The 72,089-nt window shown below is 47.7% G+C and overlaps 1 long non-coding RNA gene across 9 annotated transcripts; it reads right to left on the reverse strand.

The window, feature by feature from the left end:
• Positions 1-14,486: 14,486 nt before the first annotated feature.
• On the reverse strand, positions 14,487-33,591 carry LOC149128615 (uncharacterized). 9 transcript variants are annotated; one of them, XR_016213408.1, is made up of 4 exons: positions 33,077-33,591; positions 32,083-32,162; positions 19,502-19,672; positions 14,487-14,768 (listed from the first exon to the last, which is right to left on the reverse strand). It is a non-coding gene; the product is annotated as an uncharacterized LOC149128615 (long non-coding RNA). The 9 variants fall into 9 exon arrangements; XR_016213409.1 differs by having other exon boundaries at positions 33,034-33,080; XR_016213400.1 differs by lacking the exon at positions 33,077-33,591 and adding an exon at positions 32,962-33,062.
• Between the last annotated feature and the right edge of the window lie 38,498 nt (positions 33,592-72,089).

Genomic DNA, 72,089 nt, shown 5'->3' on the forward strand with positions numbered 1-72,089 from the left:
TGCTAATGTGCCAGGAAAAGCCATGGGAAGGTGGGCCAAATGCCTGGTCCCTGCACCCATGTAGGAGACCCGGAAGATGCTCCTGGCTCCTGGCTACAGCCTGGCCCAGTCCCAGTCATTGCAGCCATTTACAGACAACCAGGTGGAAGATCTCTCTCCTTCATGTAACTCTGACTTTCAGATAAATAAATAAATAGAAAATAAATTTTAAATCACTAATCAAATATTTTACCTTAAGAAACCAGAAAAAAAGAAGCAAATGAAACTTAAAAGGAAGAAGAAAAACAAAAACAGAAGGAAGGGAATAAAATAAGGCTACTATACAAATGCATAAAATGGAGAATGGAATAACAGTAAAGAAAATCAACAAAACCATAAATTAATTCTTTGACTAAATTATCAAACGTTAGTGAGAGTTGTCAAACCTTTACTGAGACTTACCAAGAGAAAAAGAAGACCTTGATTTACTATAATCTGGAACAAAACAGGGAACATCATGGGCAACTTTACAGAAATGAAAGGAATCATTGCAGCTGGGGTGAGGGGAGTATGAATTATATGTCCACAAGTTCAATAATCTAGGTGAAATGGAAAAATTCCTGGAAATAGAAAACCTACCAATACTGATGGAAGAAGAAATAGAAAATCTGAATAGACCTATAAAGAAGCAAAGAGACTGAACTAGTAAAACAATTACCAAAAAAAAAAAAAAAAAAAAAAAAAAAAAGATTCGCTCTTAGGTTCTACCAAATGTTTAAAGCACAAATAGCATCAAACCTTCTTAGGTTCTTCCAGAAAAAAAAGGGGGGGGGGGAGGGAACACTTCTCAACTCATTTTATGAGGCCATTATCATTCTGTTATCAAAATTAGATACCGGGGTGCTGGTGCCATGGCTCACTTGGTTAATCCTCCCCCTGTGGCACTGGCATCCCATATGGATGCTGGGTTCTAGTCCCGGTTGCCCCTCTTCCAGTCCAGCTCTCTGCTGTGGCCTGGGAGGGCAGTGAAGGATGGCCCAGGTGCTTGGGCCCTGCACCCACATGGGAGACCAGGAGAAGCACCTGGCTCCTGGCTTCGGATCAGCACTGCGCCGGCCATAGTGGCCATTTGGGGAGTGAACCAACAGAAGGAAGACCTTTCTCTCTGTCTCTCTCTCTCTCACTGTCTAACTCTGCCTGTCAAATAATAAATTTTTTTTAATTTAAAAAATTAGATACATAAAATCACCTCAAAATAATAAAGCTACAAACCAGTACACCTCAGTAAGATGCAAAAATCCTCAAATGCTCTCAATCCAAGCCCAGGAATCTATGAAAAGGACTACATACCATTACCATAATACATGAAAATCAGTATAATAAACTCAGGAGGAGAATCAAGGACAGAAACCATAGACACAGGAAAAGTTCTGACAAAACAAACAACTTTTAATGCTGAAAGCACTCAAGAAACCAGAAGTAGAAGGGAAACTCCTCAATCAAAAAAGGTTATAAATGAAATTCCTGTATCTGACCTCATACTAATGATAAAAGATTGATCATTTTTCCTCTAAGAGAAGTTACAAGACAAAGATGTCCAGTTTCTCTACTTCTTTCCAAAATTGTTCTGCAGGTTCCAGCCAAGACAATTAGGCAAGAAAAAAAGACAGAGTAGCGAGAAAGAAGTAAAACTATTTCCATCCATAGGTAATGAGTTCTAAGATACAAAATCTTAAGGAACCCACTGAAAATCTATTACAACTAATATATTACTTCAACAAAGTTACAGAGTATAAAATAAATCCAAAAAGTTCTGTATACTAACAACTAAAAATCAAAGCATGAAATTAAGAAAGCAAGTCCAGCGTCTGGCATTATGGCACAGCGGCATAAGCTGCTGTTGTGATGGCAGCATCTCACATAGGAGGCCAGTTCACGTCCTGGCTGGTCTGCTTCCACTCCAGCTTCCTGTTAATGTGCCTGGAAAGGGAAAAGATCATTCAGGTGCTTGGACCCCTGCCACCCATGTAGGAACCGGGATGGAGTTCCTGGCTCCTGACTTCAGCCTGGTCCAGACCTCGCTGCTGCATCCTCTTGGGGAGTGAACCAGCATGTGAAGCATCTCTCTCTCTTTCACACACACACACACTCTCTCTCTCGCTCGCTCTCTCTCGTTCTCTCCCCCTGTTTCTCGATAACTGTGATTTTCAAATATATAAATAATTTTTAAAAGTCCCTGCACAAAAATATTAGCAAGAAAAAATGGCTTAGGAATAAGTTTAACAAAACAAGTGCAGTATCTGTACAGTAAAGGCTAAAGATACTTTGAAAAGAAAATATACATAAATTAAAACACAAATCATGGGCAGGAAAACTTATTATTGATAAGTTATAGATGTCCAAGTTGATCTATAGACTCAGAGAAATCCCTATCAAAATCTCAGCTACATTTTTTGAAGAAATTAATAAACTATTCCTACAGAAACGCAAAGAACCCAAAATAGCCAAAGCAACCTTAAAGAGAACAAAGAAAATTCGCACTTCTTGTTTACAAAACTTATGACAGAGCTACAAGAATGAAGACAGTGCATTGGAATAAGGGCAGATTTTTGATTAGTGGAGTTGATAAGTTGAGAGTCCAGCAATAAACCCATGCATCATATCCCAAACTGGCTTTAAACAAGAATGCCAAGACAGTTCATTAAGGAAAAAAATTTTTTTTCAACAAATGGCACCAAGACAAGTGAGTATCCACCTGCAGAGGCAGGAAATTGGATCTCTGCCTTATATCACACACAAAAATAACTCAAATACATAAATGGAAAAGCTAAAAGTTTAAAAATCTTTGAGGAAAACATAATGACCTCAGATTAGGTAATGATTTCTTAGTTATAACACCAAAAGCACAAGCAACAAAAGAAACACTAGGTTTGACTTAATCAAAATTTGAAATTGGGTATTTCAAATTGTCCCATCAAGAAGCTAAAAAGAAAATCCATAGTATGAGAGGCTTTCAAACCATGTATGTAATAAAAGTCTCGTATACAAAGCACATCAAGAAGCATTTCATCTCAGCAATAAAAAGAAAAGTAGTACAATTTTTTAAAAGGGCTAAGAATTTAAAAATTATTTCTCCAAAGAAGATATATACAAAAGGCAGTTGAACACATTAAAATATGCTCAGTGGTGTTAGTCACTAGGACAATCCAAATCAAAGCTTCAAAAATCAGATAATAGGGGCCGGCACTGTGGCTCAGTGGGTAAAGCCACCACCGGTAGTGCCAGAATCCCTTATGGGCACCAGTTCAAGGCCTGGCTGCTCCACTTCTGATCCAGCTCTCTGCTATGACCTGGAGAAGCAGTAGAAGATGCCCCAAGTCCTTGGGCCCCTGCACCCATGTGGGAGACCTGGAAGAAGCTCCTGGCTCCTGGCTTCGGCTTGGCACAGCTCCAGCCTTTGCGGCCAACTGGGGAGTGAAGCAGCGGATGGAAGACCTCTCTCTCTCTCTCTTTCTCTGCCTCTCCTTCTCTCTGTGTGTAACTCTTTCAGATAAATATAGATCTTGAAAAAAAAAAAAAGAGCTGTGAACAGCAGACTTGAGCCAGTGAAGTTCATGGGTGAAGCGGGCAGGCGAGATGTAAATGCAGCAGATTGTCAGGAGCATATCACACTGTGACTTCAACAAGCAGCATCAGACTTCTTATGAGGCTGATTGGCTGGGAACTCAGTAATGCTAAGCCTCTGTCACCTCGGGAAGGAATGGATCCATTCTCCCTGTTTTGCGGAAGAAAAACCGAGACACAGAGACTAAGAGGCATGCCCAGGGCCAGGCAACAAATTGCAAACCTGGGACGAGCTTAGAAAATAAGGGAATGCAGGGAAGAAAACGTTGCAAACAGGCAGATATATTGCCACCGTGAAGTCTCCAGCTTCCCGTCTATAAAGGAATAGCAGCCTTAGAATCTGGCAGGTCCATGGCCAAAGGTGTGTGTGCAGAAGGTCTCCCAGCACCCAACTGTGGCAGCACTCCCAACGCACTGCACCTGACAGACCCCCAGGTGCCAGCAATCCCCAAGGGCTCCACAACCAGTGACTTCCTCATTCACTTCTGCCCTGGTTCGGGATTAAAAATGAAAACTAAACAGCCGGTGTTGTGGCATAGCAGGTTAAGCCACCACCTGCAATGCTGGCATCCCATATGGGCACAAGTTCAAGTCCCAAATACTCCACTTCTGATCCAGCTCCCTGTTAATGCCCTTGGGAAAACAGTGGAAAATGGCACAAGTCTTTGTGTCCCTGCACCCACGTCGGAGACCTGGACGAAGTTCCTGTCTCTGGCTTCAACCTGGCCCAGCCCTGGCCATTGTGGCCATTTGGGGAGTGAATCAGCAGGCATAAGAACTTGCTCATGCTCTCTTGCTCTCTCTCTCCCTCTCCATAACTCTGCCTTCCAAATAAATAACTCTTTTTACCAACGCTACATTTACTGAGGACTAATTCCATGGCAGACCCTGGATGAATCTTTCACATACATTATCTCACTGAATCCTTTTAACTGCCCAAGCAGACGTTGTAAGAGCCCCATTTTACAGAGGGGAACCTGAAGCTCAGGACCACTGAAGAACCCAGTTCAAGTCTGCCCAGCAAGAAGCCCTGACCTCCCTTAGCCTGGACACACCATGGCCTGAGTCCAAATACAGCCACCTGGCGCCAAATCCACCCCTTTCCACTCATTTGCATGTGGCCCAGAGCTGCTCTCATGGCAAGGTCAGTGTCTATGTGGACCGTGCCCTGGGATTCTGCACGACCAAAAAACATAGACTACCTGCTCCTGCACAGCGTCTGGGATCCCAGGCAGGAGCAGCGAAGAGAGAGAGGACAAGAGCGCTTGGCCAGCCAGGTTCAAGGACCAGCGTCCCGACGACTTCACAGTGCATGGGAAGGGCAGAGTGTCTCACAGTCAATGTGCATGTTTCCCTCCCTCGGAAGGTGGGACAGTGCCAGTGCTTCCTCGCAGGACTGTTGTGACCTGGACACAGGACAGCATGGCACCTGTCCTCGGTCCCTGGGTGAGGCTGGAAGCACAGCAGGCTGCCTTCTCTGCAGCTGGCCCAGGAGCTCTGTCTTCCCTGTTTCCACTGCCCCCAGCAGCAGAAAAGGGTTGAGACCGTCCCTCCTTCCTCTCCTGCAGTGACCAGCTGCAGGGTTTGCCCTGTGCTGCCTCTCCCTGCTGAGCACCCCAGGCTCAGTTTTGGATGCAGTGAGGGGTCTTCTGAGGCTGTCAGGTGGGGTTTGGGCAGGACTGGAACCCACAGGGAGAAAGAGGGAAAGGGCCAGAGAGGCAGAGGGGAAAAGGGGAAAAGCCAGTGCCCCAGGAGCAGAGGAAGACCCTCCAGCTTCTTGGGAAGACTTGGGCCTGATTTTTCCGAAGAGCACCTTGGGTGGGACTTGCTGGTAGAGCTTGGCCACCATCTATTGTTGGCAATCACTTCTGTATTCCCAGGCCTTTAAAGGTTGCGGTTCAAATATGTCTTTCAGACAGAACTGCCCTCCTTTGTTCAATGATTGTGTTTTTGTAAAAGTGGTGTTAAGAGGTTTCCAATCCAACTCTCTAAAAACATTGTTTGGTAACTCAAGGTGGGGTTGGCTACCCTGGTCCTGCAGGCTGCTGCCCTCAGCACCAACGGCAGCAGCTGAGCCAAGGAGGGCACTGTCACCTGGAGAGCTCCCACCCCAACTTGGAGCCAGGGACCTCAGAAAATTTATGCCCAAGCCTTTGTTCTCCAGGAGGGCTGGAGAGTGGGCCCTGCCTTGGGTTGGTTAGACCACTAGTGAGAGGTTGGTAGGCCCATGGCTAGGACACCATGAGCACCAGAATCTCCCCTGGATTTCCTCCATCTCCCACTGCTGTCCCTCCTGGGTGCATGGCTAACAGAAGAAGCCAGCAACAGTGATTCTTTGTCTCTCTAAGCTCTAAGAGTCTTTCCAAAACTACCCGAAGCCATCACGTTTGTGTTACAGGTTCCATGCTGAGCCCTCTACTAGACAGAGGTGGAGCTGGCACCTGATTCCAGATCTGCCAGCAGTAAAATTGCTTTCATCTCCATCCTAGCTTTTCCACATACTGCTCTGGTAACCCCCAGGAACGGGAAAGATGTGAGGACCACACAAGGGCTCCCCCGCACAGATCTCACTCCTCCCCTACTGGGAGTTTAGGTGCTTCTAACGTGCAGCCCTGGGGAGGAGGGGGCAAAGGAAATGCACACTCCATGGAGCTCTCTGGGTAAGACAAGCACCTGCTGGAATCCTCAATAGAAGACCTGAAAATGAGGCCAATACCAGAAACCATGAAAACTGCAAAAGCTACAGTGTGTTGAATGTCTGTCTCCACACGTTTGTTTTCCAAGTATCTGAGACCAAAACAGCTTGACCACTAACCATTCGGATTTCTGGTTTTTAGTAGCCAGGAAGGGCCCTGAGATTCAGCTGTGCTCCTGGGTCCAAGTTCAAGCATGTGGGTCTTTGGTACATTCCACCTGTTCAGATATGAAGAGTCGGGGCACAGTGTGAACTAAGTGTGGATCTGCAAACTCACCCAATATGGAAGTCATGGGTTAGTTTCAACACAGATCTCAAACACAAAGAGTGGGTCATGAAAACAAAAAGATCAATAAGACTGGAAGCAACCAGGCAGCCACAACCAGAAGAGACTGCATTGCAAAGCTCTAGCTGTTGGAATGCTGGCTTTTTCCTCCCCAGTCCTGGTCCGGGGAGCCCCTTTGTCGGTATCCCTGTCCAGAGGCCAGCGGTATCATCAGCCTTACAAGAGACAGGAAGAAGCTTTCTGGTCTGGGTGTGAGGACTATATTCCAGTTTGCAGAAAGCTCTCACAACATTAGCTAATTAATTGTGTTCCACACAACTTGATGCAACAGCAGAGCTGCACATGTAGAGAGATGTGTCAAAGTGCCAGCCGGCACTGATGGAGCCAGTGCATCTACAGCAACCACTGAGTCAGCAGTCAGCGCTTGACGGGGGTGGAGAGCATAGGGCCAAGACTTAAAGGCATGAAGCCAGGTAGAATCTTTTCTGAGACCCATGAAGACCAGGGTTTGCTTACCCTGTCTCCCTCCCTAAGGACACTGGGTGGTTTACTGTGAGATCCTGAGCTTAGTCCTGGCTCTACAGCTGAGAAGACGTCGGGCCACTGACAAGTTCCTCAGTTTCTGTGGGTTTGCCATTCCTTGTGGTAACCCCTCTGGCATTCCCAATTCTGCCTCTTGTAAAGCAGCCAGTCTTGTTTGGGGTTATGGATACTCCCGAGGGTTGGGAGCAGTGGGGAGGAAAGATTGATCTTGACAAGTGTATATGACCTGTGGCCAACAGAGCATCTCCCAGAAACTGACTTTAACACTTTAACACATGGCTAATTTCATGTGCTGACTTCCTGGGCTGCAGAATGCCCAGATACATGGTTCACGCACTATTCCAGCTGTGTCGCTGAGGGTGTTCATGGATGAATTAGTCCACTGAGGAAACAGATGGCCCTCTCTAACATGGCAGACTTTGCCCAACCCGCTGAAGGCCTGGATGGAGCAGAAATACTGAGCCTCCCCCAGACTGCTTCCAGACACACAGAAATCTCAGCTCTTCGTGGGCTCCCCTGGGTCGCCAGCCTGCCACTGCAGTCGCTGGGACTTCTCAGCCTCCATAAACCGATTCCTGATAATAAATAAATTCCTCTCCCTCTTTCTTCAGTCTCTCTCTCTCCCCACCCTGCCCCTGACCACCGTATTCTATACAGCTTCAAATCTTATTCCTTTCACTTATAAATCATCATGAACATTTTTGTAAACCATCAACCATTTCTGTGCAGCATAGTTTGTAAGCAGATATACATCATTCTATTATACAGACATATCACAATTTCTTCAACAACTTCTCTATTTGAGGGCTTTCAGAGTTCTCCCAATTTTTCAGTACTAAAATAAAAAAACTCTATGATGAACAGCCTCAACCTCAAATTAATATTTACATCTTCCTTTTTTATTCTGAGAGCAAATTCCCAGATGTGGCATTGCTGGCTCAAAGTTATAAAGCTATTTAAGGATTTTTGAAAACTATGGCTAAACTCCCTTGGTAAATGGGCTGCTCCCACCATCAGCAGCAATGACGGATGGAGACGGTTCATTTCTCCACGCTCTCACCAACACAGAGCTCTGGTCTTGTTTGTTCTCTAGAAGAATTGCTTCTGAGTAACACAACACAAAAGAAGACGTCCTGGGGGTCTGGGCATTATGGTGCAGCAGGCTAAACCACTGCTTGAGATAGCCCAGCTATTTAGCTTCCAATCCAGCTTCCTTCTAATGCACCGGTGAAGGCAGCAGATGATGTCGCAGGTACGTGGGTTTCTGCCACCCACGTGGGATTGAGTTCTGAGCTCCTGTCTGCTACCTGACTCAGCTCTGACTGCAGGCCTTTGCGGGGTGAAGCCACGGATACAAGATCCCTCTTTGTCTCCTCTTTCCCTCTCTCTCCTTCTCTCCGTCACTCTGCCTTTCAAATAAATAAAACATTTTGTGGATAAAGTTGGCATTTGAGCTGTCCTGGAGTGAGTGGCAAAAGTTCAATCAGTGAAAAATGCAGGGGAGGAGCTTCCAGCACGGCGGCATGGAGGTTGAAGCCCTCTCTGTAGCCCCAGGGTCCAGATGATGCGAAGTGTTGGGGCGCTGGCTAACCCCTGGCGGGATGAGGCTCTTTAAAAGGCAAGCTAGAGCAGGAGGATGGAGGCCTTGAGCAGTGTCCTCGGGAGCTTGTATTTTAGTCTTCAGCAATTGGAAGCCATTAGCAGTTTCCAAGCAGGGAAGCGATGTGTTTTTGCACACTATCCTGAGGGTGCCAAGAACCTGCCAGAAGGTTGTTAAGTGGCAGGACTGGGTTTCATAGTTTTGACAGTAACCAGGAGACATGTCTATTTTTCCCCCCGTGGTGTGACGTTGCCTTTGGAGTACTTCCCCAGCGCTCCGACATGCCTGCTCTGAGGGAGACAAAACCCCACCCACGCAAATGAACAAGGGAAAAAGAGGAACACACGGGTGTCGATCCCCAGCACAGAATGCAGCGGGCCTGTGAGCAGCATTTGATCATTTATCTTAGTCCTTATTTCTCTCATCAATATTTTATGTCACGAGGAAACTCCAGCTTCATTTTCTGGTAATGAATTTATCATGAGACTAAGAGCAAGTTGCTGAAACAGATGCCTGGGGAAGCTGGGGCCAAGGCAGCTCTGAGCCCAGCCCGCTGGCTCTTCCACCCTATGGGGCTGAGGGGCTGTCAGGCCCGAGAGAGAGGAGTCCTGGAGCTGTGAGCCGGGCTTCCATCCACGTGGATCACTAATTCCTTGAACAAGCCCTCTTCAGGAAAAGCCTTCCTCCCTAGGAGGTTAAGTGGTGGCGGGAAGGTTAGTCAACACCACTGATTAATCACCCACAGGGCCAAGAACCCTGGAATAGGCCTGGGAGAAAATACAAGCATTCAAGGGACAGCCCTTGTTCTTATAATGTTTGCAGTCTGTGTTCACATTCCAGAATCCAGCGCAGTGCCGAGAATATAGTAGGCACTCAAAAATTCCCTCTTAAAAATATATTTATTTATTTCATTTGAGAGACAGAAACAGAGAGAGAGCTCCCATCCCTCCATTCTCTCCCCAAAGGCCCAGGAGCTGGGAACTCAATCCAGGTGTCCAATGTGGTAGCAGAGACATGAATGCTTGATCCATCACTGCAGCCTCCTATGGTGCACATTAGCAGGCAGCTGGAATGGGGAGCAGCGCCGGGACTTGAACCCAAGCAGTCAACATGGGATGGGTGCGTCTCAACCACGGAACCAAACGCCTGGTCCCTAAACCACCTTCTGAAATAGATGATAAACTTCCCGTGGTCCCCCTTACGTGTCCTGGTACCTAATTTCAGCTCTAACTCTGATTTCTATGTGCACTAGGGTAAGCCACTTAATACAGACCAACTTGAGAAACCTTGCTGCACAAAGTGCAAAAATAACAACGGCACCAGCAGACATTCAAGTGTCACTTGCCATGTGTGCTTCCAATGTTGCACATATTATATCCAATTAGTTTCATAATAATCTTGAGGTGGGTGCTATCATTACTCATAATTTGCAGATGAAGAAAGTTATGCCTGGATAGATTAAGGTCACACCCCCGTTTTAAATCCAGGGTCCTCGGTCTTAATTACCATGACATTCCATCTTGTATTATTTCTGTTAGGTAGGTGGGGCTCCCCTTGTTTTTCTTTGCTTTCTTACGATTTTGTTTTGACTTGTTTTTGTTGGTTGGTTTTACCCGCCACTCAAATTAGCCTAAGCACTACTGGAATTTATTGGTCCAAATGTATTCAGGTACATTTCTGATTTCAAATATGACTCAGTGCAACGTCTCAGCTGCACTTCCTCTAATGGGTCTCTATTCTCAGGCATGGATTCAAGATGGCTGCAGATACTCCGTATCTCACACTCTATAGCATTTCATTAGTCATCAAAGAAAACCCCTTCTCCTGTGTTCCCAACAAGAACTGCACTGCGTCCCCTAGCTCAGATCAGGCCCTGTGGCCTCCTGTCCTATCTGACAGCCGTGGGAGTGACTGGAGAGGCTGGTAACATGGTCAGTGCCTCCCCCCCACAACCCAGAACACCAGGATTCAGTCAGCAGACAAGGCAGGTGCCACAGAGGGGAAGGAAGGTACTGCTATTAAAGAACAGGAAATGGATATGAGGTGGCAATGGCAACAGATGTCCACTCTACACTCCTTCTTGCACCCCAAGAAAATACTGAAATACTGATGGAAAGACTTCAAGGGAAGTCTACCAAAAAGCAAGATTAAGTATCTTTCAGTCCAACTCCTTGCCAGGAGTGGGTGGTGTAGCCCGGTGGGTTAAGTGGTCGCTTGCACCACCTTCATCTCATATCAGAGTTCCAGTTCGAGTTCAGTCCCAGCTGCTCTGCTTCCAATCCAGCTTCCTGCTAATGCATCCTGGGAGACAGCAGATGATGGCTGGAGTGGGTGGGTCTCTGCCACCCCAGTGGGAGACCTGGATGGTGTCTGGGCTCCTGGCTGCAGCTGGGCCCAGCCCCGGCTGTTCTAGTCTCTCTCTCTCTCTCTCTCTCTCTTTCCCATCACTCTGCCTTTCAAGTAAATTCAAATAAATAAATAGTAAAATGAAAACCTTCTTAGCAAAAAGACAGACTGTGAGACTGTGGGGCAGTCAAGGGGCTGTTACATCATTGGCCTTCTCCTCCTCCCAGTCTCTGCTCCTCCAACCCACCAGGAGCCCCTGGGCTTTCACACTTCAGCCCCTTCCATGCTGCTTGTCCCCTTGAGATCCACATGCCTGCCTCCCTCATCCCACTGATGTCTCTGCTCAAATGCTCCCCTTTCTGGAAAAGCCTTTTCCAGCTGTCTCAATTTTTCTTTAAGCACCTGGAGGCATCTAAGGGTCCATGTTTCACCAGCTATTTACTTGTTTGTTGTCTGTTTCCTCATGAGACACTAGGTTTTTTCAATTCATTCATTTATTTATCTATTTATTTAAGAAGGAGAGAGAGAGAAAGAAAGAGAGAGAGAGAAACCTGGAACCAGGAACTCAATTCAGGTCTCCCATGCTGGAGGCAGAAGCCCAATTACTTGACCATAACTAATGATTCACAAAGACTGAATTGGAAGGAAGCTTGAGTTAGGAGAAGCTGGGACTTAAACCCAGGTACTCTCATGTAGTATGTGGCATCCTAGCCATAAGGCTGACTGCCAGCTGCCTCAGAGGTAAGCTCTGTGAACACAGGAGTTTTGCTTTGTTCAGTGTTTTATATATATATATATATGAGACACATAGCAAATACTCAGTAAGTGTGTGTGAAATAATGAATGCATGACATATATTAGACCTTCTTTGTCTCCAGCTGGTCCCGAGACTATCAGAGTGAAAGCAACAGAAGGAGAAGGCGACACGCGCAGGTGCCAGGCCAATGTGGGCCACTCTTTAGCCCTCTGTGTTGCTGGGACCGGGATAGCACAGGCACCTCTGAGAAGCTAGGAGTGCAAAGTGGGAGGAAAGAGAGCCAGCAGGAGGCTGGAAAGGAGGCTGGAGAAACAGAGACTAAAACAGAAGGAGGCAAGAAAGGGCACTGGGCAGGTACTGCATTGTGGCCGCACCAGTCCTCCCTCACACAGTGGCATCAGCACCAAGATTCTCCATATCTGCTCCAGGTTATGGGGATGAGGAAGGTCCGTTAACCTCTCCCACAGATTCTAGAATTGTGTCCTGAAAATGATCTTGGGAAAATTACATTAACTCTTGTAGAAAGGTAATCATCAAATTCCTGGCCTCATTTAGCAGGGAAATCTGTTTTCTTTGAGAAAAGTCAGACTATTATTTATCTAAGACATTTACTGCACAGACCGATTATCTAGGTAGATCTGAATATGAAAAACAAGATGATTTTGGACAAATCATAGCATAGGACATTCACAGCTTCAGCAAAATCTGTGCAAAAGCCACTAGACAAGGCATTTGGGATAATATTGGGTCATTTCTTCCTCCTTTAAAATGAAGTTTTGGTCATTTCTCATTGCCCATAAGTCGCCCTGTGCTATCTACTGAATATGTAAAGTTCGTTACTGCAAGGTAACATTATTGCATGCACTGCACCATTGGAAGGCCATAAATATCCTGCAAACAATCCCATCTCATTCTACAAGGAAGAAATTATGTTCCCCACTTCTCATTAAATTTCTGATGAACTAATAAATGATTGAAAAGGACTTTGTAGGAACGATGTATTACACACAAATGGGGGATACTGATTCCCACAGCCAGTCTGTACAGCTGCACCAACACTCAGTGTCCAGGACACACTGGTTAGGATTACTAAAGGCTAAACTTTCTGCAGGCAAGCAAGACTTGACAAAGAAGGAAGGCTTCTCCTCCAACCACGCCCGTTATTTCTGCTTCCAAACACAGCCAGCCGCCTACTTCACTGTTGCTCGTTCCCAGAATCCCCTTTTTTCTGCCTTCAAGATGCAGCCCCAACGCCTCCTCTGCATTAATAGCGAGTGTGTGACAAATGTGCCAGCACTGAGCTCAGCGCTCAATTTCACTTCAGCCTCATGACAATCCGTGAGGGGAAAGAACTATACCCCATTTTGCAGATGAGAACATCGAGGCCTAAGGAGGCTAAAAACTGGCTCAGGATCAACAAAGATTGACTAGGTCCAGACCCGTACACCACCAGGCAATCCTATCTCCTAAGGGCACCAGCCTCAAGTGCTCCTGCCGATCAAGCAGCCGGCTGAACTCCCTGAGCAATTAGTGTCTCTTCCATTGCTTTGATAGTTCATCATCAGTGGCTGGTGATAGCTCAGCTATTGTTCCCTGAACTGCTCATTGTTCCCTTTGGGGAGAACATCTCCCCAACAAGCCTGTAAGCTCCTTGAAGGAATCCATCTTCACTCTAGTACTGTGCCAGCGCCTGGAAGAAACGTATCAATGATGTCCTGATCATTTTGTGAGTGCTCAGGGTGTCCAAAAGCAGACCCCAAAGTTCTCCAGGGCCTCGGCAGCCCCCTGTCCTGGCTGCAGGCACAGTTCCCTCACCGCCTCACAGATCGAATCCCTCTCACAGCTCAGCAGCCCTGCCGCCAGCCCTGCATCTCCCCCTGACCCCATAAACACATGCAATTATTGTTTGTCAACTAATTAAAGGGAAAAAAAAGACCATCACGTTTCATTAAAAATACATATTACATAAAGAAAAGAAAATGTCGGTCATGATGTCTTCCTAAGCAAGACAGCGCAGGTTCCCATTGGTATGGGAAAAACAGCCAAGTGGAAAGAAGTACATACAGGAGCTGGGAGATTATCAGCATTACTGCTTCTAGCCCCACCCTGTAACTCTATCCCTTACCTGTCAACTCAGTATGCCCACTTTCCCAAGATGCACCTGCCTCTCCTGCACCTGCAAGAAGACGTCATAATATGGCCACATAGAAGTTAAGCTCCATGTGTGGGTGCCGTGAAGCTCCCAGAATCTCACCCTATTTGTTTATTCAGAGACCACCCTCTACCCCATCAAAGCGACTGTGAGAGCAGCAGTGTCGCCTCTTGGCTTTCTGCATTTATTGTTGATCTTTCTCTGGCTCCTCCCACACTGTCTCCTCATAGGCCATTGTCTGGCCCACTCACCACACATATCTCTTAGGGAGCAGGGCTGCCCACACTCGTGCATGAGTGTGCATTCACTCTCTCACTTCTGAGTAAATCTTGTTCTCACTTGTGCACCTTATTTATGCCTCTGCTTTGAATTTTCCTCTCTGTGAAGGCAAGAACTTGGACTATAATAATTGGGATACACATGTCCATAACACTGTCAAGCCCTACTCTGTGGCCCCTTACCATGCAGGTCCATAGGAAAGAGATGGTGTCAGAATGTCATTTAAATTTTTTTTTTAATTTGTTTCTTTGAGAGGCACAGTTACAGACAGAGAGAGGGAGAGACAGAGAGAAAGGTCCTCCATCCACTGGTTCATTCCCCAAATGGCCACAAGGACCAGAGCTGTGCCCATCCAATGCCAGGAGCTAGGAAATTCTTCAAGGTCTCCCACATGGGTGTAGGGCCCCAAGCACTTGAGCCATCTTCCACTGCTTTCTCAGGCCATCAGCAGAGAGCTGGATCGGAAGAAGAACAGCCAGGAAACAGATCAGTGCCCATATGGGATACCTGTGCCAAAAGCAGAAGTTTAGCATACCATGCCACAGCACCGGCCCCCAGAAGCCCATTTTTAAAGTTTTTGTTATAAAATTTGAAAAACATAAAATTAAAACTATTCTAATCATTGTAAGTATCCAATTAGTGGCATGAAGTGTATTCATGTGGTTGTGCAACCATCACCACCATCCATCTCTCCAGTTTTTCATCATCCCAAACTGAAACTCAGTAATTCCATATTTTGTATCTAAATTTTTAAGGAACCACCACAGTACTTTTTTCAGTGATCTCACTATTTTGCATTCCCACCAGTAGCCCAGGATTCCTACTTTTCCAACAGTTGTGATTCTCATTCCTTTTCTTTGATTGCTGTTATAGTTGTTAATCATGGCCTTCCTACCACTGTAAAGTGATATTGCATTGGGCTTTAAGTGGCTTTCTCCAAGGACTGGTAATGCTGGGCACCTTTGCAGCTTCTTGTTGGCCATCCATGTGTCTTCTTTGGATCAATGACTATTCAAGTATTTTGCCCATTTTTTAAATTGGGCTTTTGGTTATTTTTATTGAGGAGTTCTTTATCCTGGATCTTAATCCCTTATCAAGTATATGATTTGGCAAATATTTTCTCCCATTATGTGGATTGCCTTTCCATTCCCTTGATAATGTCCTTTGATATGTAAAACAGTTTTCCATTGTTTTTACTGAGTCATTTTTGCTTTTATGGCTTTTATTGCTTGTGCTTTTCATGTCATATCTAATAAATACTTGCCAAGTCCAATGTCCTAAAACTTTCATCCTCTATTTTCTTCTAGGAGTTTCATAGTTGTAGATCTTAAAGTTAGATCTGCAATCCAATTTTGAGCTCATTTTTTAATATGGTATTTGGTAAGTATCCAACCTTATTCTTTGGCATGTGAATATGTGATTTTCCCAACACCATTTGTTGAAAACATCATTCTTCTTCATTGAATGATCTTGGCACTCTTTCCAAAAGATCATTTGACCATATGTATGAGGGAGGACTTATTCCTGGGCTCTTTATTCTAATGTATTGTTTTATATGTCTGTCTTTATGCCAGTACTGTACTATTTGGCTATTTTATCAAAACAAACTACTCAAACACAACTGTAGTAAGTATTAAAAATCAGGAAATGAAAATCTCCCAAGTATATTTTCTTTTTAAAGATTGTTTTGGCTGTTTAGGATTCAATAAGAATTTTAAGGTAGGTTTTCTATTTCTGCAAAACACTTCACTGAGACTCTGTTCATTGCTTTGGGTAATATTGTCATCTTAACAACATAAGTCTTTTGATCATCTTGGTTAAAATCCAGCTTGATGGCAAACTGGTACATATGTTTTTTCATTAGAAAACAATGAATTTATTAATACTTAATCATATTTGCATTTAAAGTAAAATTATCTTAATTTTGTGGCTCATGGTGATTGATCAAGGAAAGAGGTTGATGAAATAGGTCATTGGTGGAGAAACACTGGGAATTCCAAGGATATGACAGGATATGATTTAGGATGAGTTGATAATTTCCTTTTCTACAGGGTCAAGCTGCCATAGTTTTATTTTTCCAATAAGAAAAATTATACTTTAAAAGGAAGCATGATGAACTTCTAAAAAAAATTATAAAATGATGGTAAGAGCAAAACCAGACCAGGTCATGGGAATGTTAATTATTTCCATGGGTAATATCTCATTAAGCACGAAAACAATTTTTCAGCAAGTAAAAAGTAATTTACACCAACTTCTGCACAAATTCTAGAAGAGCTTCAATAATAGTATGCTAGCAAATCTACAGCCAAGTATTAAGAAAAATTCAATATAGTAATGTAACCATCTTGAGAGCATTACCTGTGAGCCAAAGTGTTTTCTATACCTGTGAGCTAATGACTTGTAAGTGCTTTACATATATTAAGACCAGTAACCTTCACACTACTGTAGGAGTGAGGACTTAGTATGTCCCCTACCTTGCAGATGAGACCCTGAAATGAAGTAACACACCCAAAGCAGATGATGAAACTGAGATGCCCAAGGTCACCCAGGTACAAAGCAGTGGAACTGATTCTGGCCTGGGCAGCCTGGCTCCAGGGAGCCTTCCCTCCCCATGTCAGCTGAATACTGGTCCCCCAGAAACGTCAAGCCTTAATCCCTAGGATCTGTGAATGTTGTGATATTTGGAAGAAGTCTTTGCAGATGTAATGGACTTAAGGGTCTTGAGATGGGAAAATACCCTGGATTATAAGGTGGCTCCCATATACCATGAAAAGTGTCCTTGTGCGAAACACACACAAAGAGACACAGACACACCACGGAGCAGGCCAGGAGAAGATGAGGCAGTGGTTGGAGCCATGGACTAGGAAACTAGAAGAGGCAAGGAAGGGATTCTTCCCCAAGGCTCCCGGAAGAGCTTTGAATTCCTTCCTCCAGAACTCTAAGAGAGGAACTTTCTGGGTTTTTTTAAGCCATCAAGTCTTTGGTTGTTTGTAACGCTGCCTGGGGGAGCTGACAGCACTGCTAATGGGGGATCTGGGCAGGATTGCATTGGAAAATTTCTCTCTCCCAGGCATCAGGTGAAATCATAGCAGGGAAGAGAAATTATGAGGCCCCTGGTTAAACACGAATTTCGATAGCACTTAACCCTTTTCAAAGTGCTTTCCGTTGAGGCTATCATCCAACAATTGACCCCGCCTGGTCTCCTCTGTACAAGCAGGGCCACACTCCAGTTTCCAAGTGCGAGTCCTGACTCCAGATGCACTGCGGACACTGCCCTACCCACTGCACCACACTGCAACCTGCCAAGAGAAAAGAAACAGGAAGGGGGGCCTGCGTCATGGCTCACTAGGCTAATCCTCCGCCTTGCGGCGCCAGCACACCAGGTTCTAGTCCCGGTAGGGGCGCCGGATTCTGTCCCGGTTGCCCCTCTTCCAGGCCAGCTCCCTGCTGTGGCCAGGGAGGGCAGTGGAGGATGGCCCAAGTGCTTGGGCCCTGCACCCCATGGGAGACCAGGAGAAGCACCTGACTCCTGCCATCGGATCAGCGCTGTGCGCCAGCCGCAGCGCGCTGGCCGCAGCAGCCATTGGAGGGTGAACCAACAGCAAAGGAAGACCTTTCTCTCTGTCTCTCTCTCACTGTCCACTCTGCCTGTCAAAAATAAAAAAAGAAACAGGAAGGGGAACTCCTAACGCAGGTGACCGGCAACTTCACAGTTCACAACACTCGGGCATTTACCTTATTTCATTCTCACAATGGGAGATTACTCTTATTATTCACCTTGTCTAGCAGATCAACAAAACCTTGACTGAGAGGAATCGGGGCAATCCCTCCAAAATTCATAAGGCTTGAGCAGTGATTTGGTCTTCAATGTGAAATACTTAGGTCAGTGCCTCCCACACAGGAGCCCTGGCTGGAACTCCAGGCCTCTGACTTGGGCCTGGCCCAGCCCTGGCTCTTGTAGGCATTTGGGGTAGGGGAAGAGACCACAGAATGGGAGATCTATTTGTCTCAATGTGGCACTCTGCCTCTCAAATAAATAAATACAAATTTAAAAAATAAATAAATAAAATAGTCTTGATGTAAAGTTAAAAACAGGAGATGATTTGCATAAGACCCTGAGCTCTCAATTACACCAATTACTTCATAATTACAGGCAATGCCATCTTGAGTTTTTCAAAACCTCCATCTATTCTTAAAGGATCTGTCAGGAAGAAGGCTTCTTCTCAGGGAGAGATTCCAATTAGTATGCATGTTGTACGCAGCAGGAGACAAACCTGCTGTAGCTCCAAGGAGGAGAAAGGAGACAGGAGCTGTAAACGCCCCCAGCTCCGCACATAGGCCCTTGGTGCAGTGGGAAACTGGGACTGCCAGAAACCCCCACCCCACCCCTCAACTCTGGCAGAGTGCTATGTCAAGGCAAACTCTGCCTGAACCCACTTGGCCCTGCCCCTCCTCCCGCCTGTCTGTTGCCCCAGCAGCCACCTCTTGAGATGAGAGAACAGTTCAACCTGCTAAACCTGGATTGCTCAGGGACACTGTCACAGCTGCTGGGGAAAAACAAATGGCCTGTGTCCACCCCACATCTCTCTTGCCACCATCAGACTTCTGTTTCTCCTGTTCAGTGTACACTAAGTAGCAAATGGCACCATTGTCTCCATTTGGGGGAAGGCTGACTCAGAGCACTTCCCGGGAATGGAACTGGGGGAGCAGCAGGTGCAGTCAGGGAGCCCAGCGCTGTCCTCACGGCGGTGTCTGCTCCAGGCTCTCCCTGCTCACTGTGCCACCTGCCAGGCTGCAGGGTCAGTGGTGGGAGTCTAAAGGGCACCCCGGGGAGCTGGAACATCAAAGAGCCTTTGCGCTCCCTGAGTCCATCTCCTTGTGTGTGTGAAGGTGGGCACTTGGACTTGGCTCTTTGGTGGCAAGGACCACATCAGCACTACTCATGCAATGGCAGCATTGCTGGGGGGAATTGTTCTCATGCACCACACATGTCCCCCACCCTCTCTTCCTGTGTGCAGGGACAAATGGCCCACACGACAAGGGTACTTCTTGTGCTCTGTCAGATGGACCTCAGTGCGACGGCTGCCGGTGCTCGCAGGTTAACGTGGTAGATTGAGTCCATCGCCAGCTGGGGTTTCAGAGCTAGAACAGGAATGGTCGAAGAGCTCTTTGCTCTAAAAGCAACAACTGCCTTCCTGCAATAATCAATCGCTATCGCTGATGGACTCCCTTAAAGATACCTGGTTCCTTACAAAAATGCGGTTCTTCAACACCAGGACCACTCTTCCACACTGCATTTCTTTAATGAGAATACCGCCAGCTTCCGTTTGCAAAGCATGGCACCCCTGAGAAGGCAGCTCCCGCTCTCTCTTCTTCATGGTCTGCTCTCCACATTTCTACTCTTTAGAAATCTGAAAAAAAAAATAGAAAAAGGAGAAGACAAAAGTAGCAGGCTTGGATCCTGGGGGCTCGCAGTTCTCAGTGGGGTTAAGACTTGAGTGGTTCCTGTTAGGCAGAAAACAAAGTCTGAGCTCTCAGGCAGCCAGGTCTCGCACAGCATCAGCGTCTCTGCTCCCCTCCTACCCCCTTCACTGCAATCAGACTTCTCATGAATGAAAAGCCCTTCCCTGCTTGAATCACCGGGAGTTTCTATTTGCTTCCCAAGCATGTTGTGCCTCTATTAAAGCAGTACCTCTTATCCAGCTTCTCAGAGGCCTGTGCCACATCTCACCTTCCCAAACAATTTTCTGTGTCCCTCTCTACGAGTTCCAGCTGCTGCATCACTAATTCCGATATTATCAGTCTTATTTTGCACAGGTAGAAAGTAAGACTCAGAAAGGCTGACTTTCCCAAGGCCCATAACCAATAAGCAGCAGTACAGACCCTAGAATGCACGAAGGTAAGGTGGGAGCATGGACGTGTCACAGCTTCTGGAACCTTGCTGCCTGGGTTCAAATCCTGGCTCTGTACTCAACAAGCAATTTCAATTATTTTAATGAAATTAAGGCAGTAATGGTGCCCACATTATAAATTTGTTGGGAGGGCAAAATGAATTAAAAACATGTGTAGGGGCCAGTGCCGCGGCTTACTAGGCTAATCCTCCGCTTTGCGGTGCCGGCACACCGGGTTCTAGTCCCGGATTCTGTCCCGGTTGCCCCTCTTCCAGGCCAGCTCTCTGCTGTGGCCCAGGAGTGCAGTGGAGGATGGCCCAAGTGCTTGGGCCCTGCACCCCATGGGAGACCAAGATAGGTACCTGGCTCCTGCCATCGGATCAGCTCTGTGCACCGGCCACGGAGCGCTGGCCGCGGTGGCCATTGGAGGGTGAACCAACGGCAAAAGGAGGACCTTTCTCTCTGTCTCTCTCTCACTGTCCACTCTGCCTGTCAAAAAAAAAATGTGTAGGGGGTAGGAGTTTGTCATAGTTATTTAGACTGCTTGTCGGGGGGAGGGCTGGTGTTGTGTCGTAGTGGGTAAAGCCACTGCCTGCAGTGCCAGCATCCCATAAGGGTGCCAGTTTGTGTCCCAGCTGCTCCTCTTCCAATCCAGCTCTCTCCTATGGCCTGGGAAAGCAGTAGAAGATGGCCCAAGTCCTGGGCCCCTGCTCCCATGTGGGAGATCTGAAAGAAGCTCCTAGCCCCTGGCTTCAAATCAGCGCAGCTTCAGCCATTGCAGCCAATTGGGGAGTGAACCAGTGGATGGAAGACCTCTCTCTCTCTCTCTCTCTCTGCCTCTCATTCTCTCTGTGTGTAGCTCTGACTTTCAATAAATAAGTAAATCTTTAAAAAATAAAATAAAAAAATAAAAGTGGAGCAGCCTGGTCTCGAACCAGCACCCACATGGGATGCCAGCACTGCAGGCAGTGGCTTATTCGCTATACCACAGCACCGGCTGTGCCTTGCCTTTTCTGCTCATACCCCACTCCCCCTCTCCTGACACCCTACTGCTCACCTCTGCAACTCAAACCTGGCCCCTGCTCCTGGGAACACCCTTCTAGCTAAAACCTACCTCTCTTTCCCATGGGGACTGGTTTCCTGGGCAGCCCTCTCAAAAGGCCCCTTCAGCCTTGGGGCCAACGTGGAACATATCTGTCCCACTCCTTGATGTCGCTTCGTCTTCTCTCTTCCTCCAGCAAAGAGCCTTGCTTAGAATCTCACATCGTCCAACCCCTCCCACCCACCTCCCATTCTTGTCATGGTCAACTAATGCCCATTACCTTGAGGAGCTTAGATCCTGACCATCCCTCTCTCTAACACTGTTCTCTTCCTACTCTGGTGATTTAATATACAGTAATTGTGCTCCAAACACACCCTGGAGCACTCCTGGTCCCCGACTTCCACAGTCACTCTCAGGGTCACACCCTATGTTGTCACTGTCAAGAACTTCTGCCTCCAAGTGTAACCTCATACATCCCATGTTCTGAATGGTGCTTTTATCCTTCAAGTCCACTGTTTCAAGTAGTTCAACTCCAGCCCCATCTCTTCCTCCTCCAGAACCTCAGGGCACTGATTCAACAACCTGCTCCCTGCCCTTTCTGCCCCACTCTTCCAGGTTAAATTCCCAGTCAGCCCTTGTTTCACACTCCTCACCCCACCCTCAGCATTCTTGCCCTCAAGTTCTCTATCATCTGGTGCTACGTTTTGTTAAGGATTTATTTTATTTATTGGAAAGGTAGAGTGACCGAGAGAAAAGATCTTCCACCTGCTGGTTCACTCCCCAAGTGGCCACAATGGATGGCTGGGGCTGGGCCAGAATGGAGGCGTCCAAGCCCTCAAGCCATCTTCTGCTGCTTTCCCAGGAGCATTAGCAGGGAACTGCATCAGAAACAGAGTGGCCAGAACTCAGTAAGTGATGCCAGCATCCCAGGCAGCACCTTAAGCCACCACACCACAATGCAGGCCCCCAGGTAGTTGTTTGCACCGGGCTGAGTTACAGTCTGAGTTTGGGCAACCTACCTCCACTTGCACAACTGAACACATTTAAGAAAAGCACAGCCATGCTGACTTATTTTAATTCATTCTCAATCAACTCAGGGGGGCCTATGAGGCTCTTTGGCATCCATAACAAGGTGCACTTGCTCACCGACTCCCCACTCTGTTGTATGGCTCTGCCTTCAATCTCCCCCTGGATGTGGAGTGTCTGCTCAGGAATCCACTCTCCACTGATGACCTTGCTTTTGTCTGATTGAGAAACGTGCAACCACAGGAGAGGGATACCATCCACGCCCACCACGACATCCATCCGCTCCCTTCCCCCAGCTTCTATGTGCACAGCGCCTCTCTCCCTTCTAACACTGTGAACCTCTCTGCTCCAGGGCCAGCTCTTCCACGCGGCCTTCGGACTCATTCCTTGGCATCTCCAAGGACGGTGCCCTGGCCACTTCCCCTCCTTCCTCTTACAAAGATAGCATAAATTTTTCTCACTTTACCAGGTCTTTCCCGCCAACATATAAACATGCTGTTGTTTTTCTTTTTAAGAAAAACTTCTCGTTCTTGCTTTCCCCCTGTAACTATCCCCCCTTTTCTCTTTCGCTAGAGCAAAGTCCCTTGGAAAAGCCGCCTATACCCATCAAGAAGGCATTGCCTCACTTCTCTCTCGCAGTCTTCTGCTTGAGTTTGCACTCTTGCCGGGACTCCAGCATGGCTTTCATAAAGGGGCACCAATGCCATCCTCATGGCTAAAGCCAACGTCAACCATCAGTCCTCAACTTCTCAATGATCAGCAGCATTCCTCCCCAAGGAGCACTTTTTTGTCCTTGATCCGCTTCCTCAGCCTGGCTCACTGGCTCACCCGGTTTCCAGGGATTCCTGACCATCCCTTCTCAGAAACCTCCTGAGCTCCGCCTGACCTGTGTCCACATGCTGGAGAGCCCCAGGGCTCACAGTCCTGTCTCTGGCTCTCAGCATCACATTTGTGCATTTGTGACTGTAGCCAGACCCTGGCTCAAACACAGCTAGGGCATCACACTGCTCCTGAACCATTCCCATCAGGAATCCGGGTACGTGTGTGCTCCCTCTCTGTTCTTCTGTTTCCTTCCCAATTCCAGTGAACATAACCACAGCCACATCCTTCCAACTGAGAAGCTAAAAACACTGGACTCACCGCAGCACTTCCTTTTCCTCATCCCTGAGACCAATGCACCTGCAACTGCACTCATCACCCCTTTAACGGGTGGGGAGAATCGGACCATTCTCAGCTCCAGCCACTGTGACTCATCCACACTAGGATTGCTCTGAAACCTCTGGTTTTACTTGCTTCCCTGCCCCTTCCTCTACAGTCTGTTTTTGGCACAGCTGTCAGAAACTCTGCCCGAGAACCTCCACTGGGTTCCCCTGGCAGTCCAGGTAGTAGTGTGAAGCCCCCCGCTCCCAGGTGCACACTGGCCAGCTCACCAATACACACTACATGACTCCCTCTGGGCTAAGCTTCTTTCACTCAGGGGCACGCAGGTCCCTCTCTCTGCTCCTATACCACCAGAGCAACTGCTTATTTTCACTCTCCTGCACCTGCTGCTTCTCCCAAATGTATTTTCTCTGTGATCAGTTCAGCTCCTCCATGCTTTGCCTAAACTTCACCATCTAGTGAGGCCATCTCCAGACGTTGTGTATGTAACTTCAATTCCTGGGGAGGGTGTTTGGTACAATGGTTAAGATGCCATGTGGGGAAAGCCAAGACACTCTGGCAAAAAAAAAAAAAAAAAAAAACTACATGAAAGATCTCTGTGAGTGAGATCCCAGTGGAAAGAACAGGTCTTCAAAGAAGGAGGTACCTTTCTCTGAAGGGAGGAGAGAACCTCCACTTTGACTATGACCTTGTCTAAACAAAATAAGAGTCGGTGAACTCAAAAGGCTTCCATAGCCTTGTAAACTCATGACTGGTGCATAGGGAGATTACTGATGCCATAAACAGGAGTGTCAATTTGTAAAGTCAACAACAGGAGTCACTGTGCACTTACTCCTCATGTAGGATCTCTGTCCTTAATGTGCTGTACATTGAGGCTTAATGCTATAACGAGTACTCAAACATTATATTTCACTTTGTGTTTCTATGGGGGTGCAAACTGTTGAAATCTTTACTTAATGTATACTAAACTGATCTTCTGTAAAAAAAAAAAAAAAAAGAAGAAGAAGAAGAAATTATCAACTCCCAACTTGACTCTCACTGGGATTAAACATGACAATAGGTCTGATCTGATTTCATCATCATTTAAAAAAATCATCTATTATTTTTCACTTTATGTTTCTGTGTGGGAGCAAACTGTTGAAATCTTTACTTAATGTATGCTAAACTGATCTTCTGTATATAAAGAGAATCGAAAATGAATCTTGATGTGATTGGAAGGGGAGAGGGAGTGGGAAAGGGGAGGGTTGCGGGTGGGAGGCACGTTATGGGGGGGAAGCCATTGTAATCCATAAGCTGTACTTTGGAAATTTATATTCATTAAATAAAAGTTAAAAAAAAAGAAGCTGCTGGAGCCTTCTGTGAGGCCAGCTCCTTCTCTGGCTCTGCTCCGCCCCCAAGTTCTCCCCCATGACCACCAGCTAGAAATTCAGCTGTGAGACCCACAACCCGAGCATCTTCCCCAGGGAAGCTCCTTGGGGGAACTTATTTGACACTAAGTATAAAGAACATGCACGAAGAATGCCAGAGCGTTCATTGCACCTGATTTATGATAACCCAAAGTTGTAAGCGAGATAAATGTGCCATAGAATGTGTATGCGATGTTAACTCGTTTTGTTTATGTCTGAAATGGAAATACACAACATGAATAAAAAAAAAATGCCATGTGGGAAACCTGCATCCCATATTGCAGGTTTGGGGTCCAGACCAAGATCCATTCCTATTCCAGCTTCCTGTCTAGGTGCACCCTGAGAGCCCAAGGTGACGGCTCAAATTCTTGAGTCCATGCAACCTGGGTGGGAGACCTGGGCCGCATTCTGGGTTCTTGTCTTGGCTGTTGCAGACAGCTGAGGAGAGATCCAGCAGATAGGAGATTCACTTTCTCCTCTCTCTCTCTCTCTCTTCCTCCCTCCACCAAAACAAGTAAAAATTTAAATAAATAAAACCTTAAAATTCAACTTTTCACATTCCCTCTCCTGCTTTATTTTTTCTCCCAGGCGCAGCTTCCTTTCCAGCCCTCAGTTTGTTTTATTTTCTTGTCTCATCACCTGTCTCTTTGGGAATGTGCACTTCACAGAGGGGAGCTGTGTCTGATTCCTTCTAGAGCTCCTGTGCCTAGTACTTTGTCTGGTACGTAGCAGGTGCACAATCAGCCATGGCTGAATAAATGACAGGCATTTCTGTCTGTTTGGTATGGATACATCAGGACTGGAGCTCTTGCTTTCACCACTCCCAGCCACACACACACACACACACACACACACACACACACAGATTTTCCATCCAGTATTCCTCAACCAAAGTCAGAACCCTGGGATTCATCCTTGCATCCTCACTTCCCGCAGACCCCCGCCCAATCCTCCACAGGCCTGACCACTCTGTATCTGCACAAGCTCCACCCCCAGCTCCTGACTCCATCCTCCCTCTTCTTCCCCTTCTGCTACCATCACTGAGCTGCGGCCACACTCTGCGCTGCTGAAATCATGGCTAGCCTCCTCTCTTCGGGCACCTCCCACATGCTCCCTGTTCATTTTGGCCTCTTTCCTTTCCTGGGCTTGTTTCCCCAGATTCTGCCACACTGTCCTGTGCGTCCTCTTCCTGAAACCTTCCCCAGCTCTTTACCTGGCTGGCGTTTCCTCCCTCAGGTCACAGTTGACGCTCCAAGTACTGGCCCTGCCATCCACACCACCTCACCCTCTTTGCATCCTGGGATCGGCAGCTGTGCAGAAGCAGCAAGCAAGGCAGGTGTCCCTAGAACATGTGCCCACCCAAACCAAGCAATCCCACTTCCCATTGTTCTCAGCCCTGTCCTCAGTCTGTCTCCGCAGCAGTTTCTCTCCCTCCATTTTTTAGGAGTGAGGAGAGCCTTATTCATCAAGAAGCAGAATCCCAGACAATATTATTTGAAAGGGCTTATGAAGGAAGAAATAACTCAGCCCAAAATAACCCTCCCTGGCTTCCAGCTGCTCTGAACAGCTGGGTGCTTTCTCCCAGCCAGATAGCTGCTGTCTCGACACCAACAACATGTGGAGGAACCAAAGATGTTGGGAGATGCTAAATGGGGTCATGATTCTGAATTCCCTTAGGAGGACAAATGCTGCCGGCTCTCTCCACATAGGTTTTCAGAAGAAAAATTTAGACTCTGCTTGGCATCTGGTTGGGAACCTTCAAAGAGTCATAAAGCGACCACCTTCAAGAAATGCATATAGTTATCAGTGCCAGGGAAATGACACTCATTAGACATTGAGCAAACTGCTAGGTGGGTGGAACATAACTAGGGCTTAGTATCATCCAGGTTCAGAAAGGACCGACAACCAGGGCAACTGGCAAAGGCTCCTTGGAGGAGCTGCAGGTATTGAAGGGTCTAGAAAGTTGCACAAAGAGAAGGTGGTACAGAAGGCGACATAGTCCCCAAGTCCCAGGGGCAGGAATGAAGCTGGAACAAGGCAACTGGCCTGACCTGATTTGTCACTGTCAGAGGGGGAACCTGAAGACCTGGGTGTGCGTCTCCAATGTGCCACTTACTCTAAATAGAAAAAAATCACTCAATCTCTCAGTCTCTCTGCATCCTTTTTCTCACCTGCCAAATTAAACATGGCCCCTGCAATAGTCTCCCACGCCTCCCTCACAGAGCCCTGGTGTCCTTTGCATGTGGATGCCAGTGGGGACATTACACTAGCGCTCCCAGAGGGCGAGAGAGCTGTGGGCAGTGCAGGGCCAGCCTGCCCGAGGCAGGAAACCCAGACTGAAATTTAGGACTGCTTGCCTTGGAAAACCAGCAAAGACTTCTCAGCTTGGCTGTCTTGGATGCACGCTTTGTGGAAATAGATTCTTTTCTCACTTTGAATACAAGATGGCCAGTGAGCCAAGGCCCCACGCTAGCCAGCCACAGCAACTCCGTGCTTGACAAGCAAAAGACTTACACAGGGCATCACCCCAGGATGATAAAAAAGGCATCTGGAGCCCTTTCAGGAAAGCTATTAGGCCCCGAAGTTACAGTTTCCATACCCCATGGCTGCCTCGCAGCCTTGACTCGAGAAGCGAGACTTTGGCAACTTCTTACGGCAAGGCTTTGTTCCCTCATAAATACCACCATCTGCATTGAGAGTAAGAGCAGCCCACCAGTTTGTTTGACATTTTGCTGGCCTCCAAGTTGGAAAATATGACCTTCCAGGGATGAGGCGAGCAGTCTGGAGCAGGTGGGGTTAAGAGAGGCTGTACACTACTGCAGGATGCAGCAGGAAACCCCACCCCCGGAAACGAGCCCGCCTTCCCACCTCTCCCCTTTCTGAACACATCACCCTAACACAGAACGTTCTGAAGGTGGCTCTTAGCACCTCCCCTGCCATGTGGAAGCAGGTGTACAGCCTTCCCCTTGGAGAATGCGCTGACTTGGGAATAAGCAATTCTGGACTTGGCTCCCGGAGCTGCCACTTATGAGCTCCTCGTGTTGAACCACACAGTGCAACCCATCTTCCCATCCACATCACCACCTCCAGAAGAAAGAGAGAAGGGCCTCAGACTCAGCTAATCACCAGGATCACTTGAGAGGCTTGTCTAAATACAGGCCCACCAGGCCCCTGGAAACTCTCATTCCCACAGTTCCAGATGTGGACCTGCAGGAGAGACAAAGTTTGAAAATCACTGGGTGTCCTAGACCCTGGCCTCTGATTCTACTCTTCTCTGATGCTCTGAGCAGGTTGATGGAGATGCTTGGGCTGGATAAAGGAGAGAAACCTGCCTCTGCTACCAAGGCCCCCCTGAGCCCTCGCCTCCCTCCTTAGCCATACAGAATCAGCCAATTCCTCTTGTGTACCCTGTCTGCCCTCAGTACAAGACCAGTGTTGAGGTCCCTTAAGGCTCAGCCTCTCACCTACAATGTGTGGGTTCCCCAGGGACAGGGGACCTGTCTTGTCCACGTCACACAACTGAATTCCAAGGGATGATGAGCTCCTTCCATTCTTGGCACCTCCTCCAGTGTCCAGGAATTCGGAGCAGCATGGGCAATCACATGTCTGCAGGTCCAGACTTGGGCATCGGCCCTGGGGTCCCTGCCACCCTGGCCATGAAAGGGTTAGCTGCAGGCTCCCCTCCCTGGAACCTCAGTGCTTGGGGTGGGTTGAAAAAGTAGGAGGCTCCTGGCTGGAGGAGTTAAGACAGCCGGGCCTTCTGAGCATGGCCTGTGGGAGAAAACCGGCCACTGCCTGGCTGAGAGCTGAGCGCAGCCCCTCAGCCACGGGCTCCGCTCTACAGCCTTGCTTGTCTGTTCCAGCTCAGCCCAGTGCCCTCCTCCCCAGCCAGCGCCCCTCCTGAGAGAGGAGTGTGTTTAAGATTCCCGGCACGGGGTCTAAGAGGCGATTCCAAGCATCTTGCTGCAGAATGAACTAATCCTACCAGGTTAATTCTCCCCCTCAGTTCATTCCGTCTTATTAGAGCTGGCAGGCACCCCGCGATGCTTCATTACCTGTGCCACTGCATGGCCAGGCTTTCTTTTAATGAGCTGAGCAATGTGGGGAGCCCCCTACTAAGCACCCCCAGACAATGCGGTCCTGAAAGGGGAGAAGCCCTGAGCTCCCCAGCCTGTCCATGGGCGAAGACATTAAGAAGGCGACAGAAGAGGCTAAAGAGCTGCCGGTGCTTCTGTGTCCGCTGAGGTCAGAGCGGGGGACACAGGGAGGCTGAGTGAGAGGGCCCCCCTTCCCTGCCCCCAGTGCCCCGTTCTGGCACACTTGATAGCTTATAGGAAATGTTTAGGCTCCGGCAAAGGCTCCGTGGCTGGAAGGATCCCACCGTCTGCCTGCTTCATCCCACCACTGCCTCAATCATCACACCCTGTTTTCCAGCGAGAATATGCCATTTCCTCTGAAAGGTCTCCTTGCGAGCTCTTTGAAATTACCCCCCGGGAAAGCAGGGAAGAAATGGGTTTTGCACTGGGAGCAAGGAAAGGAGCTTCACGCAGGTGTGTGGGCTCAGGCACCTGGGGCGAGGTCGGCGGTCCGGTGAGGGTGGGAGGAAGGGCAGAGGGTGAGGCAGCCAACCGCCCTGGGGACACTGGACGTCTTCATCCCGAAACAGCCCAGTCCTTCCTGCCCAGCAGCTGTCCATGTGAAAGAGATCTCCCTTAATTAATCAAGTTCTCTCCCCCTGAGTGAGCGAGGGCTCCCGCCAGAAGATAAAACACTGCGGCAGCTAGTGGAGGGTGTCCGGCTTGGCACAGCGGCTGGCATGAGGCGGAGTACCCATCAGGAGGGCACAGTTATTCCACCAGCACGCCCGCCTCTGTGCCCAGAAACCTCGCTGAAAGCACACGCTCCTCGCGCTGCTTTGTTTGATCTGCATTTTATCCCTCCCTCCCCCCATCTCTGCTCTCGGGCCCCCTACCCTTGCTGGGTGGCATTGAATTTGCTACATTCCATGTCTTGCCTTTCATGAGCTGTGTCTGTGCACATTTTTGCCTTTTGCTACATCTCTCCATCTGTGTCGTTTAAAGAGAGGAAGAAAGTGACTTAGGGGAGAGCAAATAGGGGGTGAGGGGAGGCTGCTACGGATGGGGACAGCTCCCCAGATGAAAGGGACTTTGCATGCATTGCATGAAGAAAAAATAAACCCTGTCAGTGAGTGGAAACAAAACAGAAAATAGCTCACGGAATACACTGTGCTTCCCAGCATAAAAGGGTCACAGACAGAACAGCCCTGGGAGGTTTTGCTCATGGGGGAACAGCAAATAACTTTGCAGAAGGAAATCTAAATAAAAATATTCCTGGAAAACACAACCAAATGGGCTTTGGGTACCTGGCAAGAAATCAGAAGCAGCAACGATGTGCCAAGAGGCTGTCACCAGGTCTAGAGGTCCCCCATCCTATAGCTCATCCCACCCCAGCTCAACGTCCTCTTTTGGTCACTCGACAGAAACTCAGGATGCCTAGACAGCTGACCAGAGGGTGACCAGTTACTAGGCGAGTCACAGGGCTTCTCACTGCCTCAGTTTCCCTTTTGTGAAAGGAGTACTTTAATAGCACACTCAAATGCTTTGGCCTCTCTGATGTAGAATAAGTTTCAAACCAAAGGAGCTGAGATGGCTTTTATGCCCTGGGGAAGAGCTAGCCTGAGAAAGTGGACAAGGTGTTAGGAGTGCCAGATTTTAGACTTCCACAGCCCTCTGAATAGAGAAACAGGGAGCTTTCTCTCCACCCAACCTCCCCCATCCACGCTTCTGTTCTGTAGTCCCCACCAACCCCCACGTCCCGCCTGTCCAGCTACTCCCCCGCTCTAACCTCCACTGACTCCTGACACCGGGCTAAGACATTCACACAGCCCTCAGCCCTCCTCTCTGTTGCTCCTCTGGCCTCCTCTGCAGGCCTGGCTGGAAAGGGTGATTGATGACAAGGCCGGGCAGGCGCTGCATTACCAGATTAAATTCTATAAAGAGCAGCACCTGCAAGATTGAGGAATCCTGCATCAGCAACTGGGTCACACCTGGGCCACGGCCGGGTTTCTGCTGGCCTGAGAAATGGCCCAGGTAGAGGGCAGGGAACAGTTCTTGGAGCCATCAAGTCACAGAAGGTTTGAGTTAGATGGGGTTTCAGAGGCCACACGGTCCATTTCCTTAACTGACTCACAGCACATTAGGTTGAGTGGTCAGCCCTCAGGGAGCTGCCCTGGTACAGGAGACCTTGCTTCCCCAGGGAGTCTGCTGTAGGCTTAGGAAAGGGAGCTGGCGGTGCAGCAGGTCAAGCACCACCTGAGATGCCCACATCCCATATCAGAGGGCTGGATCCAGCCCCAGCTACTCTGCTTCTGATCTACCTCCCTGCTTATGTGCCTGGGGAGCAGCTGACAGCTCAAGTACGTTGAGTCCCTGCCACCCACATGGCAGAACCACGTGGAGTTCCAGGCTCCTGACTTCAGTCTGGGCCAGCCCTGCCTAGGCAGCTATTTGGGCGAGTAAACCAAGGAATGGAGTCTCTCTCTCTCTCTCTCTCCCTCTCTCTCTCTCTCCTACCTATCAAATAAATGAATCTTTTTAAAAGAAAGAAAAGGAAGCTGGAGCCTGCCTGACTTTAACTGTCATCTCCACCAGTCCCTTCATTCACTCATTCATCCATTCATTCATTCATTCATCTGGTCTCTCTTTTGGTGCATATGTGCTGATCGCCCACCATGTGTGAGGCATTGCCTACAGGTGTAAGGCAGACTGGGTCTCGGCTCACAGAATACGCAGTGATGTGGGTAACAGACCTGTAGGCACAAGCTCCCAGTGTGACGATAAAACAGGAGACATGCAGCAATCTCTGGGAACACACAGAGGAGAGGACAACCAAGGTCTGGGGGTGTAGGGAAGCTAAGAGCAGTGCAAATCAGGAAACGCTTTCTGAGCGAGGCAGGGTTATGGATAAAGACTTGTCGCCCCAGAATTCATGAGCTGTTTGAGCTCTGATTGATTGGTTAGGGTGGAGACTTGATCTAATTGCAGCCTCTGAGAGGTGGGATCTGTGGGAGGTCTTTGGGTCATGGGAGCGTGGTTCTCAGGAGAGGTTTGACTATCTCAGTTCAAGTTCAGCCTGGATTCCCTCTCTCCTTCCTGCCTCACCTGTGGTCAGTCTTCCACACCTGCCATGACCAGCTACCACCGATGCCAGGCTATGGGGATTCCTCATCCTGAACTGTAACCTCCAACCTATAAACTTCAGCGTATAAACCTCACCTTTGTCAAAGAAGCTCCGGTCAGGCATTTCAGTCGGGGCGATGAGAACCAGACCGATAGAAGCAGCATCCACACGGAGCCTGGTGGAAGAGCAAACAGATCAAGGGGAGAGTAAGGGGCAGGAATGAGATGGGAAATGTCAGGAAAGAGTCAGGCTGGGAACCTGTAAGACAGGAACACAGTGATGAACAGGGGTGGGTGACAGTGGGGTGGGGAGAAGGGGTGGGCTTTGGTATTTCATGAGCTGTTTAGCCATCACTGCCAGCTTGAGTCTAAAGCCCTTAGGCCCCACCCCCAAGACTTAGTCACCTCCCAAAGACCCCGCCTCCTAATGCCATTTATTCTCCTGGGGCTTAGCTTTCTTTTTTTTTTTTTTTTTTTTTTTTTTACAGGCAGAGTGGACAGTGAGAGAGAAAGAGACAGAGAGAAGAGAGAAAGGTCTTCCTTTTGCCATTGGTTCACCCTGCAATGGCCACCGCGGCCGGTGCACTGCGGCCGGCGCACTGCGCTGATCCAAAGCTAGGAGCCAGGTGCCTCCTCCTGGTCTCCCATGGGGTGCAGGGCCCAAGCACTTGGGCCATCCTCCACTGCACTCCAGGCCACAGCAGAGAGCTGGCCTGGAAGAGGGGCAACCGGGACAGAATCTGGCGCCCTGACCAGGACTAGAACCCGGTGTGCTGGCGCCGCAAGGCGGAGGATTAGCCTAATGAGCTGTGGTGCCAGCCCGGGGCTTAGCTTACAATACGAATTTGGCAAGAGTGACACAAACTCAGTCCATGGGACCCTGTTCATCTTCTACCTCCAACCCAGCCTTACTACAGGGCATGGTCTCCCCCACTCCTGAGAACTTGCAGTGGCTCCCGCCCAAGGCTTCTCCACCTCCTCCTCAGCCCCCCACAGTGCTTTTCTTCCCATCCAGATAGCTAGGGTCAACCCGGTGGAGCCTCCCACCAGATCCTCTCAAGCCGATCTAAAGAGTCAGAAATCTTCTCACCTGTTGGTCCTGGTCTCTCCATCTGGAGTCAGATACAATGAGCCCAGCCCTCTGTGAGCACTGCTGGGAACTTCGAAGGCCAGCCTCATGTTAACACCCACCCCGGCTTCCTTTTCTCCACACTAAGCATCCCTGCGCCCTTGCTTCAAGCCATTCCTTCCCCCACAATGCTGACCAGTGTCAGGATGAGATTCCCAATCCAAATCACCATTTCTTTTCCTTTTCTGAGGATTTAGTCTCTTTACTTGAAAGTGTGATATAGAGAAAGGGAAAGACAAAGAGAGAGAGAGAGATCTTCCATTGACTGCTTCCCTCCCCAGATGGCTACAACAGCAAGAATCAGACCAGGCTAAAGCCAGGAGCCCAGAAGTCTATCTGCATGTCCCAGATGGGTGACAGAGATCCAAGCACTTGGGCCACCAGCACTGCTCTCCCAGGTGCACTAACAGAGAGCTAGATCTGAGGCAGAGCAGCTGCGACTCAAACCAGTGCTCCGACACAGGATGTCAGCACAATTCCTGGGACTTAAAATGCTGTGCTACAATGCTAGCCCCCTGAACCCACTTTTCTGTGAGCATATTGTTGCATGGCCATATGGTGGAGCATCACACAGCCATACACAGGAATGAAGCACCAAGACACACATGGCAATGTGGATGAAGCGTGGAAGCATCTTGCTACAAAGGAGTGCGTGCTGCATGAGTGTTAGTATGCATCGTCCGGACTAGGCACGGTCAGAGAGACAAGAAGATGACTGAGAACGTGGTTGCCAGGGACTGCAGGAGCAGGGAGTGAGAAGTGGCCACCAAGAGCTACAGGTGTCCATTTGCAGTGTTGAGAAAGTTCTGGAACGAGATTATGCTGCTGATCACACAACAGTGTGAACGCACTGAATGCCATAGAGTCTTACACTTTCACGTGGCTGAAATGGTAACTTTTACATTATGTGTGCTTTACCATTTATGTGAACTGCCTCACAAGACATTTTCATACCATACACATTATGGCATCACAAACACCCCCTGCCTGGTGCTATGCCGCTTTAACAGAGGCGGAGCCAAGGCTCTGGCCCACCTGGGGTTGTGAGCCGGCCTTAGGAGTCCAACTTAGAGTCCCATTTGCCTCCTCCCTCCCACTACGGTGCATCCAAGCTTACTCAGCTCTGATTCAGAGGGGTTAACTCGGGATCTGCAGCAGGGGATGTGGGGGAAGAATCTCACTTCACCCACCTCGCGACAGTGACGAGCAGTGGCAAGTCGGTGGTGGGAAGTGCGACAAAAGAAAACCCACCGTGTCACCTTCTCCCAGACTGAAGGCCCTGGGAGGGGTGAGGAGGGAGCACCTCTGTGTCCTCCTGTCAGGACGCCCAGCTACAGAGCCAGGGTAGGGGTGTGTGCGGTGAGGACCCCAGGGTTCTGCTAAGGACACTTGGGGAAGACCAGGAGGAGAGTTTGGGGAGTCCCTGGGACTGCAGGGGGAGGAAAAGCTATGGGAGAGCTGCAGTGACCAGGCAAGGCCTGCAAGTCCCAGGACAGCCTCTGGGAGGGAGTGCTGCATGGCACCCCGAGGGAACTCTCCCCAACAGATGACAAATGGCTCTTGGGACCAGCCCTGACAGAGGTAGAGAAGGGGCTAGAGAGAAACAAGCCAGACGGAAGCAGAGCAGGACCTGACTGTGTGGAGCTGGTGAGAAGTCGCAGGTGATGAACAGGGCTATGAGACAGGGTGCCCAGCCAGGAGGCTGGTGAGCTGCAATGGAGAATAGCTGGAGGTTCAGTCCTAGGGCATCCCTCACAACACACAGGGGCTGCAGGGCAAAATGGAGGCCCCCTGCCCTAGAGTCACACTGCTGGTCTCTGGGTCATATGACATCATAAGCTCAGCACCCACAAATGTGGCCTGGCAGCTGGCGCTGTGGTGTAGCAGGTAAAGTCCCTGCATCCTGTATGAGCGTGGTTGGAGACCCGGCTGTTCTACTTATGATCTCTCTGCTATGGCCTGGGAAAGCAGTAGAAGAAGGCCCAAATGCTTGGGCCCCTGCACCCGCGTGGGAGACCCAGAAGAAGCTCCTGGCTCCTGGCTTCAGATTGGCTCAGCTCCATTTGGGGAGTGAACCAGCAGATGAAAGACCTCTCTCTCCTCCTCTGCCTCTCTGTAAGTGTGCCTTTCCAATAAATAAAATCAATCTTTAAAAAGAATGACCTGATGCATTCATGGTAAGAACAGGTCAGAAAAGTGATGTTTAGAGACTTACCTATACCTACACAGCTGGAGGGAGGCTCAGGGAGTCACGCCCAGATCCGTTGCTCCAGGCTCCGCTCCCCATCCCTGGGGACTTATTTTTTGTAGGCCAAGTTCTTGCTCCCTGACCTGCAGCTCAGCTATGAACCTAGAGGCACAGCAGACAGGACAGGTGACCAGTGGGAGTGGGCAGGGCTAGGGGAAGAACAAGTGCCTGTCGCTTGCTGGGGACCCAATGGGGCACTGTCACATGCAACTTAGGTCAGGAGCTCTATGCAGAAACCAGCCCTCTGAGCATGGGACTACTGATTAGAACTGCAGGGTTATCCACCATCTTCCTCAGTCAGGGAGACTGCCGCTTTACTGGTCTTGGCATGGGAGCCTCTGGACAAAGCACTTACCCTCCAGGGCCAGTTTCTTCGTGCATACATTGGAGAAAATAACCGTTGCATACTGTGACTTTTGTGTCTGTCCAACGTCCAACCTCCCCTGTCCTAGAAATACCACCTTCAGTGTCACCCAAATCTGACAGGCCAGTGCCTGTCAGAGAGAAGCAGAGCAAGGTAGAAAGTATAGGAGCCGGCACTGTGGTATAGTGGTAAAGCCTCTGCCTGCAGCACTGGTACCCTATGTGGTCTCCAGTTCATGTCCCGGTGGCTCTACTTCCTATCCTATTAGCTTCCTATTAGCTTCCTGCTAATGAACCTGGGAAAACGGCAGAGGATGGCCCAAGTACTTGGGCCCCTGCACCCATGAGGGAGACCCAGATGAAGCTCCCAGGCTCCTGGCTTTGGCCTGGCCCAGCCCTGGCAATTGCAGCCATTTGGGGAGTAAACCAGCAGTAGATGCAAGAACTACCTTTCTCTCTCTCTCTCTCTCTCTCTGCCTCACCCTCTATATAACTCTGACTTTCAATTAAATCTTTACAAAAAGAGAAAAGAAGATGGTGGGTGGACAGAGGAAGAGACAGAAAGAGGAGGAGATAGAACCCCAATGGCATCATTTAAGTCCCTGGAACCAGTTGTACTTGAAGCTGGTCCTAACTTCTGCCCTGTTTGTTTGCATGAAATAGTTAATTCAGATTTTTGACACTGGAGCTGAAAGGATACCCATGTAATAGGCTTTCTGTGTGGTTTATTTGAGATGCTATAACTAAGTACTTCACCCAGTGCCAGATATGCAGTAAGCCCTCAGGAAATAATGACAGCTGTTATGGGGAGCAAATGAGATGATGGATATGAAAGCACTCAGGAAGGCAGCAAGTGTTACAGAAGGTAAGGTACCTATTATGCGCACTCCTGTCCTCCAAGGCTCTGTACCTCGTATTGCAGCTTTATCGCCCACTCACTCCTGTAAATATTTCATGTGCCCAATTAGACCATGAGAACCCATGGCAGGGACTCAGGTTTATATTGCATTTCAGTCACCGCGGAACATAATGTGGTTGTCAAGTGAACTGTAGCATGGCAGGGTGGTTAAGATCACCAGAGTAGTGCCAAGCACCCGGCTTCAGAAGCTGGCTCTGTGAGCCTCAGTCAAGGGAAACCACCGGAAGTTAACTTTTGCCCTCTGGGTCCCAGCTTTCTGCTGTGCGAAGCAGGGCTAAACTGGTACCTACCTCATTTAATTGTGACAAGGATTGAAGTAGCTAATTTAATTAAATGCTGAGTTACAGCTGTTAGCTGTTACGGTTGTAAAGCATGTGTTACGGTGCTTGGTACGTGGTAATTCCTATGCAACTGCCTTAAGTAACAACTTCCTGATAATGATATTATAACTCAAAAGCATGTTCAGGAGGTATCCACCCCCGTGCTCAGCCCCGTCCCACTGTGATGAAGAAGATGAGCTGCTCTGCCTTTCAAATCAACTGTCACTGACGAAGGCCACGGCGCGTCCTTTCATCTGTAATCACCAAGTCACCCACTTCAACGCTGGGAGGAACCAAAGTAGATGTCTCACTTGGCAGATGAGAAAAGAAAGAGTCAGAAAGTTGGTTGGATGTCTTCAAGCCACACAGCTTGCTAGGATTTGGGGGGCCGGGGGAGCAGATTGAAGCCCCCAGCCTCCAGACACCTCATTGCTCTCCCCACTGTGCTACACTGCCTTAGGAGATGAGGCTCAGGCACCCAGCCAGAACGCACAAACACAACCAGTGCAGCTGCACAGATCCCATCGCTCCTCTAACAAATGTTTATTCAGTGCTGAAATATGCACAACCGCCAAGAAATTAGGGAAACGGACGAGTGCAAAGCAGAACTACTCCCCGCCCTGTTGTTCTTGGGAGATGCGTAAAGTAGTCACCTTCCAGTCATTGGTTTGGCAAATATTTAAGCATATCTAATTTGCCAAATACTAGGGAGAAATACAGTGTCAACAGAGCTTAAAATGCCACGGGTTTGGGTGTATCATAAATGCTCAGCATTGAACCAGTGACTGAATTAGTTAAAGCACCAGTGGGGACGGGCACTGAGCCCAGCAGGTACAACATCAGTTATGACACCTGTGCTCCACTTCAGAGTACCTGGGTTCAATACCCAGTTCCGGCTGCTGACTCCAGCTTCCCGCTAATGGTCAAGTGGTTGAGTCTCTGCCACCCACATGGGAGACCTGGATTCCCAGTGCCCAGTTTTGGCCCAGCCCAGTCCTAGTCATTTTGGCAATTTGAGCCATTAAATGGGGTTTTCTCTTCCTCTTTCATGGAAAAGAAAATACCAATGAGTAGGTGGATGGATGGATAGAGGGATGGATGAATGGATAGATGGATAGACAGATAGGTAGATGGACAGATGGATGGTTGTATGGACAGATTTCTCCAGGGAAACATGTCTTTGAGCTGTGTGCACAAATGGTTGTACAATTTTCTTCCCCCTTTTCCCCCCAAGATATTTGATAGGAGATGGGAGACATGGAATCTGGTAATTCAGGAGATGGAAGGAACCTAGGAGTTCCCGGAGAGATGGCGCTCGTGTATGCACACGGCTGACTGATCGCCTTCGCAAGCATCACCATGCAGTAGCATGGATTCCTGTTCCTCATATTGGGTCCATTCTAGGTCCTAGAGAAGCTAAGTCTCATCCTCAGAGCTCCCCTGGATGCAGAGAAACCATGCTTCAAGAGGGCTGCCCTTAGAAAGTGCTTGGCCAGGATGATTGAGCAGCACTGGGTCCCACCAGGAGAGGATGAATCCTGGCTAAGGACTCAGAGATCGTCAGATGGGTCTCAGAGCGCCACTGTATGAAGCTGCTAATAAAGTCCATCTGCTTACAACAGAGCCTGCCTCTGCTGTGATTACTGCTCAATAATTGTTCTTGAGGGAAAACATCTGCTGTCCCTACCCCGGTGCTTGTTGTCATCTCGATTTGTCTCACCCCAGTGACGACCCGATCATGGCTGGTTGGTGTGCCGTGGAGTTCCGCTGGCTTTGCGTTAGTCCCTTGTCCCTCTATCCACTTCCTCTCTGGCCCAGTGTGTCCTCTGTTTCCCCTTGCACCCAATCAGTCCTTTGATTTAGGCAGTGTCGGTTCTAATGCAGGAGTACTGAGCCTTCTCTCTTGACCTCCCAGATATACTAAAACCTCGATGCCATCGACTCCCCTGGATAGAAATATCACAGATGAACACCCTCAGTACTTTTGAAAAAGCTATTAGCTATTTTGGTTTTTAATGAGATGCTATTATGACCAAACAAATCCCAGACAGATACTTACAGGAGACGATATTAGCCACAAAAGCTTACCAAGTCAGGAGGCAAAGCATCTAGTCCTTGAAATTGTGTTGCAATCCACCAAGGCTAGTGTAGAATGCCTGATGCACTTGAACTGCTGGAAGGCACTGAAATTCCTCATGCTTCCCTCTGGAAGCAAAACATCAAATGACACAGGTTAAGAAATGCAAACCGAGCCACATGCTGTGCCCTTCAAATATTTCTAACGATTTTTCTGATGCTTTGAACTGATTTAACCCAAAGTGCATTTGGCCCCTAAACCGTTATGCCTTTGATTTTTAAACTGGGGTGTAATTTAATTCACAGAGCCCCAACTCTCCTCTACTTCGCAGGATAAGGCTGGAAGCCAAAAGCCTCTGAATCCAATGGTACTTTTTCCCCCTCAGGACAAAAAAAAATGGTTTATTTCTGTCCAAAGAACATGAACTAAATCAAAGAGGAAAATGAGTGAAACTGCAAAGCCCCAGTGACAGAAAAGAGTTAGGTTGAATCTGAAGAGACACGGAAGGATTCCACTCAAACAGGAAATGCACCTTCGTCTAGACCCCCTAGGCTGGCCCTTCAAGATATTCCTGATACTCAATAGCAGAGTATCAGGACATTGAGAAAGTGAGAAAACTAGGAGTCACTGGGGAAAACGGGCACAAAATCAGCCCATCCTCCTGCACCTGAGGTGGTCTCTGGACCACAATACATCAGCTACGGCTGGTTGCAGGTGCACCACACTCAAAAGGTAGAGCAGGCAGAGGCCAGTGAAGGAAGCACACCTGAAATGAGGGATCCAGACGCTCAGATTGGACGGGATGCCAGTCTGGATTTGCAGGGCTCGGCCCTGGTGAGACCCCATTCCCCCACTTCCGTTTGTTTGTGCTGAAGAGCTAGCGGTTTGCTTGTTCTCCATGCAAGCACTCCCCTACGACCACATTCTGAACGATTCGCCAGGCCCGTGTCCTTAAATGTTCACAGTATTTTTATCAAACATTAGGAAAGCCCTTGGTAATTTGCTGTAATTTAGTATGCTTGCTTTGCTTTTAGAAAATCCACAGCAATTCAGTAAACACCCAGTCGCTGTGGCTGTTAACACGAACACGGCATTTCTCCACAGCTGCCTGCCAGCTGTCACTCCAAGAAAGAGTCGTCATAGACTCCCCACAGCCTCCCTCGTCCTTGTGACTCTCGCTCCATCCTCTCCTCTACCCACGTGAAGATCACTCCCAGAAGCCACACCTCCACGCTTCCTTTCAGCCCTTCTCCAGGGCTTTGGGAAACAATGCGTGCATGGATGGGTGGGATAAGCCCATTGTGTACCCCAGTGCAGCCTCACTGGGCTGTTAGGCGCCATCTGCTGCATTTCCAGCAGACTTGGGAAGAAGGACCCACCTCTCCATCTGCTCTCTTTAGCACAAGCTACACAAACACATGCAAAGGTAGGCACTGGATTCCACCACCTAGGCCTGCTTCTTCTGTTAGTCTGTAAATTGCAAATAGTGTTGTCTTCATGTACTTTTCCTGAAGTACTATGGATAACTATGGAGAGTCTCCCTGAATAAATATTGTAGTCTTCAACCCTTTACAAAGAATGTCTTTTGTTGACTATACAATATGACGCACAGAAATCACTCTGCTGGTGAGATCTGAGTTCTGATAGAAACCTAATGCTTTTGGGAGCCAAGACCACATTTTTCATGCCTTGTCCCCTTGTTCTTAGCACAGTGCCTGATAGAAAAAGCACTCATATAAGAAATCCTCAAAAATGTCATGGAAAATGCATGTTATGAAGAACTATGCCTGGATTTCCAATCTTTGCACCAAAATAAACTTTCATTTTAATTCCATTTTACTATGAGTGTGGTGAAGTGCTTTGTAAATATCGCTTGACTTTGATAAGTGAAATCATCCATTATCAAGCACCCTTGCGTGCTGGCTAAGACAATGAGGCAGGAAAAGGTTCCATGAGCTTCACACTCATCCTTTCCACGAATCCAACCCAAACCCCTTCCTGGAGACCTCTATCCGCACCATCAGCACCTCCAAATTCAATTAGACTCGACAGTGTCTCCACAGAGGACTGAAAATCTTGACACTCCCTAAGTAAAGGGGATAACTCCCCCTTGATGTCACATGTCTCCCCAGCAGTCACCTGTTCACACGTCACCATCTGACTGTTGTCACTCAACTGACAGCCACCAGGTGACTACAGGAAGGTGTCTGGCAATGGTAGTCCTACAGATGTATCTTCAGTGCAGCTTCTACCTATGTCCGAGCAAACTTTGCTACAAGAACCAAGGCCTGTGCACATGTAGCCAGCTACCCTGTGCATCTGCAGTGCTCCCTGGCCACAGAGACAGTGGCTGGCTCCCCAAAGCCAAGTCACCTCCTACTACAGCCGACTGGTGGTCTTTGGTACTAAAGGTTGAGTAGCATCTTCTGATTGGGCCCCCCACATTCCTATGGCTGGATACAGAGCACAGAGACTGCTTTAGGGACATTGCTCTGCCCTTTCTCCAGGCGGGAAACCGACAGGCATAAACAGCCCTCAGCAAGGAACCCACTACTTTTCTGAGCTGTGTCATGTTCTGTGTTCAATACACTGCTTCCCAGCCACAGGCATACAGCGTGATGGATGTCTGCGACAAATGCCAGTGTCCCAGATGGCCCCCACTCCCAACACTGCCCTCCACAAAAAAGCTCAAGCTTCCCCAGTGCCTGCGTGTCACCACAGCCTCTGTTGAGTACCATGCCCAGAAAGGCATGGAACAAGAATTTTAAATGATGCTTCGTGCACCTGTGACCTGGACCAGAACTCCCTTAAAAGGTGCGTTTGATAAAGCCATCCAAAAATCACAGGCAATGAGGAATGGGGCACAGGCAAATGCTTCACACCCATATGGACTTATTAAATATTGAAAGTGGCTACGTAGCTCTAAAGGGCCAGGTTACTCAGTTTTGCTGGGTCAATCAATCACTTGTTTCCCTCAAGAATTCCAGGCCTTTAACTACTCATCTGATTATGTCTGCAGCAACCACACTGCTGCCACCCTGGTACTTAATATTTCATCCGCACGGCTCCTGGGCGCACCAGTGGCTGCAGGAGGCTGATTCTCCAACGGGATTCCTCTTTGCTTAGAGAAATCATTTTGCCCGTCCCTATCACGCTCAGCTCTCCCCTCCCCAAAATTAAAAGTTAAAGGAGAGAAATTGGATGATAACTGTTTATTTCTTTTCCTTCTCACTTCAAACAGGAGATTTACTTTCAAAAACCCCATTAAGGGTTTGATGTGTTTGCTGAAGAACTGCTGCCACGTTAAAAAGCCCCAGCAAATTGCACTGGCCCGCAGCTTCCAGGAGCTGTAAGGTTTCGAGATAAGGCTGAGTTCTTGTCTCCGCTGCAATGGTGCGGTTTGAATTGATACCAGCCCAGGCAGCAATTACCCTTCCACATGCTGGGTGGCAGGAGGGATTCCATTATTTGTCAGTCCAGGTGATAAGGATAAATAGGCCATAAGTGCCTGCAGGTGAGCTAGACAAGGTACCAGATACAGAAACGAGGCTGCTGCCCGCAGTTGTGCCCTCAGCTGCTTCAGCCTAGAAGGGACAAGACAATGGATCTGTCACTGATTTGCACTCCTGGCCTCATCAGAGATTCGGCTCTGACCTGGCAATGTTATTTCCTCCAGTGTCATACTTGTTTGTTACTACACGTTATTTGGTGGGATGGCTGCCTTCACATGGATATTGTGGGAGGGGGAGGGAAGAGTATTGGTGGAACAAGTGGCATAAACAAGAGAGTAGGAGGACGACTTGTGCTAGCATAGGAGGAGTACCCATCTGATTGAAACACTGAGCACTGGGCACTCCTGTTGCCTTGGTCTGTTCAGGCGGCTGTGATAAAATACCACAGATTGGGTGGATTGTACAATCATGTCTCACCATCCCACAGGCTAGTAAGTCCACAACCGAAGAGCCAGCATGTTCAGTCTCCGATGGGAGCCCCTTTCTGGTTTGTAGACAGCTCCTCTCTGCTTTAGGGGACTCCCCGATCCCTTCTATCCGGGCGCTGATCCCACTCATGAGGACCCCACCCTCATAACCTAAACACTCCAAAAGGCCTCACCGCCTCAGTCATCCCCTTGAGGGTTAGAATTTCCACATGCAAATGTGGGGCCAACAATTACATTCAGACCATAGCATATCTCATCACCATTATGCCCTAAGTCTCTTGGCCAAGGAGAGCTTTATCAAAGGCTATTGGAGACACCTGTGTCCAAGTCTGGACACAGAGATCTTTCTTCACATACAATCTGGGTAGGCTTCTTTACATAGAAGGTGGTCATTGGGACCCAGCAAGGAGAACGAATTTCCCAGAGTATCCAACTGTTTCCAGGATGCTCATTACCAATGTTCCACCTCCCACTCGCCACAACAAAGGAAATTGAACACTTGGAAGCCAGCTTGAGACAGATGTGGCGTTCATTCATACACGCATCTGCTTCTTTTCACACTAACTGCATTGATCTCTGGGTCTGTAACTTAAGCAAGCATTCCCAGCTTCAAGCATGGGGAGCAGCCCCAGACACACTCACAGTCCAGACTGGGTTCAGAAGCAAATTACAGGACGCAGATCCACTAAGGCACTTGCTGAAGTGCATGACGTGGGCTCCAGGGACTCAGTGTAGAAAAGGCCATACAGGCCTGGTGACTTGGATCAGTTGTGGTGGTGGTGGGCAGATGTTCCAGTCCAGTAGGCCAGGACTTGGCCAAATACTTGACCACAACCATCTCTCCCCCGGGCTCTCTGCTTCTCTTTGCCTCTCCCCCACTTCTAATTCATTTGCATAAAGTAGTCGAAGAACTTTGAAAAACATAAGTAGCATCTTTCTTCTGCTTTAAGCCCTCCATGGCTTCCTATTGCACTTGGAACAACTGCCCACCATGGCTGCAGAAAACCTCGCCAAGCTCACACATGGACCACCTTGCTTCCCCTAGCTCACCTGGCTCCAGTCCTGTCCCACAAGGATCCCTGTGTCACAGGCCCTTGGCAGTTTCTTCTGCCAAGAGCACTACTTGCCAAGAATATCTCTTAGACAACCCTGTGACCTTCTGTCATATTGCCCTGCTTCATTTTCCTTTAGACCACATAAAGTTATATTGTTTGCTTGCCTGTATGGGTTTTTTTTCTCTTTTTTTGTCTGCTTCCCTGTAAAGCAATCCCGGTGGCTGGTGGATTGGCATGGAGAGAGCACATGTACACAACAGAGTGAAGCTAAGTTCCAAGTGTGGTCTTCTCAAAGGAGAAACAAGGCCCCTGGGGAGGAGGGCCAGGGAGTGCAGATAGCACAAGTTCACTCGGGCACTGGGGAGCTGGGTGCCCGCCATTCTTCCATCCTCTCAAGCTCAGAGTTTCTCTCACCATTCAGGAAGGGTTTGCATAAACCGTTTGATGCAATTCAGGGAACTGTGTAGGAGGTCAAGTCCTCCCGATCTTCACGACCAGGACCGCTGAGCTGGAGGTGGCAGAGTCAGCATCCGAGTGTTTGTAGACAATATTGTTATCTGCATTTTCCCACCTCCTCCTGCAAGGTAAGACCCAGGAGAGAAAGACCCCATCGACTTGTTCTCGGGATCCACAGCACCTCCCTAAACTGGGGGAACACACTGTGGAGGTACATGGTCAGTTCTCTTCAGATGAACTGAAAACAGGTAAAGATATTCACAGATATGTCCACTGAATCAGACAATTCATGCTGCCTTCCCCCTCAGTTAGGTTAATTTAGGAAGATTAAGTGGCTTCTCTCATCCTCTGTGTAAATCCCGTAATAATTTCCAACTCATTTGACTGATGTACTTTGTGCCTCAAGTCACCAACGATTTGCAGGAACTTTGAAATAATTGAGGAACTGGAGGTGAGGAGGAAAGATGGATGAGGAAATAATGAAGTCCAGTGCAGAGTCCATAGAAGGAATGCCCTGCTGGCTAGAGGTCAGCCAGCCACAGAACCATCTCCACTTCTCAGAGGAGCTGGAGCAAGCGTTGGGGCCCCAAACAATGCAAGCCCCTCTACCGTTCCCAGAGGCCGTGAAGTGGGCTCCGGAAGGACCACACAACCTGCCTGCGCAGACACCAGGGTGCTTCAAACAGTTCATGGAAAATGTATAGCATGCAAAAACCATGCACAGGTTTCAACATTTTTTTGCCCCAAAATAAACATGCCTTACAATTCAATGTTTCCACACATTTTTAAACAATTGTTTTTGTTTGAGAGGCCAAAAGACAGAGAGAGAGACAGACAGACAAGAACATCCCCTCCCCTGGCTTACACCCCAAATGCCCACAACAGGAATGGGTTGTGGGGGATGAAGCCCAAAGCAGAGAACTCAATCCAAGTCTCCCACTTGGGTGGCAGGAATCCAGCTACATGAGTCACTAGTGCTGCCTCCCAGGGTCTGTATTAACAGGAAACTGGGATAAGGAGGAGAACCGTGAATGAAACACGGGCACCCCAATGTGGGATAGGGGCACCTTAACCAGTAGGCCAAACACCTGTCCTTTTCCATTTCCCTACTACGTTGGGAGGTGTCTCTGTTTCTATTTCTCTTAGCCATGAATAGCGACCCTTTTCTTCTCTTTCAAAAAAAAATAATAAATGCTTTATTATTTTCGGATTTATCTTTTCTTTTCATTCTGAATCCCTCAATTTCAAGACTGCTGTTTTATGTATTTTTAGAAGCTTCTGCAAATCTTTGCAAACATGAGGCACAGGGTAAAACAGTCAATGATTTCCTCTTGTTTGCTTTGTCTTGTTTGTAGCAAGACTGGCTTTCGTCCCAAAGATTAAGGCTCAGACTTTCCTTCTGAACTTTTTAGGAATTCTTTTCCACAAACTGAGGCACTCATTCATTCTCTCTAGCATTCATTCATCACAACTCCCTGTGCACTGCCAGAGATTTTTTCCCCAGACCTTGGTGGGATGAGTGAGCTGTGTAGACAGACAGCTCTAGGCAGGACACAGAGGCACCCGAGGCAGTGGAGCAGTAAGGCTCGTGAGCTCTGAAAGTCCCCACGTGGGAGCAATGCCCGTATTGAATATGGACGCTGAGTCCCAGCTTAATTGTGCAGTGATGGCCCTGCTAAGGAGGCCCGGGGTCAGAAACAGGACTCAGTGCAATCTTGAAATCATGTAATTTTTCGCCTCAATGAACATGCAAATGTACTGGGGGGGGTGCACGGAGAAAGGGGTCTTGATTCAAAGACATCTGAAAATCACAGGGATGAATGAAAAAGGGGCTTCCATCACAGGCACAGGAGGAGGTGCCATCCCCTATCCCCACCCCAGGCCCCCCTCTCCTTGCCCGGCTCAGTGAATAGGGTAGGGAGACCCTGAAGACAAGTAGCCTGTGCCTGGCCCCAGAAGCCTGAGGATGTCTGGGGATTCAGGACTGCCAACCAGAGCCGCTATAAGCACTGCTCAGGGCTGGTGGGGCTGGTTGGATGTCAAAGAATGGTGAGGGAAGGTCAAGGGGAGAGTGGACAAACCCTGCCTTGCAGCAGGAAGACGGAAGCACCTGGAGCCAGGCCACCCAGGTGTGCACCCTGCGGTCTCATCACCCTGTAGAACACACAGGGCCATCTCCACCTCAGAATTTTCCAGAGCCATGGGCTTCCCCAGATGGTTCAGACCTGTCCTGGGCACACAGTTGGAAGAATCAGTGGTCTTCAAAGAACCTGCCTAAACCAGAAGAGGGAAACTATTTAAAGAAATTTCTGACAACAGCAGAGGAGTCAAAGACAACCTTAGGCATAGTTCTCTAATTTTCTAGAAGATTCCATGTGCATTTTCAGAAGGAGAGAAAACAGGCCACGTTTCTCACCAGTACCCACCCAAATCCTTGAGTGCTCCTGTGTAACTAGAAAGTCCATGAGAGTATCTCAGGCATGGAAAGCCAAGACACTGTGGCAAAAAATGACCTACATGGAAGATCTCTAAATGAGATCCCAGTGGAAAGAGCAGGACATGAAAGAAGGAGTTACCTTTCCCTGAAAGGAGGAGAGGACTTCCACTTTGATTATGGCCTTGTCTAAATAAGGTCGGAGGTTGGCACCGCAGCTCAATAGGATAATCCTCCACCTGCGGTGCTGGCCCCCCCGGGGTTCTAGTCCCGGTAGGGGCACTGGATTCTGTCCCTGTTGCCCCTCTTCCAGTCCAGCTCTCTGCTGTGGCCCGGGAGTGCAGTGGAGGATGGCCCAAGTGCTTGGGCCCTGCACCCACATGGGAGACCAGAAGAGGCACCTGGCTCCTGGCTTTGGATCAGCACGGTGTGCCGGCCGCAGCTGCCATTGGAGGGTGAACCAACGGTAAAGGAAGACCTTTCTCTCTGTCTCTCTTTCTCTCACTGTACACTCTGCCTGTCAAAAAAAAAGTCAGAGTTTGTGAACTCAAGAGGCTTCCATAGCCTTGGCAACTCATGACAAGAGTCTCAGGTGATTACTGACATCATAAATAAGTGTCAGTTGTTAAATCAACAACAGGAGTCACTGTGCACTTACTCCTCATGTAGGATCCCTGTCCTTAATGTGCTGTACTATGTGAATTAATGGTATAACTGGTAATCAAACAGTACTTTACACTTGTGTTTCTGTGTGGGCGCAAACTATTGAAATCTTTACTTAGTACATACTAAATTGATCTTCTGTATATAAAGATAATTAAAGATGAATCTTAATGAAGAATGGGATAGGAGAGGGAGTTAGGAGATGGGATGGTTTGAGGGTGGGAGGGAGGTTATGAGGGGAAAAACCACTATAATCCAAAAGTTGTACTTTTGAGATTTATATTTATTTTTTAAACTTTTATTTAGTAAATATAAATTTCCAAAGTACAGTTTATGGATTACAATGGCTTCCCCCCCATAACTTCCCTCCCACCCGCAACCCTCCCATCTCCTGCTCCCTCTCCCATTCCATTCACATCAAGATACATTTTCAATTATCTTTATATACAGAAGATCAATTTAGTATATATTAAGTAAAGATTTCAACAGTTTGCACCCACACAGAATATAAAGTGTAAAATACTGTTTCAGTACTAGTTATAGCATTAATTCACATTGGACAACACATTAAGGACAGAGATCCTACATGAGGAGTAAGTATGCAGTGACTCCTGTTGTTGACTTAACAATTTGACATTCTTGTTTATGGTGTCAGTAATCTCCCTAGGCTCTAGTCATGAGTTGCCAAGGCTATGGAAGCCTTTTGAGTTTGCCAACTATGATCATATTTAGACAAGGTCATAGTCAAAGTAGAAGTTCTCTCCTCCCTTCAGAGAAAGGTACCTCCTTCTTTGATGGCCCATTCTTTCCACTGGGATCTCACTCGCGGAGATCTTTCATTTAGGTCCTCTTTTTTATTTTCTTTTGCCAGAGTGTCTTTGCTTTCCATGCCTAAAATACTCTCATGGGCTCTTCAGCCAGATCCGACACAGCAGACTCATAGAATGGCAGATATCCTAAACAGCACTCTGGCCTCAGAATCAGCCCTTAAGGCATTCAAAATTTATATTTATTAATTAAAAGTTTTCTAAAAAAGAAAAGAAAAGAAGAGGCTTCTGTGTTTGACCGCCTTGCCTCAACAAGCTCCTGCTCAATCCAGTGATGAGGTCAGTAGGTTTCCAGCTGCTGTCTGGGAAAAAGGGAGCTCCATGGGTATTTGTTCCTCAGATTCCAGAACAAGGTGCATGCATAACCCAAGGGACTGCAAAACGTAATATCTGGTCTCTGGCACAGCATGAGCAAGGTATAAATCAACACTCAGGTCTTCCTAGTCTGGCAATGCCAGGTGCACAGCATGTCCACCTTCCAAACTCCTGCGGGAAGAGCCCCTGCTTTTCAGCCTGGGAAAGAAAGACAGAGAAGAGTGACCCCAGCTGTGATGAGGCTCGCTTTGCCATTCTGGCATGGAAAACCCTAGCTCACCACTCTGCAGGGATAAAGACTTTGCTGGTGACATCCTCTTCAAGAATTTGGGAAAGGGAACAAAGCAGCATATCCCTCAAGAAAGAGCATGTATCCCTCCCTTTCTAGTTTCTTTAATTCCAAAGTAATCCCACTTTAATTACATTTATAAATTTAAAATGGTTAATGTTGTGCCATGTAAGACACTCACACCCACCTCCAAACTGCACTTTAATTTCCAACGCAATTGCACATATAAATTTGAAAGCTGAATACTGGGCAGATGAGAACAATCTCACAGCCTCCCTCACATGAGCCGCTTTGAAAACCACAGTTGCACTTTAATTCCTTCAATTGCATGTATAAATTTTTAAAAAGTTAATGCCACGCTGTAGAGAAGAGCTTTAATTGAGTGTTAACGAGCTGCCAGATCGGCTCCTAGCCGGCCCCATTACACAGCAGGGAGCCTTGGAGGGGTCCCCCGACACAGAACTACCCAATCCAAACAAACCGTGTGCTCTGCCACCTTCCCTGCAGCCTGCAGTTCCACTCTGGGTCCTTAGATCTGCTTTTCCCTTTGAGAGGAGGTGGGATCAGGTACACACAGGGGCACAAGAGCATCAGCGAGGGCCAGCTTAGGCCAGGGTGAGCCTAAGGAAGACTGTGCAGCTGCTTCTGTGAGAATTCTAGAACGCATTGCTGGAAAGAACCTAAGAAGACCTGCTTTGTTTTGTTAAGTGAAGGAATAAGAAAAGCCTCATGGAGGAGAAGTTGATGACTTGATCAAGGTCGCACGGATGACCAGAGTCAGAAATCCATTGCATTTTTTTTTTTTCAATTTGTAGTGCAATGCTGCATGGAGACACTTTGAAATTACGGGTTTTGCGTTAATGAAGTCCTTTGCAAAGACACAGGGGCCTGGGAAGTGCCACACTCATCCCGTAGCCAGTTCCTACTCGCAGTCCCTGCAGGCTCCACTCCTGAGCTCCCGAGTGGGGCTGCTGTCTCTCTTGGTCTCCTGCACCACCATCAACTCTGGTCACTTTCTTCCTGGGAATTTCTTTTGCTTCAGTCCTGTAGCTTGCTAGACTCCAAATCTTCATCTTAATATACTATTCTCACTTCCACACAGGGGAGGACAGGCCGGTACTGCCCCGATCTCTGTCACCACCCCTCCCTGGAGTTTCCAGGAGAGGATCCTGCCATGAGGGGGCAGGGATGGCTCAGGGGACTCTTCTCGCCTTCCCCATACTGAGCACTTGTTCAGTTCTCCTTAGGTTCTGGGTAATTTCTGGAAATATTCCTTTGAAAACTGTCTTTTCTGCTTTACTTCTCTCTATGCAATTCCTGTTCCTTGAAGGATGGGCTTTGTTCACTTCTCCTTGTTCTGAATCTAGCCTGCTGGGGAGGGTTGCTCTGCTTTGTCAACGTTTTCTTCAAACTCCTCTGAATTTCAAAATTTCTTCCATCATGTGGTCGATCAACATGGGCTGTTCCTTGTCTCCTGATTCTTCCTTTTCATGGCATCCTGTTCTTTCCGGGATGCAACCCTTTTGTTTTGAGATCAGCTAGAACATGACTTCTAGGGTTTTCTTTTGTTCCTTCATTGTTTTTTGCTCCTAATTACTTTTTCTATTTAACTTTTTATTTATTTATTTGAGAAGCAGAGAGAGAGAGAATCTTTATCTTCTGCTTCATTTCCCAAACGCCCGCAAGAGCCAGGCCTAAGCCAGGAATCTGAAACTCCATCTGGGTAGTCCACATGTGTCGCTCCCCGTCTTCGCAGAGGAACGACACAGGACCCTGCGCTGTTCTTTTGTCTGCTCGGCCCTCCCCGGGTTTGCTGCTGGTTCTTCCCGGGTTGGCTACCGACCCTTCCACCTCCGTGGAAGGGCGGTTCCCCCTGCCACATTCCCCACTTCCGCGGGGGAGCGGCACACCGCCGGCCGGCTCTCTCGGGGGCTGCACAGGTGTTCCTTCAGGTAGATGTTCCTGGTGCATGTTGTCTCTCTCCTCCTTTATAGTCCTCTTCCGCCAATCCCAACTCTGCTACCCACACGCTGAGTATGCTGCTCTCCTGCAATCAGGAGCAGGTCCTGCTGTTTATTGGTTGAACTGGAGGCAGCTGTGTAGAAGCTGTTTCCTCCTCTCCCAGTGCCATATTGTGGGAGAGCAGATGCATAGAATAAGTCTTAATTCCAGTAACTTAGTCTAGTCCGAGTTGCTCCCAGTTGCTCCCCACACACATGGGTGACAGGGCCCCAACTATTTGAGCCATCATTATTGCTTCTCAAAGTACACATTATCAGGAAACTGGAGTCAGGTAAGGAACGCAGGCATGCCGATGTGCAATGTGGGCATCTTAATTCCTAGGCCAAACACCTACCTGCCCCGCCCCCAGTTCCTTTTGTAATCATTGTTTGTGTTGGCCTCTGGTTTTCATATTAGGGCTTTAGTCAAGTGTTTGGCTCTCTAAATCTATTCTGTGCTGCTATAACTGAATAGCACAGACTGGGCACCTTATAGCAAACGGAAGTTGTTGAGGCTCTAGGGGATCGAAAGTCCAAGATAAGACAGCAGCATGTGGCAAGGGCCTTCTTGCTGCCTCATCCCATGGTGGGATGCATTCCAGGGAGGGAGGGGACAGAGGGAGACAGAAAGACCCCAGCTCATACTCTTTTAAGGAACCCACAGCCATAACAATCCCACTCCCTAGATGACTGCCTTCCTCCATTGATCACCTCTCATGAAGTCTCACCTCCTGACACTGCTGCATTCCCAAAGTGTGGTTTAGGGGGACATGTTCATACAATAGCACAGGTGACTCTTGGCCCCCCTTCACATTTAGGCAAAAGCTACCAAAATGTGGACAGACAGGAAGCCAGCGCAGCTTTGCACACCAATTGTAGTTCTGCACACCAATTGTAGTTCTCCTCCTTCCAGGCACAGGATAAGGACTTGTAGCCACCACAGTCAGCTGGGTCCATGTGACTTATTTTGACCCTGTTGCATGCTGAGCAGATTCCACCTGTGTTCTCTTCCCCTCTGCCATGGCGGCAGCAGATCTCCAGATTGTAATTCTATCAGTTGCTGCTTTAGTACAAGCACGGCTCAAAGAAGAACCCATAAATGGCCCACCAAGGATAGCTAATATTAGGAAGAAATAAACCTACCTACACAGTACAAGCCACTGAGATTTTGAACTTACTCGTTACTGTAGCACAATACATACAAGTACTGTCTGAAGAAGACAGACATCGCTGCACAAGAGGCAGGAAAGCCACATCAAACACCTGAAATAGGTACCGTTGGCTAATGAATGAGCTGGCAGTGGCAAACAAAAAAATCACCAGGAATTAGAAACATGGAGACCCATCATGTTAACCAGTGGGTGAAAAGATTATAAAACTTTCGGGGAGACATTTTGTGAAATACGCAGTGGTTAAATTTATGTGTCAACAGGATAGGGCTGTGGGGGCCCAGACTTTTTGTTCCACCCTGTTCTGGGGCTGAATGTGAGAGTGGTTTCTGGGTGAGGTTAGCATTCAAATCCGCTGGCTGAGTAATGCAGATTTCCTCCCCAGGTGACAAGGGCTTTGTACAATCTGGAATAGAATACAGTGGTGAATCAGAAAGCATTGGTTGTTTCTGCCTTCTTCCATTCAAACTGGGACATGGGTCTTCTCCTGCCTCCAGACTCAGACTTGGACTGGGATGGACAGTTCTCCTGCTTCTCACGTCTTTGCATTGGGCTAGAGTCATCACCTTGGCTCTCCAGATCTGGACTTCTCAGCCTCCATAATAATGTGGGTCAATTCCTTGCAATAAGATAATAAGTAATCTAGCCCATGGAACTGACTGTGATGGAACAATTGATAAAAAAAAAAATCAGCTATATTGGGGGAAGGTTTAGGTTGTCAAAAAGAACACTCAGTCTGCACTGTGACTCTTCCAATCTTAAAATGCCCCTGAGCTCCATTGTCTATAGACTGGATGAGGGCTACGAAGCCTACTCAGTTTCAAAGGATGGCATATCCTCAGTGTCCATCTCAGATGAAGCAAACAAAAATAATTTAAAAAATTGAAAAAGATAGAACTAGGGCCAGCATTGTGGCGTGACAGGTGAAGCCACTGTCTGTGATTCTGGCATCAAATACGGGTGTTCTTCATGTCCACTTCTGATCTAGCTGCCTGCTAATGGCCTGAGAAAAGGCACCAAAAGACGGCCCAAGTATTTGGAACCCTGCCCACCCATGTTGGAAACCCAATGAAACTCCTGGCTGCTGGTTTTAGCCTGGTCGATCTCTGACTGCTGCAGCCATGGGGAGTGAAGCAGTGGATAGAAGATTCTCTCTCTCTCTCTCTCTCTCTCCAACTCTGACTTTCAAATAGATGAACAAATATTTTTAAAAAGAAATGAAAGAGAAAAAGAGCAAGGAACCACAGAAAACAATGGACAAATGAACAAATACAGAACAAGGGCTCAAAACATCACCCCTCTCTTAGACTAGGGACCCTGAACATGGCTGCCCTGTGGACTCACCACCTAGCACTTCATGCTGTGTCTTGCAGTTGTGCTGTCCTTGTTCCACGGGAGGCAAAGCGCTTGTTTATTCTGTGGTTTGGGAGTGTGTATGTGTTGTCTGTGTGTGTATTTATTTTCTGGGCCACATATGGATCTGAAATAGAGACTCCTGCACATCCTTCTTTGATGAAGACTGTGCCAGCTACTGCTATTCTGAGTTTGAGCTTGATGCCATTACTGTATGAGACAGTAGAGTGATCTGCCTCAAAGAAAAGCACACATTGCATGGGGAAAGGAGAGTGAATAGACTACTTGGAGACCAGATGGAAAGACTGTTGTCCAAGTCATTCACAAAGATCTCAGTTCTTCTAGCTACATGGTACATTTTACTCACTTACACCTTTAAAGTTAGACATGGACATGTGACTGTCTTTGGCCAATGAGATGTGTGGGGTGATTTGTGTCACTTCCAGGGGAACTTCAAGGAGAAATGCAGACACTGTTGGAGGGAATGCAAATTAGTCCAGCCATTATGGAAAACAGTATGGAAGTCTCTCAGAAAAGTAAAAATAGAACTTCCATATGATCCAGCAATCCCACTTCTGGGTATATATCCAATGGAAATGAAATCATTATATCAAAGAGATATCTGCACTCCTGTGTTCACTGCAGCACTATTCATGGTAGCCATTATATAGAATCAACCAAGGTGTCCATTGACAGATGAATGGACTTAAAAAATGCTATTCAGCTTTTTTGAGGAAGGGGATTCTATCATTTGGGACAACATGAATGAACCTAGAGGACATTATGTTTAGTGAAATAAGCTGGATACAGAAAGACCACATGGTCTTCCTTATATAAGGAATTGGAAAAAGTTGAACTCATAAAAGCATACAGTAGAATGGCGGTTACCAGAGACTGTGAAGGGAAGTGGGGGAATTGAGGAGATTTTGGCCAAAGAATACAACACTTCAGTTAGACAGGGGGAATATATTTAAGATATATATCATGCAACACAATAACTATAGTTCATATTGACAACATCACATTGTCTTCTTCATAAGAGAGTAGATTTTAAGTGTTTTCAGTACAAAAAAAAAGCAAGCACATGAGAGAAATACATGTTGATCAGTTCTATTTAACTATTTCACAATGCTTATTATATCAAGCATATTTGAACAGTTTTTATTCATCAATTTAAAAAATTAAATGAATGAATAAAATAGCTCTTCAAAAAATCAATGCAGAAGCCAGCACACACTATCACTTTCCACCATAATAATGGAAAGCAATTCTGATAATGGCTGCTCCATTGACTTAAGCCCCTGAGTGAGGATAACTTGATGTAGAACCCCAGGCCAACCAAGACCAGCAGGCAGCTCAAGTGAGAAATGCATGCAAGTCAGAAAAAGCAATGTTCCAGTCTATTACTGTAGCATAACCCAGCCTTTGTTGCCTGTTAAGCTTATTGGTAGTGGGCTTCACTGCAGATCAGAAAATCAGTGGGTTCAACTTTGACGGGGCTATGTTCAGTATCTGAAAATCTTTGACAATACGCCAATCAGTTTCTACAGAGAAGGATCATCCAATCTTCTGTGTCAGAGGATGGGCTGCCTAGTTTGGGGAGTAGGATAGGAGAATGAGGTAGGGATGCTCAATGTTTATTTTAGTAGGCAAACTTTCTGTCTTTATTTTCAGAACAATGCCTCACCTTTTCCCCTCTGTGAACACGTCCCAGTTTCTGCTAGGTAGGGTAGAGCAGTCACACAGCTAGCCACACAGGTCAGTGGAGGCAAGAGGGGTTCAAGCACTCACAGGGGATATGAGTGTACCCAAATCCAAGGCCTGAGACTTTGCAGATTTCTTCTTGCACACACCCATTCATGAGCATGCACTGAAGTTCTAACTTGTCTATTTTATGACTGTTAACGTTTCATCTGCTTTCCAGCTCCAAATATTTATGGTCATTTCTCATATACTTTTATCTCTTTTCTGAATCTCTTTGGGAATTTATCTGTATTTCTTTTTTGTTTTTCATCCTTTACTGCCATTTTAGGAAGTTTTGTGGGAGGGAGCTAACATGAAACCCTGTGTTCAGATTTAACCAAAAATCACCTACCAATTACTTAGTTCTACTTAAAACTCATAACATTACTTAATCTCATGAGGGAATTAGGCTTATTTACCAGTCAATTTATAAGTATTTACTTAGAAATTCATATGCCATATGGAAGATACTATCATAGGAACAAGAAAGTGAAGCCGCCAATTTTTTTCTTATTTAGGAGTCTCTCAGAATATCTATCTATCTTCTATCTATCATCTATCTATCTATCTATCTATGTATCCCCCCTGAGATCCTAGAGTATAAAAATCATGTGTGATTCATTTCTGTAGCCCAGAAACAGTTCACTAAAGAGTTAATACTCAGTTAATGATGTGGACTATACCTGTAGCTCAGCTCTGACCTCAAAGAACCCCACATTCAGTTAAAGAGCATGTTTATAGACATAACTGCTAGAGATAAATGATACAAGGCAGTAAATTTTAAGAAGATAAATACTAATGATATTTGGCTGTTGTCTTTTCAACAGGAAAACTTCAAAATCAGAAATCAGGCTCAGCAATATTAAACAAATTGTTTGGCACCCCAAAGTCATATGATAGCTTCCCACTTACAAATTCACACTAGGCTAAGCAGGGCATTTGGCATTCAGGCCAATACCTGTCCTCTTACACGGCATTTCATAGAACTCGGGACTGGCCTTGACTCAAGCTCTGCAAAAGCTTTGCAGAGGACATGGGGTTCCAGCAGGAACCCCAGTGATCACAAGGATGTGTCAGCTCTGAGGGAGAAGGTATCTTAGTCCATCTGTGCTGCTGTAACAGAATATGGAGATCAGGATTTACAATGAACAGAAATTTAATACCTCTGACAGAGGGCGTGGGGGAGGGAGGGGGGAGAGAGGGAGAGAGGGGGGGAGGGAGAGAGAAGAGACCAATCTTATCCTTCTACAAGGAACCCATTCCTGTCATACCAGCTTTAGTCCTTTTAGGAGAATAGAGCCCTCACAGCCTACTCATCTGGTCAAGCTCCCACCCATCTGCACTCTTGAACCAGAGATTGTGTCCTACATATGGATTTTAGGGGACACACTCACAACACAGCATTCTCCTCTTGGCACTCACAATTCATGTACTGGAAGCGTAGTCTCTGATGTAGCCAGACTGAAAGGTGGTAATTTAAGAAGCTTTTAGGTCATAAGGGCTCTGCCCTCATGAATGGATTAATGCCTTGGTGGTGGGAGTGGGTTTCTTCTAACAGGGTGAGTTCAGTCCCCTTCTCTCTCCCACACTCTCTCAACCAGCAAGAAGACCATTGCAAGGTGTGACCTCTCCATCTTTCCAGACTCCAGAACCCAGAGCAAATACATTTCTGTTATAAATTGCCCATCCTGTGAAATTCTATTATAGCAGTGCACAATGCGCTAAGACACCCCTCTCTCCAGCTGTTGCTTCTAAAGTCCCAAAGGCACCAAGTGAAGGCCCTGTGTCCTCAGGGTGGAGGTGGGAGGGCAAGGAAACCTGCATTATTAAATCAGAGGCCTGTGCGTTTGCTGATCATTCCCTTTGGATCATCATTTTCAGGCACTTGGACTCACAAGATCCAACCCTTGTAGGGTTCTCATGAAGAACAAGAGACTTGCTCAAGGTCAAGACCATCACCTCCAGCCCAGACTCAGTCCCGAGCCACTGTTTATCTCACTAGTGTACATCATGTCCATATGCTTCATTTTAAATTACAGTATCTACTTTCTCTGGCGTCCATTTCCTCTTCCACGTCTCCTACCCTTGCATTACTAGGGGCATGACCTAGGAGCAGGGAGACTCCCAGACAGTCAGAGAAGGGGCCAGAAGCACCGGAGCTCCTGAACCACTGAGACCTGTTGATCCTTAATTACAGAGAGTCTGGGTGAGCCAAGTCAAAATAATAGACCAGACCCAAGAGATTCTCTGACATCTCAATGCTGGCCACTCGGGTGACAACAGGAAGATCATATACAACCCTTTTATCTCAACTCTTGTTTGAGATAAAAGGGGGCACATCATAGCCCCATGATGCTTGTACATGAGAGAGGGCAGCATCAGGTACCCTGCTTTGCAGAGGGCAGACAGTTTTGCTGGTTTTTCAGGGATAATTCCCTGGAGCACTCAGAGAGTGTGCACAGAGGCTGCTCTGCGACTCCCACTCAGATGGCTGCAGTCTACAGGGACAGGAAGCAGCCCTTCAAACCTGCCTGAACTCGCAGATGGGAGTGGGAGGGTTGAGTCAGAGGCTGGCGAGGAGCTGCAGTGAACTGAAATGATAGAGTCTCCGCATCAGGTTGGAAATCGCCACGGCAATGGTCAATCACCGGGACTTTGATAGCTCATGCAGCAGCTTTTAAAATCCCGAGTTTCCAGTTCCCAATCCTAATCCTGGTTGGTATTAGCAGGTGTGTGAATCAGGCAGGAAAACACAGTGAACCTGCACCAAATGAGGCATTCAAGGAGGGAGCAGGTGAGAGTGCATTCGCCCTGGCCTTTCCACTCTGCTTCAGTTCCCGCAGCTTCACCTGCACAGACCCTAACCAAATGCTAGACATGGTAGCTAATTCTAGGTGTCAGCTTGAAAGGACTAAGGACTATTCAGAAACTGGTAAGGCATTATTTTGGGTGTGTTATGTGAGTTCCCAGAGAAGATTAGCAAGGGGGCCTGAGCAGACCAGGTGAGGAAGGTCTGCCTTCACTATTGATTGTGCCATCTACTCACAGGAGGTAGAACAAATACAGAAAGTGAATGAGTCTCTTCTCAGGCCTTGAACACCAGGCTCACCTGTCAATGGACTCCAGGCCTTAGACTAGCAGCCTCCTGGCTCTGGGGTATTTGACCTCCCAATGAGAGCTGTATCATCAGCTTCCCTGGTTCTGAGACTATCAGATGTGGACTGAGCCACGGGCATCACAGGGTCCCTGGCCAGCAGATGGCCTGTCCTGGGACTTCTCAGTCTCCACAATCAAAGGAACCAATTCCCTTACCCTCTCATATTTCTAGGTCTATCTCTACATTGGTGCTCTCTCTCTCTGTAGAACATGCTGGCCAGTATGGTAAAGGCTGTTGAGGACTCTACTTCTTTTAAATCAGTCATTGAGGTCAGGTGGATCCAGCCAGGGTGAAGAATTGAAGAAATGAGAAAAAAAAAAAAAAACAGAGAAAGGAAGGCAGGGCCCTTTGGGGGTGACAGGAGAACTGGCAAATCTAACAGCCCCCACTCGCTGACAACCTCCTCTATTCCAGGTAGCACTGCAAGACGCTGTAGAGACACGATCCGTTTGAGCCCGCTGAGAACACCCAGAGAAGATGTTCACAGAAGAAAAAAGTTCAGAGTAGTGAAGCACCACGTGCCAAGCTTCCGCTTTGCTCCCTGAACCACATGAGAAGTGGTTCTGTGACTCCAAACCCCACCCATGGCCAGCAAGCTCCCTCTGTCTCCTTGGGTGAGAACTCAGACTGCAAAAAACCCTAAAAGAGTGGCCCCACAATGCCCTTTCCACGTCAGCTCTCCTGCTAGCTCACTGTTGTAAATTAGAACGGGCAAAGAGTTGGAGGAGAGTTCGATCTCTCTCTCCCCCACATTCCCACCCGAGCCCCAGCTCTAGCAGCCGCCCTCGCCTCTGATCCTCTGCAATGTATTCATGTATTCATTTAAAAGTTCTGTCTGTGCTGAAGCCGGTGCTGCTTGTAATTGCTGGCGGCCAAAAGCTGTTCTGTTTTTTCTGGCTGAGTGTACCAGGCAATCATCAGCTGTAATTATTTCGAGTCTTGTTACAGATGGAACTTCGAGGTTTTCAGTCTTAAACAGAATTCATTATTCAAATGTCTCCAGAACTGACAGTGAGGGGTACGGGCAAGCCTCCTGGTGAGTCCAGGTAACTATTGAAGGCTCTGGAGGGGAGGACCAGCTGGGGCACTAGACACCCTGGTGGCTACAGGTAGCTTTTCAGCCCCCAGTCTGGCAGCCTGGGCCCCAGGAGCTCGAGCCACCATGTCACCCTTGGGACTCCACTTCCTTCCTGGTGATTTTAATTTCTCCACTTCAACCCTTCCCAGGGACACAGACATACCCCAGCACATCTCTCTGCTCCAAACCCTGAGGGCCACAGGGATGCAGCCCCAGCTCCCAGGAGCTGGTTGCATTTTTCCATCACCACCCTCCTTGGGATCAGAGCGAGTTTCCTGGCACCAGAGTTCCACTGAGGAAGCTCTGAGGGAGAGAGGCAGCTCCAAGCACTCGGTTTCACAGCACCAGGCTCCAGCCCAGCTTTGGAAATGTCTACTGGGGGTGGTCCCCAGGTTCCTGCAGGGCATCATGGGGAGATCAAGGGAGTGCTGCCCACCCATCCACCCAGCTCCAAAGGAGAGGAGCATCAGCAGGTCCTGGGGCCTCCAGCCAAGGTCCATCTTGTAGGTCCTGCCCAGAACCAGGTCTGCGTCACACTCACACACTGACTTTCTCCACCCATGCCCTTCCCACCCTGGCCCTCTATCCTATCTCTTTTGGTTGCCTCTCCTGTCTCCTCCTGACTTTCTCACCCTCTCTGCCCCATTTCCTCTCCCTCCCATCTCCTCACTCACTCACTGACCTGTTTCCACATTCCCAGGCACTCTTACCCCTCCTTCCACATACTCATGTCCACATACCCCTGGTGGTCCCCTCCTTCCCCAGCAGGGTTACACAGGGACCGGAGAACGGTGCCCTTGGCTGGTGGAGGCCCTGAGATGGAGCTGAAAGAGAGTGGCAGGCAGGAGGAGGCAACAGCAGGGAAGGGAAAAACAGATGGCGATGGTGAGGCAGCACAGACAGAGCAAGCACCTCGCTCCAGTGACATCTGCACCAGCTCATCACACTGCCACAGCAGCAAGCCTCTCGCTAGTCAACCCAGCCAGTGCTGGTGGCAGGCCTACCATGAACTCAGCACTGGCCTGGTCACCAAGCAGCAAGCAAAGCCATCAGGAAGCCCGGAGCTCTGCCCCATGGCTGGTCTGCTGCCTCAGTGAGAAGACATGAGGCCCAGGGCAGGCTTCTTGCTCCGTGTGGTCACCCAAGGCCTAAGGACCATGGAGGCCTGCGTCCTCATTCTAGATAAATCTGGAAGACGGAAACGTGATTGTTCTGGGTCCCTCTTCTTTACCCAGTGATCCCCTGTAGCAGTAAGTAGGAGATATTTAAGCATGTGAACCACCTATGAACATAGTTGTTACCACCAGCAACAGACAAAGGAGCTCAGGTTCTATGTGTTACTAGCAGCACAATACAGAGGACCGACTCAGTCTTCGTAAGATGCATGCGTACTCCCACTTATGGAGGAAGAAAACAAGTCTGAAAGATAGGACAAATCCACTGCTAAGGGGTGGAGCAGACCATGACCTTAAGGGTCACTAGGGCCAAGGTCAAGATGCTGGATGAACAATGTCTGTGGTTGCTCGTTCACCTCTATCCCCAGCACCCAACATGTCACCCACGGTGGGGTGATGGTAGAAAGGCTACTGTAGGACACAGCTTGGTCCCTGCTCACAAAAACCATAGATCTGTATTGGAACGACAGGATGGACTTAAAATCACTGAGCATCCAGGGGCAAGAATGTATGACCAAATCCCAACCTGCCATATAGATCAGAGGATCCTGTGACGCCATATAGATTAGAGGATCAAGACATGAGCTGTCTTGGTCCATTCTGGCTGCTATAACAAAATACCATAGACTGAAGGCTATATAAACAGCAGACCTTTATTACTTGGAGTGCTGGAGACTGCAAGTCCAGGGTCAATGTACCAGCAGAGCTGGCATCTGGCAAGCGCTCAGTCCTGGTCCATAGATGGCACCTTCTCGCTCATGGTGGATGGGGAGGCAGCTTTCTAGAACTTCTCTCAGTGGTCACTAATCCCAACAAGGGGGCTCCAGCCTCATGACCTAATCACTTGCACTACGTCCCACCTCCTACCACATCAACAAATGAATTAGAGGCACTTACTCAGTCAGATCACAGCACTGAGCTTATTTTTCTTTAAATATGTTTTTCACTTTTAAAATGTTTATGTATGTATTTATTTATTTGTGAGACATATAGAAAGAGCACCCATCTACCAGTTCATGGCCCAAATGCCCAGAAGAGCCAGTGCTGGGCCAAGGCCAAAGCCAGAAGTTAGGAGTGTAGCCCAGGTCTCTCAGCTGAATGGCAGGAACCGAATCCTTCAAGCTGACATCTGCTGCCTCCCAAGGTCCGCATCAGTGAGAAGCTGGAGTCAGGAACCAGGACCAGGCATGGAACTCAGACACTTTGATTTGGCAAATGGGTGTCTCCATTGGTGTCTTAACTAAGCACCCACCCCAGTACTGGGCTTCTTGATGAGAAGCTGAGCCATGAATGTGGGTGGGTGATGGACAGCAACAGGTGCCCTCCCAAGGGAGGCAGCATAAATTATGTGCTTTACAACCCCAATGAGCCCCATCCAGGGGACAATGAGCCCCATCCAGGCTGAGAAGCTGGCCAAGCTGTGGGAGAAATGGAGACACAACAGCGCTGACTCTGGAAAGACCAGCCATGGGGGCTGAATCGATGTGCTAAGCCACAAAGGACTATTTCTACACGGAGGATTCCACCATAAACATACTTTCAGGATTAAGCAGGCAGCAGGTAGACAAGTAGCTGAAGAGAGAACCGTAAAGAGACAATTGCATTAATCCAGGTAGGCAGTGGTGAAAGCTGAAATAAAACCATTAGAAGCAAAGATAGTAGGAATGAACTTCAGAAAACAATGGAACTTGAGGTCACTGGGGTGCAGGAGCCAAGGGAGAAAGTTAGGGGGAATGGTTACAACCTTGTAAGCAAGAGGAGCCCAGGGTTAGAGCACAAAGCTGGGGGCAGGTGGAGACTGGAATTTCGACATGTGTTTGCCAAGCACTTGTGAACAATTCATTTGCTACAAAGGCTTCTGTTGGAGACCTCCTTGGGAAGTTAAAATACACCGGTATGAAAACAACCAGAACACAAAGTACATATGGAGCAGAGGAACAAATGGAAAATGCCTCAGCGTCAACTCTCTACATAAATACTAAAATTGCATTTGGGAAGGGAGGGAAGTGAGGCTCAGCAACTTTTCCTGCATTTGCAAATAAAAGTATAAACGGAAAGAATTTTGAGCACAGTTTTTACTTCTCATTCCTTCTCTTAATCCCTCCCTCCCCTCTCCTCTGCCTCTCTCACTTCTCCTTTCTCCTTCCCTTCCTTTCTCCACCCTCTTCCTGCCCCACCCCTGCTCCTCCCTTTCTGTCTGCCCTGCTTTATGAATTTTCATGCTCACACTGCCAGGGAACCAGGCACCAGTCCTCCGTGACCCCACACCTTTCTATTCCTACCACACCCAATCTTCAGAGTCTTTTTATTTAGTTGGATGGCTGTCCTGAGCTGGGGGTTGGAGGCAGATATTGCTCCTTTTTTAGCCTTGGGAGGGTGGCTGGGAGGTGGGCTGGACAGGCAGAAGGGTAGACATGCATGGTAGTAAATGTCACTAAATTAGATTTGGCTTCAGAGATATCTAGTCTCTTCTCTCGGGGGTCTTGATGAGCCAAAGCAGCTCACCCCAAGCTTAGTATGAGCAGGCCCTGCCGTCTGCAGCCTGGGAAGGAGCTGGCACCTAGGAGGTGTCCAAGGGAACAGCAGTGCCAGGTCAAGTTCAGGCTGGAATCACAAGGCAGGACTTCAGACCAAAGCAGAAATATTTGGGAGCTGAGTGGAGCCTGTGTTGAGGAAATCAGAGCTGGTGATGCAAGGAATCCAGGGGAGGAACAGCAATGGGCACCGGGGAGTTTTCTCCATCAGACCAAGGCCCAGTGGCCAGGCTGGGGACCAGGACAGGGTGCCGGCTCCAAGGAGAACAGCAGCAAGAAGAGGAGCCAGAGGAGGGATAAACAAGAATCACTTCCACAGTCCACGGAGCACTTCCTTTATGACTATTCTAGACCCTTAACTCTGTTAACCAGCCCTGAAATGGCAATAATAACAGGAGCTCTGTAAAGCAATATCATTACATTAAGAACCTCACTTTAGAAAAGAGGAGGCTGAGGGCCGGCGCCACAGCTCACTAGGCTAATCCTCCACCTGCGGCGCCGGCACACAGGCTTCTAGTCCCAGTCAGGGCGCCGGATTCTGTCCAGGTTGCCCTTCTTCCAGGCCAGCTCTCTGCTGTGGCCCGGGAGTGCAGTGGAGGATGGCCCAAGTGCTTGGGCCCTGCACCCCATGGGAGACCAGGAGAAGCACCTGGCTCCTGCCATCGGATCAGCGCAGTGCGCCGGTCGCAGTGCGCCAGCCGTGGCGGCCATTGGAGGGTGAACCAACGGCAAAAGGAAGACCTTTCTGTCTCTCTCTCTCACTGTCCACTCTGCCTGTCAAAAAAAAAAAAGAAAGAAAGAAAGAAAGAAAGAAAGAAAGAAAGAAAGAAAGAAAGAAAGAAAGAAAGAAAGAAAGAAAGAAAGAAAAAAAAAAAAAAGAGGAGGCTGAGACTCTGAGAGCATGTTGGTTTTGCTTTGTCAAACAAACAGCCGAGTCAGGGCTCAAACTCAGGTCTCAATTGACCCCATGAGGAGGAGAGTTAGAAAAGTAGACAAAGGCAGGAGGAAAAGCCACCAGAGCAGGGAAAGATCTTACCCCTAGAAATGGCAGTAAATGCATGTATCTAGAAAATTATCCAAGGTGACTCCAGGTAGGACCTCAAGCATCAGACCCGTGAAGCTCGAGCCTCTCTCCCACCTAGATCAGGATTGGGCCTCACCCAAGCCTGCAAGTGGAGACCAAATGAACTCACTAGCATGAACGGAGAAGCCCAGCAGCTGGGACCTCAGCTGGCCTTGGCTTTATTTGTTATGATTTTGTAGCTACTTCAAAACCACCTCTAAAACCACAGTTTCCCAAAGCCTGGCTACAAAACTGTGACCCTAACAGGTTCATCAGCTTAGGTGATTTTTAAGACCCTCTAGGCCTCCAGTGAGATAAGTTACAATAATATCAAAAGTCACTTCCAGTAATTTGGGGCCATGGCTTGACCTCAACTAAGAGCTAAGAGGCCAGAGACCCAGCAGTTGGCTCTGGATGACTCTGCAGCATCAAAACCTAAGGGGGAGCACCCCACTCATGGGGACTCCTTGCTGATAACTCACCAGCCAGCCACAGCGAAATGCTCCCGGAGGAGTCTTCCCACCACTGAGGCTCCCTGCCAGTCTGTTTTAAGGGATCAGACCGGACACCCTACAGAGAACAGGTATTTTACAGCACCTTTGCTTTCCAGCCTGTAGGATTCATTGCATCCTCTGGGCCTTCCATCTCCAGCATTCTGTGATCTGTGAAATGTGTCACAGGGAAGGTGTACATCCAGCCCGTGGGCCATATAAGGCCCGTGAAATTATCTGGCCTGGCCCTGCCAAGGCAACAGCAGGCAGGACTCAAAACTCAATAAATCTGCAGCAGGCTCATTTTTAAGTTGATAATTTTGTATGTCCCACGAATGATTTATAAATATCCAAATGGTCCTTGGCAGCAAAAAATTCTCCAACCCTGCCAGGGCCAGTGCACCGGCAGAGGCATCCCTGGTCAAAAGGGCAGATGAACTGCCCACTGTGTTTCGTGCACTGTGCTAGTGAGTGGGAAGGCAAGTGCATAATGAGTGCACTATCTTTCTCCTCTACACGGGCTCCAGCTCCCAGACGAGTGCCCCTCCCATTCCTGTCATTCAAAGAGACCTGCAACCTTCCCTTCCCATGTGGCTCAAGAAAAACAACTGGAGTTGCCAGAATCTTTGACACTGAGTAGCACCAATTTTGTCCTATATATTTATTTAAAAAAAAACTAAAGCCTCAAAGAAATGCAATTAAAATATTTTAATTATTTGTGTTGCAGTATTTGTTGTCATCAACCCCTATTAAAAATATATATGCAAATGTGGAGAGGGTTTAGCATTCTCGAGAGCCTGCTGCCTCCTACTACTAGGTCCAACATATTTGCTTTATGGAAATTGGGCTCCTTTAAAAATTATTGTTATTTGGTTTTAAGGGTTTTATTTTTTCCCACTTCCCTCCCAAACTGGCAAAATAACTAATTAGTTGCACAGGGTTTTTGTCTATGTGTGTTTTCCTCCCTTTCTAGACCAGATTGGCAAAATCAACAGGGAAGAGTGGCAGAATAAGAAATTCAAAAAGCCCTGTTCTCCCACGGATTGCTGTCAGATATTTTGAGATCCCTCGGGCTGGCGGAAGGGGCTAGGCCCAGATTTTCATACTATGTTGGATTAATTCTTAATCGTTTTTCCAAAATCATCAAAGTAGTTCAAAACATGCAATTTACTATAGAAATATCCCTGAAGACAGGAAGGGAGCTGGATCCATGAAGGAGGAAACCAAGGGCGGGAGCAATGCAGCAGCACATGGCTCTGGTGTCACCTGAGGCACCTGCAAGGGGACTGAGACCTGGAGGGACGCCCCCTCGGGCCAGGAGCGAGTCCTGTCCCACCTTGGCAGTGACCAGAGTGGCTCTGTCCTCTAGCCTGCAGCCTTCTCCTGCCTACAGTAGGATGTCCCCTTCCTTAATACCAAGAAAGCTTCAGTTAAAAAATGATCAAATGGACACTGGTTAATTTCAGCTGGAGGAAAAAAAAAAACCTATCTCTAGGAAAAATTCCAGCATGCAGCACCAGAAGGAATCCTGGCATCTCTGTGGTGTAGCCCCTGAATGGCTCAACTCTGGCCACCTCTGCCCCCACCCCTTCAGCCTTTGACTGCCTATCTTAAGTTGGCCTGGCTTGTGTTCCCTATACATTTATCCCTGTACTCAGGAAGGTGGGGTTCTCTGGTTGTCAGCCCCATCTAAAGTATAAGGAATGGAGAAGGGTGGCTCTTCAAAGGAGGGGTAGGAGGAAACTGACCAGATAGCCTCTGCATCTCCCCTCTTGCAGGTGAGGATACTGAAGGGTCTTGCCTTAAGACTAAACCACAGGGGTCAGCTCTGTAGCATAGTAGGCAGAGCCTCCGCCTGCGGTGCCAGCATCCCATATGGGTGCTGGTTCAAGTCCCGGTTGCTCCTCTTCCAAACCAGCTCTCTGCTGTGGCTTAGGAAAACAGTGGAAAATGGCCCAGATATTTGGGTCCCTGCATCCACGTGGGAGACCCAGAAGAATCTTCTGGCTCCTTGCTCCTGGCTTCAGCCTGGCCCAGCTCCAGTCGTTGCTGCCATTAGGGGAGTGAACCAGCAAATAGAGGACCCTTCTCTGTCTCTCCCCAACTCTACGTTGCAAAGATCACACCATAATTAAGAGAACCCCTCCCTCCTGCCCCCATCATCAGTTAACTGCAGTTCCCTGCACATGTTAGTGGCACCCCTATTAACTGATCTCAACACGCCTCCTTCCCCCAGGAGATGCAGACCTTGTGGGATACACTGGCAGCTGAGAGGCACCTCAGTGGAGAGGGGTGAGAGGCGCAGAGAAGTTCCCATCTCGTACGTCTCACTTTCCTGTGTATTGCCTCATTAGTGTGAGCTCCTCCTCCACAAGGTCGTCCCTGTGTCCCGATTGTCCGCATTGCTTTGTTTTACGGGCTGGGAGCTTACTTACCAAGCGCACTCAATCTCCCAGGCAGTAGGGAGTCAGTGCTCACTTTGTACTCTCCTTTCTTAGTGGGTCAATTTTTCTCTCTTGACTCTCTTTCCTCCTTAATATAATTTCAACTACAAAAAGACTGCCTGAGTCCCCTGGGGCGTTTGTTCTAGTGCTGTGGATGTACTGTGATCTTGGCCTTTCCCTCCCAGCTTCCGAGAAAGACACAGTCCCTCTGCCTACAGAGCCCACGTCGTGTCCCTCTGCCTGGAAGCTTTGCACCAAGCCATCCTCCATGAGGCAAAACTCAAGGAGCTTGTCCCTGAGTTCATCAAAAGCAACAGTGATCTCTACAACTGCAAAGACCAAAGTTCTTCAGAGAACCTGTTGCACCCCACAGGTAAAATTTCACTCTCCCTGATGTTTCGCAGTAGTGGCCCATGATTTCCAAAGTTTTCATCAAACTCTGCCCCTGCCCAGGTTTCACCTGGAGACACCTGGATTCTTTTCACCACAGGGCCCATCTCACCTGGTCTGCTCCACAGTTTTCATTCAGAGCTTGCATTAAGGTCCACAAAAGTGCGGTTATTGGATTTGAAAATCACTCACTGCTGAGAGACACAGGAGACATGCTGGGTGATGGAACAGGCGACCAGTTGGCTGAAATTTCCAGCAAAACTTAGTTATGTAAAATATAATAGATAAAAAGCTGAAGTGCTTCACACAGGTCAAAAAAGAAAGAAAATAGAAATCCACCACATGAGATAAGGGACATGTGGTTTTGAAGGCACTTAGAAGGCTAAGACATTAGTACATAAAATGATTGAAAGCAAATGGCTTTGTTCCAACTTTCTATTGCCATGTTACAAACCACCCCAAATCCATAGCATTACTTTCTCAGAAATTGAAAAGTAGATTGTAAAATTTATGTGGAAATGCAAAACCCAAAACGGTGTTTTTTTTTAAAGCGATAGATTTGAAGTACTTATGCTCCCAAACTTCAAAGCATAACTATAAATCTACATGTATAAAAGTAGTGTATGAATAAAAATATAGATGAATGGAACAGAATTGAAGAATTCAAAATGAACCCTTATTGTGTTGTCAATTGATTTCATAAAGGTACCAGAACATTTCACTGGGGAAAGCATTGGCTGTTCAACAAACGGTGCTGGGGCAACTGGATAAGCAAAATAATGAACTTAACTTAGACTCTCACTTCCTACTATACACAAAAAGAACTCAAAAAATTGCTCTACTCCTCAGACATGGTAATAGTCTTTTATATATTTTTAAAAGATTTACTTAGGCCGGCGCCGCGGCTCAATAGGCTAATCCTCCACCTAGCAGCACCGGCACACCGGGTTCTAGTCCCGGTTGGGGCGCCGGATTCTGTCCTGGTTGTTCCTCTTCCAGGCCAGCTCTCTGCTGTGGCCAGGGAGTGCAGTGGAGGATGGCCCAAGTGCTTGGGCCCTGCACCCCATGGGAGACCAGGAGAAGCACCTGGCTCCTGCCTTCGGATCAGTGTGGTGCGCCGGCCGCAGTGCACCAGCCGTGGCAGCCATTGGAGGGTGAACCAACGGCAAAAGGAAGACCTTTCAATCTTTCTCTTTCTCTCTCACTATCCACTCTGCCTGTCAAAAAAAAAAAAAAAGATTTACTTATTTATTTTGAAAACCAGAGTTACAGAGAGAGAGACAAAGAGAGAGATCTTCCATCTACTGGTTCACCCCCTAGATAGCCACAATAACCAGGCTGGATTAGGCAGAAGACAGGAGCCAGGGGTTTCAGCCAGGCCTCCCATGTAGGAGCCAGGAGCCCAAACACTTGGGCCATCTTCCACCGCTTATCCCAGGCCATTAGCAGGGAGCTGGATTGGAAGTGCAGCATCTCGGACACGACATTGGCTTTATCTACTATGCCGCAAAGCTGGCCCCTAGTCTTTTTCTGCAGATGATCCAATGGGGTAGAATTAAAACCACCACATGGAAACTATAGGAAGAAGGATTGAGGCAAAAACAAAGAGGAATGACCCAATCAAACAAGGAGAAGTTAAAATCCCCATACCTTAGAAGATTTGACAGTAGGCAGAATAACCCTTTGGGATATTATGGCCTCACATTCAGGACTCACTAATCCTGTTGTTAAAATCTCTTCTACACATGCTGCTTTTTGGTACGTAGAAATCTCCACAACAAATGTGGATATGTCTGTTTTGTCCTGTAGCTCCAGCAATTTTGGCTTCATCAATTGTGAAGGGTGCGTATATATTTATCTGCTTAGTGAATTGAATGTAGTTTTACTGTTTGGTGGCCCATCCCTTCTCTAGAAACATCTTATCAGTCTCCATGTGTTACTTCATATACAGGCAACTTCCACTTAAGATCAACAATTCATTCCTGACAACCAGGCATCAACAGCCAGGAGCCTCCCAATAAGTAACACTTTATTTCTCCATTAACGTACTTTATAAGGGCACCTCAAAAAATTACTGAAAAAAATGAATTAAAACACAAGCTTATTTTAGTGCAAAAATTTTGTCATAGTTTCATCATGATACATTTTTATGAACTTTGTGAGGAACTTTTATATGTAAAAACCCCAAATCTCTTTCCTAAAACATAAATATACACAATAAAATGCCTGGAGGTGAATAGCAAACTTTACAGGTTATAACATTTTTTGAATATCCCTTATCAATCACCAACAACAAGCCCGATTGTTAACCACAGCTTCCTCATTCACAGTAATATCATCTCCATTCAATCAGTGTTCTTATTCATTTTGCTTCCTTTTCCACAATTTCCTTCAACATTTTCTCAACTTTCTTGGAGACTCGCTTCCTTGTCATGATTTTCTTCAACATTTTATCAACTTTCTTGGGGCCTGTCTTCCAGCACCAAGCTAAATGTGAAAGGCGCCATAGAAGCCCATTCAGCACAAGTGCACAACGGCAGAGAAGTGCCCAGCTAGCACACTCTGAGACGCCTTTCAGCAGGATCCGAATGAACTCTCCTCACTAACACTTGCCAGGATCTGAAAAAGTTCTATACACGCGCTCACCGATTGTATTTTAAAAATAACTTGCTATCTTCCCTGAAGTCATTTTGAGTCTGATGGGTATAAGCATAAAATACCCCCATAAAACACTGGAAGAAAGAAACGCTGTGCTGGGAGTGTGTCTGTTCTGTGACGTTAGCTAGTAAGACAACGTTACAGGAAAATCTGAACTAGAGACAAATCCTGCAATCATGCCTATATCTAGGTTATCCGAATACCTCCTGGCCCTATCTATCCACGTGTGTATTGTAAACAGTGAGTTAGCCTATTTACATTTATTGTGGTACTGATCTATTTGAGCCTGTGCCTATCACATCACTTACTTTTTTAGACTATCCTACATTTTTCTGTATTTTCACTTGCTCTAAAAAGGTATTATTTCTCCCTAATTAAATAGAACTCTTAATGCACTGCTGCATCCATTAATCTCCTAAATATCTTTCATGTTTTTATTATTCTAGGTATTTAATTCTGAGTCACCATTAATAAATATCTATTTTTAAAAAGACAAAATACTTAAGTATTTTATTACCTCTATTTCTTTTACATTGGTAAAATGTTCTGGATTATCCTTTTAGTATTTAAATAGTTTATCTAAAACCCTGACATGGGGAAACTAGGCAGGGAGTTAGGTAGGAATAAATAAAACTGGAAGAATTTTTTTCATAATTTCTTGTAGGCCTGCATTTTAAGTCCACACCCTTACCTGTCAGTCCAGAATACCTACTTTCCCATGGTGCACCTGTGTCTCATCTGAAAGCAGGAAGAAGACGCCATGGTGATCACATGGATGTTAGCTCCATGTGGAGGCACATAAAACTCCCAGAAAGCCTCATATACTAAATACTGCACCATCTGTATATTCAGTTAGGGCACAACCCCCATCTCATAAAAGAGGCTGTTAATGCGGGGGGAGCTTCTTTTGCTCTTGGCAAAAGACCAAGACCACACTTATGGGTCCTTCTCTGGCCTCTTTCCCCTCTGTCTTCTCATAGGTAACTCTCATACTTACGAGTGAATATAAATTCTCTCTCTTAAATAAATTCTGCTCTCCCTTGTGTACTGCATTTATGCCTTTCCTTTGAATTCTTATCTGTGGGGACAAGAACTCGGAATAAAGATGAAGATGTATGGGCCCATAACAAGCCTTATAGTCAGACACAGGCTAAGAGGCCCATGTCCTACATCAGAGCGCCTAATGATTCCCAGCTCCACTCCTGACTCCAGCTTCCTGCTATTGCAGACCTGGAGAGCCAGCAAGCTACAATTCAAGTAGTTGCTACACATATTGGAGACCTGGATTAAGTTCCCAGCTCCTAGATTTGCCCTGGCGCACTCTCTACCACTGTGGGCATTTAGGGTGTAAACCAGACAATGGGAGTGCTCTCTGTGTGTATATGTGTGCCTCATCTGTGCTCTCTCTCCCCCCTCATCTCAAATAAATAATTCTTGGCCGGCGCCGTGGCTCAATAGGCTAATCCTCCACCTTGCGGCGCCGGCACACCGGGTTCTAGTCCCGGTTAGGGCGCCGGATTCTGTCCCGGTTGCACTTCTTCCAGGCCAGCTCTCTGCTATGGCCAGGGAGTGCAGTGGAGGATGGCCCAGGTGCTTGGGCCCTGCACCCCATGGGAGACCAGGAAAAGCACCTGGATCCTGGCTCCTGCCATCAGATCAGCACGGTGCGCCGGCTGCAGCGGCGGCCATTGGAGGGTGATCCAACGGCAAAGGAAGACCTTTCTCTCTCTGTCTCTCTCTCTCACTGTCCACTCTGCCTGTCAAAAAATAAATAAATAAATAAATAAATAAATAATTCTTTATAATGTTATAT

The sequence above is a fragment of the Oryctolagus cuniculus genome, chromosome 1 (genome assembly GCF_051225735.1).
Source record: "Oryctolagus cuniculus isolate XC-2025 breed Fujian yellow rabbit chromosome 1, ASM5122573v1, whole genome shotgun sequence".
Taxonomy (NCBI): domain Eukaryota; kingdom Metazoa; phylum Chordata; class Mammalia; order Lagomorpha; family Leporidae; genus Oryctolagus; species Oryctolagus cuniculus.